This window comes from Panicum hallii, chromosome 3 (genome assembly GCF_002211085.1).
Source record: "Panicum hallii strain FIL2 chromosome 3, PHallii_v3.1, whole genome shotgun sequence".
NCBI lineage: Eukaryota > Viridiplantae > Streptophyta > Magnoliopsida > Poales > Poaceae > Panicum > Panicum hallii.
The window spans coordinates 29,073,947-29,146,035 of NC_038044.1; the positions used below are offsets into that span (position 1 = coordinate 29,073,947).

The window sequence follows — 72,089 nt, forward strand, 5'->3', positions numbered from 1 at the left end:
CTTAATATATTACATCAAGGTGGTTCGATTGCTACGAGTCAAGCCATATATACACAGGCCATCTATGTTACAGCAAATGGCCCTCAATCTAGGTAGACTACTCACTACCTATGTCACAACATTCTACACTAGTTACATCTGTAAGATTGACAATTTGAATAACCTAGAAATCGTCGAGGTCGCCTACGGAGGACTGGCTGCCAGAAGAGGAGTGTTCGGGCTGAGGGTTAGGCTTTGGGTTTCCATGCTCGGAGTCGAGATCAGAAACTCCCTCAATCTCCTCGGGTTCTTCTTCTTCGCCTTCAGGTGCTATAGGTACAACAGGAGGTACTGGCTGCTGCTGAAGTTCGTTGATGTGAGCATGGGCGTCGTCAATCTCAAGGATAAGGTCGTGGACTTGCTCCTGGAGGAACTCGATAATTGTGTCATGTTGAGTGATTATGGCATCACTCTCATTGATCTGATCCTCCCGGTGGATAATGGTCTCATCTCGCTCTGTGATAATTTCTTCCTTCTCCATGACCAAGGCTTGAAGTTCTTCTATCTGAGTGACCTGTCGATCAGCATTTCTGTAGTGACCTTGAGCTATACTGGTCAACTGACTCATACCGCGGCGCAGCAAGATCTGATAGTGGTGCTGAACATTCATGAACCTGATAGTACCATGAAGCGTCTCTTCGGCTAAATCTCCCAGCATGTGGCCATAATGAGCTATCCGGAAATTCCACTCGGGATCACCGGAATCTATTGCAGGGAATAAGCCGATAGGATACCCGGCAACTTCCATGGGATGCTGGTTGCAGAAAATGTGGATGGCCTCAAGAGCTACGGTCTCGATGGTGTCGAGAGACGATAGCCAACCACATCGACTTCAATGGGCTGCCAGTGAGAACGAAAAGGATGCTGGGGAATGCTCATCTTGACTCTGCATCGAGGAACACCTTCCTCCCTATATTCCATTCCATCATACTGTGGGGGCTTGGTGTAGAAGAATAGCCTAAGTGATTCCCATAAGAGACGGGAAAACCCTCCCAGTGCAAGGCATTGGTATGGAGATGCCCTGCATGATCCCAAAAGATATTTGAAGGAGCCGCCATCTGAAACAAGAATTCAGATGGTGAGATTTGGAAGGATGCTGAAAACCCAACTAAGATTACCACAAGAATCCTAGTGAAACCACACTAAAAATAGACAACACTCTATACGTCCTTAAAAGAACAACACATTCAAAGCATTCATTTTGTTTGATAATGGATTATGCATGCACGTACTATTCGACCTCACAACCAAAACAATTGCCAAATATCTTTGGACTTACGTGGTTAATTTCGGTGGCATAATACATACGTCTCTCTCTAATAACTAGCCGATAAGTCCTATCCATCTTAACCTCTTAATCGTGGTTAGTGTACCTGCAGAAGACCATAGGTATATAACTTGAACCTTTCATGGCAGCACAACATGAAAGCATTCCCAAACAGTACTGTTCACTATAGAAACAGTATCCGTACAATTTTCACCGTACGGACGATGTTAGCATACGTTATATTTGCAACGTATTCACGGGCATACTGTATAAAACGGGGGTATGAACAGCGATCACCATACCCTGTGCCGAACCATATACTCCCAATATGATCAACTAATCATTGATATATTGGTAGCATCTCAAGTAAGCCACTGCTTGAGAAACAGCGTTCGGTTCGCATCACCGACGGGAAGGCCAATCTCCCTCAGTTGGCTGAGGATCCTTACCTTCTTACCTTCTTGTCTCAACGTTGAGGAACAAAACAATACGAATGGATTATCTAGGGTTGGTTGTGCTCGAAAGTAAGTTTTGACAGAAAGTAGTGCTGCGAGTTAGAGCTAAACTATATATATATACTAATAGCCACCTGACTACTCCTATATAAATCCCTAGGGCTTTACGATCTAATCACCCACCTTAACGAATCCAACGCAATTTGTAAACTCTTATATTAAGCCAAATTTTATCCTGAAAATATTTTTAGGAGCTGCTGCGGTTTTAATGCCAATTGTAAGAGTAAACCTACAGCTCTGATACCAGCTGTGACAGAACCGCCTGAATTATTCTGGCTCAAGTGTACTAGTCATCACTATACAAGTGATACTAACTCAACACACTTCAAACGGAACAACCCATTGGTCTGTCGGGTCTCCGCCCGATTCAACCACGGTTCAACAGGATCGAAGTAGGTTTACCTCGCACGAAGGCGAGTTTACAATCACACTACAGCTTACAAACTTTTAGTCCACAGGATAATTAAACATTATTACAAACTATTTCGAAACTTAAAGTAACTTATACAGACATTATTTTAAAACAACAAGCTAAACAACTTGTTCAGTGTTACAGCGGAAGAAAGTTATTAACATCGCGACTACACGTCGCAAAAGTTGGCACCATGCTTCGCCCTAAACATGGCGTCATTCCGGAGGATCACTGCCAGTCGGGGACGGATCCCATTCCACAGACCAGCCAAACGGAACAGAAAATGGCCAGGCTGGACTATCCGTTTGGTTCACACCGGTCATACCTGAAAAATAGACTAGCAAGACTGAGTATGCTAATACTCAGCAAGACTTACCCGTGTCATGGTATACTTAGTCATGTAACTAGACTTATGATAGCTTGTAATGGTTCTGGGTTTAGTTTTAGCTGAAAAGCAACAAAGAGTATGATCTAACTTTCATCTTTTAGCTTTCAGCTTCTAGTTGCATTAACCATTCTATGAAAGCACCTGTACTAGACAAGCAAGGTAGAGGTTAACATCCATCAGAATTATTCCAACAATAGTTACTGTTCTTACTCTATGTGGCAGAAGGAGCAAGCAGTCTCAATCTCCGCGAGAAACGGACGATTCTGAATTGAATTTTCAAACCATGCAAGGGTAAACCTAACTCACACGCTTGGAACATCCAATAATCATTCCAAAGCAACCGTTTGCCTTTCATTCCGACTCGTGGATCAGGGCCACCACAAGCGACTGTAGGACCATATGCACAACCAATGTGCAGGACATACGTTTGTAGTGCGACTACATGACCGTATTCCTGTCCGCTGTGCGGAACGTACTGCCGCACGTTGGTGCGTGTTAAAAACCAAATTACGAGTGGTGGGAGGTATGTCCACTCCTCGGGCCTATTGGTTACTAGGCTTACCGCTTTCCATATTTCACGGCATGTGGCTAGTACTTTCAAACGCTTAACCACAGCTACCACATACTGCAATCTTATCAACTTTTATCAACACAGACGGGGTAACCTTTCAAATCATGATATTACACATGATCCCGTCCATCATCCTTATAGTGATTGCAGAATTGTAAACATTCAACTCCTATATTGTGCGAGTGACAGGAAATCACTCGACTTCTGCCGATCCTATTAGCATAGCATATATTCGATATGGACTCAGGCTCAATACATAGGTTACTAGGAATTATGCATCTAGTGTTCCATTTCAACTCCTAGATGTAATGCATAATATAGATACATAAGTATAAAACTGTTTAAGTGTAGTAATTTAAAATACTGGATTATGCATCGGGGCTTGCCTTCTTGAGCGGGGCTAGGGTCAGTGATGTCAAAGACTTCCGAACTTTAGTTCGGGGCTTCAGTTAAAGTCTCGACGATGTTCACTGGGTCTTTAGAAAACCCTTGCTCGTGTTCCGAGACTAGCTCGTAGTCTCTGTCGTCGAGTGTCGTTGACTCTACATGATATGCAATGATTTAAATTAGATGGTTCTGGAGTTAAGAATTTTACTTCATGATAAAGTTGCAATCCAACCAATTGATAAACATATTTTCATAAAGCAGGAAGTTTGAATTCAAACCCACCATGTGTACTTTGATTCAATTATCAAATTAATTGATTTAATTGAATTAAGTTAACAAATTTGATTTTTATTTTGAAAACCATAAAGGCTATGGTCTTGTATTTTTGTGAGTAAGCTTATTCCTAATGGATGAGCTTACTATGAATTTTTTATAATTTTCTAAGTACAAACACTAAAGCATTTGAATTTAATTCAAATGTCAAGTTTAAATTCAAATCTTAAGCAAAACAGTGTTATAAATTTTTTAAAAATTTACTATGAACTACTTACTTACAGTACATCATATGGTAAAAAGATCTAAGCATGAAAACCTTAGTAACATGCTTGAATAAATTTTAACCATTTCAAGCTTGATTTGCATAGGTTTAAATTAATTCAAGCTAGGGTTTATTACTGCAGGTGAAACTTTTACACAAGCTCACTCATACACTAAACAGGCTACTCACCAAAATTCACAAACAATAGAGCTAATATGCATAAGTTATACTCAAGATACCCCTTTGCTAAACTTTCAAATAACTCTAAAAATATTTTGTTTCATACTGCACTTTAGTAACAAAAGTTGTAGAGCTAAACTTCTGGAACATAACAAAACTGGTTTGGTAATTTTTGGATTTTTCTACAAATTCCTATGGATTTTACAATTTGGCTGATTTGAATTAGAGGGGGGGTACTGATTTCCTACAGAAAGGCCCCTGGAAAGATTCAAATCCTTGCAATTGGATCCTTGGCCGGGCTACACAGGGATACCGATCGGTGGCGATCAAATTCCGGCGAGGGGGCTCACCGGCGGCGAGGGGCAAGTGGGGGAAAAAGTTCAGGAGCTCACGGCGGCCACGGGGGTGGCCGGTGTTGGGGAAAAGAGGGGCTGTGGCGGCGTATCGACGGCGAACAGGGGCGGGCGGCGGTGCTCTGAGGAACGGCAGCGGCGTTCCGGTGGCCGGAGGGCAGGAGAGCGGCGGGGAAGTGGCTAGATAGCTTCCACGCGATGATGTGGGGCTAGTGGTGTGCTTGTCCGGGGCTGAGAGGCGACGAAGCGGCGGGACGACAGCGAGGCCGAGCGGCGGCGGAAGCTCGAGCTCACCGGCGTAGTGGTCCAGTCGTTCTGGTGCAAGAGAGCGAAATTGGGCAGGTCTATGAGCTTCAGTGGGTTGTGGTGGTGCGGCTAGAGCACTAGATCGGGGGTGGGAAGCGACAGCGGCGGCTGTCGATGACGAGCAGGAGCTACGGCGGAGCTCCGGTGGGGCGGCGCGCTCGGGAAGAAGAAGGGCAGTGAAAATGTGGGTGCGTGAATGCAAAAGAGAGTGCACTGGGAGCTCAAGGATGTGCTTCAAGTTGAGGAGGAGGCATGGCGAGCGAGAGCAGGTGCTGGCGGCCGATGACGTGCGTGGCGGCCGCGGGCGGAGCTCGGGCAGAGGCGGGGAAGCGTGGAACACGCGGGAGAAGACAGCGGGAAGAACTCGGGCGGCGGCCGGCCGAGGAGCGACGCGTGGGGGCTGCCAGAAACAGGAGGTGGCGCCGGTCGGGCTGCAGCGACGGTGAGCGGCGGCGGAGAGCAGCCCGGGCGGGTGGCAGACGGCGTGGCGAGGCAAGGAGAGGCCAGCACGGTCGGGTGAGCGGCGGGCGGGGTGCTGGAACAGCACGTGGCGCGCAGAGGGGCGGCGCAGGGAGCAGCTGAGGCTCGGCACATGGGCGGTGAGGGCGGTGGGGTCGGGCAGAGAGGAAAACAAAGCAGGGGGACTGGAGGCAGACGAAGGGGGACCTAGCTGCAATTTCCCAAAAGTGCAGGGACTCCACTGTAAAGCCTAGTTAACTTTCAAACCATAGCTCAAATGAAAATATGCCAAAAGCAAAAGTGTAGGGTTTAGTAAGATCTACAACTTTGCTTTAAGGTTTAGTTGCAAAAGAGCTAAGTGTCAGACCCGGGGCCACCGAGCTGGGCACATTATGTAGTCTAAGAGATTAAGCCCGTCTTATCTCTTATTCATTTTGTTTATCTCTTGTTTATCCCGTTTAAATAGGAGATAGAGTTAATCAACATGGAGAGGATCTACTCGAGATATGTTCTGGTATGATCCCTTGATGGAGGTTGGTTAGCATCTTTGTAACTCTGACCTCTCGGATATATAAGGGAGGTCAGGAACCCCCCTCAAAACAGAAAATCATTAGGTCATTCTACACCAAAGGGAATACAAACCACCATACAGGACGTAGGGTGTTACGCTCCGTGCGGCCCGAACCTGTCTAAAAGTCTTGTGTTCCTTGCACCTTCGAGTTCCAGATCTCGGCGTCTCCTCGCCCAAAACTTACCACCTTGGGTATATCCCTCGGTGGGCAGCCGGTTAAACACTGACAGCTGGCGCGCCAGGTAGGGGAGCGCGTCGAAGATCCACCGGCGAGCTCGATGGCGTCTTTCAGTTTCATCAGGTCAGTTCCCTCTCAGGGTGTGACGCTCATTTTTGGCTCGTGGGTCTGCATCGCAGATGGTGCGGATAATTTTCGGCGATTCCTCGTCGACATGAAGCCAAAGACCCTCGCTGCGGATCCTCGCAGCGGCCTCGACAAGTTCGTCCACAAGCTCGACAACTTGCCGCTCCATACTTCCGCAGCACAGGTCGAGATGGAGTCTGCTCCAGGCTCGACTTCTTCTGATGTTGCGACAACTTCCCCTGGTTTGGACTTGTTCCAATCTAGGGATTCGCATGGTCGGACTCAACTCGGCTCATGCAAACTGGCCACTGATCTTTAGGAGGCCAACGCATCTGGGTCCCTCTCCATGTTAGAGAAGGATCTGGACTTGCTGCTCCAAGACGGAAAGCCTGAAGCCACCGCGTGTCGGGGGGCTTCGGGTTGTTCTGGTCCCGGTGATTTGGTGATTACCTCTTTGCCGAAAGGGTGCATTGTGCATTGGAGGGGCATGATGCTCTCCGATCTACCTGAGGCAGAGGGTCGGCTTGTGGCTCACCTCGAGCCATTGCCCTTCCAAGAGGGCAGGCCATTGGCTGCGATGGTGGAGGGGTCGACTGAACTAGTCGACGAAGGATCTCATGACCTTTCCTCCCGCCAGGTGCTAATGGCCGAAGAAGGCGAGGACGGTGGGGACTTTCCCATCGACAACTTCGAAGCGATCTCCGAAGATGAGATCACGGCCAACGTCGGTGACGAGAACGACACCGATCGTGAGGTGCGGAGGGCCAGGAACAGGGCCCGCACAATCCGGTGGAGGAGGGTTAACGAGCGAAGGCGATCTATGCATCGCGAGCTCGACCCTGAGTTTGCTACTGTAAGCGAGCGGGGTTTCAGGACTCCGGTGGCCAACATCGCTAGGGTAACGGCCATCCTCGAGCGCAGCCACGATCCGGAGGTACGTCAAGCACTCCTCTACGCGCAGAGGGCTTGGATCCAGCTGGACCAACACAATCCGGCGTCCATCATCCGGGAAGAACGCGTGGACGAGAGTCAGAGTCAGGCTCGCAGTCGAACGGCTGGTGGCCGTCCTCAACACCAGATCAGCAACGACAACGCACGTGGGAGCCAGGCCCCTGTCGGGAGGCAACAGCCACCGCAAGGGGGTCATCTGCAACAGGCCAATCGACGACCTCCTCCGGAGGACCTGCGCCAGCACATCAATGAAGGTCGCGACGCGCGCACCGTGATCTCCTCCAGGCGCAAGACCCGCGAAGAAGTCAAAACTGAAGGTACTGACTGTAGCGATCGATTCCCTGCTTTCTCTGCTCGTTTCAGCAGCTACAAGTACCCAGAGGGCTTCAAGCCGATCGGTATCACCAAGTACGATGGCAAGCAGGCTCCCCAGCGGTGGCTCCGTTGCTACTCCACGGCCATTGAGGTCGCAGGGGGCTCAAATATCACCAAAGTCATCTACTTCCCGATGGCTTTGGATCCTGCACCGCTCACTTGGTTGGAGAGCCTTAGCAGCAACTCCATCGACTCCTGGGAACGACTTAAGAAGGTCTTCATCGACAATTTCCAGGGAGCGATTACCCGTGCAGGTACTCGACACGATCTTGCCCAGTGCAAACAAGAATGTAACGAGCTTCTGCGGTCCTACACGCGTTGCTTCTTCGACGTCCGCGCCACCATCGCGAACATCTCGGAGGACGACATCATCGACTGCTTCTACAACGGCATCACCGACCCGGGCATCTACAGGGATTTCGGGCGGAACAGGCCGAAAACTGTCGCGGGCCTTCGTGATATGATGCACGATTGGTCTGAGCAGGAGGAGAAGATGCGGGAGCGGTTCCCGCGGCGTCAAGACAGCAATCTGCGGTGCCCAAACGACAACCGTAGCGACAAGGGCCAGCGGGACTTTTCGGGGCCACCCCGGAAACGAAAGCCAGATGAGGTCATCGCGGCTATCGATCGTCCTTCGTGGGGCAAGAAGTCGACGACGCAGGAGGAGTTTGAGAAGCTCCTGCAAAAGAAGTGCCCATGGCATCCGGGTGCCAGCCATGCTGCCATCGACTGCTATCACCTTCGGAGGATGTTCAGCAACTCCGGTGGCAAAAATAAGAACAAGAAGCCTGCTGACAAAGAACCTGAGGATGATGATCAAGAGGATCACGGGCGCAACCTGAAGTTTCAGGACGCGTCAAAGGTTGTCAACGTCATCTTCGGGGGAGATGAGGATTTCTGTTCCAGGCGGGATCAGAAGCTGCTCCTCCGGGAGATTTTGTCCATCGAGCCGGCGGTACCACGACCACTCCGTTGGTCGGAGGTCCCCATCTCGTTCTCTCATGATGACCAGTGGACGAGCTTTTCCGAGCCCGGCAAGTTCCCTTTGGTCCTGGATCCTGTGGTGGCGGAGGTCAAGCTTACCAAGATCCTCATCGATGGCGGGAGCAGGCTCAATCTCATCTTCATCAGCACTTTGAAGAAAATGGGCCTGGAGAAAATCATCCCAGGTAATGCAGCACACCCGCTTGGTACGGTGGTCCTCCCAGTCACCTTCGGCACGCGGGAGAATTATCGTACTGAGTTCATCAAATTCGAAGTGGCTACTTTTGACTCTTCTTACCATGCAATACTGGGTCGTCCGGCACTTGCCAAGTTCATGGCAGTGCCGCATTATGTCTATCTGCTTCTTAAGATGCCAGGACTCGGTGGAGTGCTCACCCTTCGTGGCGACTTGAAGAAGTCATACGACTGCAATCAGGAGGCGATCCAATACGCTTCGACTACTCGCATGCCAGACGCTTCGGGAGAAGTACTCACGGCCGCGCAGCAGCTCTCCCAGACCGGGCTGGAGTTTCCTTCCAAGAAGGCCAACAAGTCGAGCATCCAGTCGACTGATGATGTGGCCCTCAAGACGATCCAGCTTCAGGAGGGAGATTCATCTAAGACCGCCGTCATCGGTGCGGGCTTGGGTGACAAATAGGAACTCGCGCTCATCAGCTTTCTTCGGGCTAACCGAGACATATTCGCATGGAAACCAGCGGATATGCCAGGGGTGCCTAGGGAGTTGATCGAGCATGCTTTGAATGTACACCCGAAGGCTACGCCTAAGAAGCAACGCCTACGGAGGTTTGCCCACGACAAGCGTGAGGCCATTAAACGGGAGATCGCTAAACTTCTCGCGGCTGGATTCATTAAAGAAGTAATCCATCCAGAGTGGGTAGCGAATCCCATTCTTGTAAAGAAAAAGAACAATGAATGGAGAATGTGTGTCGACTACACTGATCTCAACAAACATTGCCCAAAAGACCATTTTGGGCTGCCGCGCATTGACCAAGTTGTTGATTCGACCGCTGGTTGTGTCCTTCTTTGTTTTCTTGATTGTTACTCAGGTTATCATCAGATCGCGCTCAAGGAGGAGGACCAAATCAAGACTGCTTTCATCACCCCGTACGGGACTTACGCCTACAAAATAATGTCCTTCGGGTTGAAGAATGCAGGAGCAACCTATCAGCACGCGATCCAGATGTGTTTCGCGGATCAGCTGCACCAGAATGTTGAGGCCTATGTGGATGATGTAGTCATCAAGACCAGGGATTCCGATAACTTGATCGCAGATTTGGAAGAAACATTTAGCAGTCTGCGCAGATTTCGGTGGAAACTCAATCCCACCAAGTGCGTCTTTGGAGTACCTTCAGGGAAATTGCTCGGGTTCATCGTCAGCAATCGGGGCATTGAAGCCAACCCTGTAAAGATCATGGCCATCACTGATATGGAGGCTCCGGCCACAATCAAGGATGTGCAAAAGTTAACAGATTGTATGGCGGCTCTGAACAGGTTCATCTCCCGGTTCGGGGAGAGAGGACTACCTTTTTTCAAGCTCCTGAAATGCCAAGATAAGTTCCAATGGACGGAGGAGGCCGAGCGGGCGTTGCAGGATCTGAAACATCATCTTCAGTCACCTCCGATCCTCTCGGCACCGTTGCCCGAGGAGGATCTACTACTTTACATTGCGGCAACAACTCATGTTGTCAGCAGTGCTATTGTAGTCAAGCGAGGCGAAGAAGGCCATGAGTTTGGAGTGCAGAGGCCTGTCTACTTCATCAGCGAAGTCCTCTCCGAATCCAAGGTATGATATCCAGCTGTTCAAAAGCTCTTGTATGCAATCTTAATCACATCAAGAAAGCTATGCCATTACTTTGACGAGTACAAGATCACTGTGATCACGGACCTCCCGCTGGCGGATATTCTTCATAATCAAGATGCCACGGGTCGCATATCCAAGTGCGCAGTGGAACTGGGGGCTTTGTCAATCGACTTCAAGCCACGCACTGCAATCAAGTCACAGGCTCTAGTCGACTTCATGGCTGAATGGAGGGAGAATCAAGTCCCAACCCCAGTGGACAAGCCAGAGCACTAGACCATGTATTTCGATGGGTCTCTCAAGCTCGACGGTGGCGGCGCTGGGGTCCTGCTTATTTCTCCACGAGGTGAGCAGTTGAAATACGTCCTTCAGATCCTGTGGGCGGTATCCAACAATGAAGCCGAGTATGAAGCTTTGCTTCACGGGCTTCGTTTGGCGATATCACTAGGGATCAAGCGACTACTTGTATATGGCGACTCTCTTCTTGTCGTCCAACAGGTCAACAAGGAATGGGACTGCAACAGGAGACAATGGATGCCTATGTACAGGAAGTACGCAAATTGGAAAGCAACTTCTCCGCCCTGGAGGTTCATCATGTATTGCGGGAGCACAACGTCGGCGCGGATATCCTGTCCAAAATGGGGTCCACGCGCGCCCAGGTCCCGCCGGGAGTCTTCGTTCAGGAGCTCAAGCAGCCATCCATCAAGTCTTCTCCGCAGGTAGCCATCGACGTGGGTCCCCAACAACCCGACCGAGAGGTTATGGTGCTGGAAGAGGACTGGCGAGGGGCTTTTATCGACTTCATTCGAGATCAACGATTACTAGCGGGGATCGATGCCAGGAGCGCAGAAGCAGCTCGCATCCTACGATGAAGTAACGGTTTCGTCCTGGTCGACGGCAAGCTCTATCGGCGAGGCGCTCGGACAGGGGTTCTCATGCAGTGCGTCACAAAGGAAGATGGTTACGACATACTGCGGGAGATCCACGATGGCGTCTGCGGCAACCATGCGGCTTCAAGAACGCTGGTGGGGAAAGCATACAGAGCCGGTTTCTGGTGGCCCACCGCAGTGACCGACGCGGAGGATCTCGTGCGCAGGTGCCAAAATTGTCAATTCTTTGGCAAACAGACGCATGTTCCAGCTCACAGCCTCATCACCATACCGCCATCCTGGCCTTTTGCCTGCTGGAGTCTTGACATGATCGGGCCCTTCACGCGGCGCCCGGCGGTTTTACCCATGTTCTGGTGGCTATCGACAAGTTTACTAAGTGGATCGAGTACAAGCCGATAGCCAAGCTCACGCCAGATCAGGTCGTCGACTTCGTTTCAGATATTCTGCATCGTTTCGGCTTCCCCAACTCCATCATCACGGACTTGGGGTCAAACTTCACGGCAAACCAGTTCTGGGAGTTCTACGAGAATGCTTGCATCGAAGTTAAATATGTCTTGGTTGCACACCCAAGAGCCAACGGACAAGTCGAAAGGGCGAACGGCTTGATCATTGACGGCCTCAAGAAGAGACTTTATGATGAAAATAGCAAGAAGGGAGGCAAATGGGTGCATGAGCTGCCACATGTCGTCTGGGGGCTTCGGACTCAGACGTCCAAAGCCACAGGACAAACACCTTTCTTCCTTATATATGGATCTGAAGCTATTCTACCAGCCGATATCATGTGGAAGTCTCCAAGGGTCGAAACGTACAATGAAGGCGAGACGGACGAGGCGTGGCAGTTAGAGCTCGATTCTGTGGAAGAAGCTCGCTGCACCGCCCTTGTTCAGTCAGCTCGGTACCTGCAGGGGATCCGGCGATATCATGATCGCAACGTCAGGGAGCGGTCATTCAGTGTTGGTGACTTGGTCTTGCGTCGTATTCAGGACGAATCTGGCCTACACAAGCTCAATTCAAGGTGGGAGGGCCCGTTCGTCATCAAGCAGGTTACAAGGCCCGGGTCTTATCGACTACAATATCCTGAGGGTCAGGATGTCCCGAACTCCTGGAACATTCAGAATCTGCGCAAGTTCTACCCTTAAGACGAGGCCCGGCGATAGCTGAATCCCCGGGGGCTTAGAAGATCTCTTTTCCCCGAATCAATTTGGAGGCTACGAGCCACATGACTCGGGTAGTACATTCCTTCCTACTTGCACGATGGCCATGGTCACGTGCAAACACTTATATAAAAATTGACTTCTCGTCGTGAATGATGCGGGGGCTACGGCCACGTCCATCCCCTTTCAACTGCAGTTCCTGACGGAACCCTCGGCTCCGTCTAACTCCTCTACATATCGAGTTCTGCCGCGACTTCGGATGCTCGCACGCGACAGCATTCGCATTTTTTCCAACGCAGTCGATCCGCTCGACTAGCTTAACAGCTGTACGCTGGAGAGGCTCGCATAAAGAGCTATCTCGACTACATCCTGAGTGGCTACACTCAGAACAGTCTTGTTTCTGCCAAAAAGAATGGCAAACTCGCGGCACCGCCCGCACCCGCTCCTTGCAAGCTTGATCCGTCCATCCGGGTCTTACCTAGCTTACGGAGCACGCTCACAGCAGGAGCGACCTTCGACTACACTCCGAGTCGCCGCACTCGGGGTAGTCCCCTTTCTGCCCTACGCATGGCAATCCCGTGACGATGCTCGCGTTCTTTCCTAACAAGTTTAGACCCGCTCGATCGAGTTGTGGCTAATCTGTTAAACGAGTGTTAGCTACCCATCGGGTCGTTGCACCCAGGGAAGCGTCTACCACTTGAGCCTTGTAAGCCTGGATCCCAATTCAGCTACGGCACGCCAACAAGTAGAGATATCGAGTGAAGTATTTACATAAGAGAATGATTACTTGTTTCTCATACCCTAATCCTGCAGTACACTGTGTACAATTTGTTCTGCTACAGGTTGAGCCTCTCGCAGGTACTCTTCGAATCGCTCGTCCGTGCAGTCCGCCGCTACCCCCTGCGCAAAAATGCCCAGCTGCGCGTTTGGCAAGAAGGACTTTACGTACGCGAGGGCATTGCTCACGCATGCGACTGGAGCCTCAGATAAGAACTTGAGCACTTTCTTCGGGGCTTCGCGGAGTCGCTCCAGCAAGGGCCGCGGGCCCGCTTCGCCTTCTTCTAGGGGATCCACCATGTCCACCAGCTCCTGGGCGGCCCCCCGGAGGTCCTCCAGCTCCTTGCGCAGCTGCCCGTCCTTCTCGCCCAGCGTTTTGACTTGCTGAAGGCAGTCGACGAACTGACGTTCAGTATCGCCAATCACCCTCTGCAGCCTTTCGACATCATCTGTACGATGATACAGCATATTCTTCACGTCAGTAAGCAGCTCCTCTTTGTGTTTCGTTATTTTCCTAAGCTCTGCGGTAAGGGTGCTTCAGCATCTAAGGGGAGCTACTAAGGAAAAGTACTCGAGGGGAGCGAGGGCCTACCTTGGTGCGCTTTCTTCTCTGCCTTGAGCTGCTCCTGGTACTCTGCTTGTTGCTCCTTGAGCTGTTGTTGGAGCTCGGAGTTGGCCTTCTCGAGGTTCTTCAGGTCATTCTTGAGCAGCCAAGTCTCTCGAGTTCTTTCTTGCTTCAGCATGTCCAGTTCTCGCTGTAGATAGCAATTCTTTGTAATTTCCTCGAAGACGCGCTTGTCCAGGGCAGCTAACTCTCGCGCATCACTCACAACCGCGCGGAGTTTCTCCGACTTCTTCTGGGACTTGGTGATTACATGCTGCGTAAAAGGTGGAGATTGAGTCATAAACAACCCACCAATGTGCACAGCTGGAACATTACCCAAGTACTACCATGGAAAAATCGTATAACTCCTTGAAGGTGCTCTTGAAGGTCTTCAGATTTTCTGCCGTCAGCAGGAGGTCGTCCACTAGGTCGGTGGTGATGACGTTCTGGTACCCCGGCCTGGCCCTCAGCATCTCACGGGGATTCCCCGAGGACCCGGCGATATCCCCGGGCGGCGGTCGCTGGACACCTGCAAGTATACAATGTAGTCAACACATTGTGCCCAGACCGGGGAAACCAGTCACGGGCAGATAAGCGCGTACCTGTGCCATCGGTAGGAGCGGCATCAGGGGTTACGACTTGTTCTCCGCCACCAGGTCTGGCCCCGTCTTGTCGGAGCTCGGGAGGCGGCAAGTCGGGAAGCGCCGCATCTGCCTCAGGGGCCACCTCCGTGGGTACTGGCCCTCCAGGCGCCGAGGGCTCGGAGGCTGCAGCAGTCGGGGCAGGCTCTGCACTGGAGGGATCAGCCCGGGTTGATGGCTCTGGGGCCGCAGTAGCCGTGCCTGGGTCCATCTGAAGTTGTACGGCGTTTGCAGCCCTGATGATATCGAAGACATTGTTATCCAAGTGGGCAAGAGCAAGATCTTCAAGCGACAGGAGGAAAACTCATAGTGTCGACTTCTTTTTGGCGGCCTTCTTCACCCGCCAGGCCCGTCGAGGAATACTTGTTGCTGGCGGCGAGGCTTGGTCGGCCGATTGAGGGGTCCCCGCCACGGCAATAGTCACTGCAGCGGTGGCGGATGGGCCTGTTTCCACCCTTTCGGGCTCGGTCCCAGGTGGCAAAGCAGGGAGACACAAGTGGATACTGTCAGTACTCAGCCTCATTGATACTTAGCAACTCGCCAAAACAGCAACCCAGTACCTGGAGGACTCGACTTCTTGCGCCTTGCGTTTGCGCACTTATCGTTGGCCCTTTGGCACCGGCGGTAGAGCGCCGGTCAACTCCACGCTCTGGTCGGAGGAGTTGTCCCGGCGCGGTTCTCCTTCGGCTCCTTCTCCCGCCTGCGAGTCCACGCAGTCCGTGGACTCGCTGCTGCCTTGAGTTGCAGCAAGGCGAGCCTTCTTGGCTGCAGTGGCAGCAGAAGGGCGCGGTCCTCCTTTGGCTCCTTCTCCCGCCTGCGAGTCCACGCATTCGGCGGACTCGCTGCTGCCTTGAGCCGCAGCAAGGCGAGCCTTCTTGGCCGCAGTGGCGGCAGAAGGGAGGAGATGATATGGTTGGGGGAGGTCAGGTTGCGGCGGGTAGCTGCAGTACAGCTCCGTGTGTCCCTGCAGAAAGTTCTTCAGTCAAGTAACGGTGAAATAGCAGGTATCTTCAGTGAAAAGAAGTCGAATACTTACCGGTTTGGGCGGATTTTGTGTGGAGAACAATGTGGGCACGTACGGCACGGCGTCCACGTCTAGCAGCACCCGCTGAACTCGCTGGAGCGCGACTTCATCTGGCAACTCCTCTGCGCACATGCGAGAAGGATCAGCGGGGCCTGTGTAGCCGAAGCCCAGGCAATGGCGCTGCTGGATGGGTTGGACGCGGCATTTGTAAAATGAGAACATGACGGAGGCGCCGGTCACCCCCTTCTTCTTTTGTGCCTCGATGGCCTCCAGCAGTTCTCTGACTTGAATCATCTTCATACCGGAGGGTTCAAGGTTCCATTCCCCCTCACCACTGGCGGTTTGTTCGACTTCGTCGGAAGATGGGGAGCATGGTTTTCGATGTAAAACCACTGGTTTTTCCACCCAGGGAGGTTTGAGGGGAATCTGTACGAAAGGTATTTTTCGCCGGCCTGCTGTCGCAGTTGGATGCCGGCGCCCCCTACTACAGCAAGTTTCTTCGTGGTAGGCTGGGCTTTGACGCGGAAGAGGAAGCGGAATAGATCCCAGTGGGGTTCGATTCCGAGGAATGCTTCGCAAAAGTGGATGAAAATGGAAATATGGCAAATGGAATTAGGGTTGAGGTGATGGAGCTCAAGCCCGTAATAATAAAGAAGGCCACGAAAGAAGGAACAAGTGGGGAGGGCCAATCCCCGTTCGGCAAAATGGAAGAATGTGACGATTTCGTCAATATTCTCCATGGGGAAAGGTTCACGGTAAGAGGGGGCGCCAGTTGACAAGGTTCTTTTCTTGCAGCAACCCCTCGGAAACTAGTTTGTTCAGATTGTTGAGGTAGCACTTACTGTGTGTCCACTCCGCGGTTGATGGCTCCGCATCTTTCTTCCCTTCCTCGATTTCTGACTTCTTGGATGCCATCTCCGATGCGCTAGCCACGAGATGCTCGGGGGCTGCGGGGAGAGGGGCGGGGAGGTCGGAGCGGGAGACTCTCTTTGGGGGGATGGCGGTGGTGCTTGGCTCGGATTGGGGATTTCGGTGGCTTTTGGTGGACTGCGGATTGAAAGCATGGTTTTTTCCTACCGTTATCGCGGGGTTAAATAACCAGCGGGGTGGGGAAAAGTTACTGTTCTGAAGTTCAGGAGTCACTTCCGAGAATATTCCGAATCTGAGGGGTCGTTTGATGGATTATTTGGATTGGATATTCGATTAATCATTTTTTCAGGGTTTGTTCGCCCGAAGAAAGCAATTTTTCGAATTAATAATCTAATACCCATCATCTGTACCATCGTTTTGGTAATTTTGCAAGTTGTCATCTTTTAGCCTGCATGCCACGGTTGTTGGATCCTTATCTCCAAATTTTGTGGGATTTAGATTCAAGGCTCGGGGGCTGCGGGATACGTGGCATCGACTACTTATTTTTTTCAAATCTTTTGAAGGATAAGTAGGGTTACAGACAAATGGGACCCTCAGCCTGACTCTCCGATTCAACCTAAGGCTCGGGGGCTACTCCATATGGAGTGCGATTTTTAAATCGCACACCATAACAAAAATTCGGGGCATGAGCACCTCATAGCTTCGACGCAGCCAAACAAGTACTCGAAGAAGGACTTCAGGACGAAGCTTCAGAAGAAGTCGAAGACTGCTTCGAAAGAACTCGATAAGCCTGCGGTACTCAGCTACGAAGAGCTCGGGGGCTTGTCAGACCCGGGACCACCGGGCTGGGCACATTACGTAGTCTAAGAGATTAAGCCCGTCTTATCTCTTATTCATTTTGTTTATCTCTTGTTATCCCGTTTAAATAGAAGATAGAGTTAATCAACACGGAGAGGATCTACTCCAGATACATTCTGGTATGATCCCTTGACGGAGGTTGGTTAGCATCTTTGTAACTCTGACCTCTCGGATATATAAGGGAGGTCAGGAACCCCCCTCAAAACAGAAGATCATTAGATCATTCTACACCAAAGGGAATAAAAACCACCATACAGGACGTAGGGCGTTACGCTCCGTGCCGCCCGAACCTGTCTAAAAGTCTTGTGTTCCTTGCACCTTCGAGTTCCAGATCTCGGCGTCTCCTCCCCCAAAACTTACCACCTTGGGTATATCCCTCGGTGGGCAGCCGGTTAAACACCGACACTAAGGATTTGAATTTAGTTTAAAACTTGGCAAAGTTTTAAATTTCGGAGAAATTCTATTTAAAATCTGCACTACACTTGAATCCTTTGGGGTAGTTTCACCTCTATTTGTGGTTTAAAGGTAAGTTCTTACCTTTTTGCAAAATAACCTTCATATGTTTTGATTTTGCCTCCCATTCTCTCCCATTTTACACCTAGGGACCTAAATTTCCCAAAATTACTAAAAGATCCTTTTACCTTTGCATTAAAGTTTTAGCACACATACATAAAACCAAACATACACACTTTATACTAGAATCTAGTGTGTTTTAATCCTAAGTATCTGAATGTCACACGCCCCGCCCTGCCCTGGCCCGTGGGCCGCCCCGCCCGCCCCGGCGCCGCCCCACCAAGATGCTCTCTCGCAGCCTTGCTGTGCCTGCTCATCCCCCGAACACCGACACGTCTTGGCTGCTCCTCCCTGAACAGACAACACAAGTAATAATATGATGCGATTATTGCATTTTATTGGTGCTGTAAAGATTCATTAGATTTTAGAAATGTTAATGGACCATTAGTGCAAAGTTGATGTATGGATTGACTGCTAATTATTATTTTAATTTCTTGTAAATGTATTGTATATCTACTCAAGATAAAAAAATAAACAAATTATTGATATCTCCTTGTTTTTAGTAAAAAAATAAGATATCATCAGTCTCGGGGGCACTTCAGACATCCTACCACTCACCTCAGAGAATCGGCCAAAAATAATCAGAATTGCCAAACACTAAGTTTATGTTGACATATATTATAATTTTATAAGATATTTATCTTATGTAATTGCTACAGTTCTATTTATGTGGACCATATTGATGAAAAACTTAGAAAATTTAGTATTTTCCTTTCCAAAAGATACATTTATAGTGAACATATTAGATTTGTACGAGTATTTTGGTATATAGACAGGCCCACAAGCCTTTAGAGGTATTACAGGTATTTCACCCACAGCACACAGTTTCCTACAACTCATAGCTGCTCTAACTAAACGGTTTTCTAATTTTCCCACAATAGCTTTTTCGCAGCAGCTTTTCCATAGCCCACAGCTCACAGCAGTTTTTGCAAAAGTCACAGCCCAACCAAACACACATAGAGCAAGCAGCGGCGCATCAAACCTCTCGGTCTTGGTTTGTTCCTACTTCGTTTTCTTTTCCTGCGGAAAGTATGGAAAAACAGGTAAGAGAGTGGATAAGTGACTAAGGAGGTAGTCAAAATTACTAGTGAATTTTTAAAGAGTCGATTACAAAAAGGTTAGAGCAGCATAATCGTTTTTCCTAACCTTACTGTTATACCTAGCTAGTTCACTCCACTTTTCAAGGGATCCTGGATTGGAGTTTACGTGTCTATGAGTGTCCGAACAGTTTCAGATCCTTCCAAGGCACTATTCAAATATTTATTTTCTAAAAAATATCCAGATGCTTTTTTCTTTTGTGTTGAGAATATTTGGTTGGGGATTTTTCGTTGCAATTTTTTCATCCTTAGGGATAGTCCAAACTACAGTACAAAACTCTCAAGCCACTTCAGAAAAAATTGTAAAGAAGAATAATTATGACACTAGACTGTTTTAAGGAAAGAGCACTAGGGAAATACTAAATATGTTATAATGTTCACTACAGCACCTGTAACTTCTGCACAAAGTCCAAGACTAGAATCATACAAGTATTACCCAGGAGCATAGAAAAGGATAATTGTAGACTTGTAGGTATAGACAAAAAAACAAAACTCAGGCGAAGATCAAATTGGTCATGCTATGGTTAAATAGTTTATTGGCTCAACTGGTGGGTCACTGGTCGAGCCATGGTTTTTCATTCACCAAATATCATATTTATTTCTCATGATTTTATAAAACTATGCAAGCTATCTACCATATATGTAGTGAACTATGTCCAAACATATCACATATGACATAACATATACATGGTAATACCACAATAATTTACATACTGGAGTTCCAAATTGGCATCCCAACAGTGACTATTCACTGATTTAGAAAAAAATGTTCACTGGTTTGGCATAAAAACCGACTAGTTCGACCGGTTTGCACCAATCCAACCGTATGGCAATTTTCACTTTCAAATTGAACCAAACCAATCAGGTCATCAGTTCACCGATTATTTGGTTCTTTTTCCTATGCTTGTCGGTAGGGTTTGTTGAGTAAATCTGGTAAGCAGTATAGTATTGGATATATCTCCTCAAGAAGACAGTTTTTGAGTCCCATTTTAACATTTTTGTCAATATCTTGATTTGGCGGTTATTTTTCTCCCTGTTCCACTGCTTGTGATTCAGATGAACCCCACGTGTCAGGTAGTAGGTATGTAATTGCAATTGTATTTCAGTGATAATACATTTTTCTTACACTAGTCAAGTGTAGCCTTGTGATGCTACGCATTGTCGTGAATTATACTTACGGACGGGTCCAGGGACCCGGGATTCCCAGCGGGCCCATTTTTTACTGGCATTCTGGCTAGCCCAAGACCGCGCTTGAAACGAACGACCGTCCTCATGGACCGTGACTTCATCCGGACCTCCTGGGCCCATGGTCCCGACAGGCCGCCCGGTCGGAGAAAATCTGGCTTGCGTCCCCGACCGAAGGGACGCTCGGGGACTAGGTCCATACCACGGCTCCGACTCATATCCTCGACCAAGATCCGCCTTAACACACGTCAGTATCCCTGACCGGTGAGGCTGAGGCCAGCCGGACCCAACGTACTGGCGGGCTTCGGAGCAGGTGCAGCGGATAAGGATGCACACCGAAATCAACTTGCCGTACGGGGCCAACCACTCCCTCCACAGGGGTTACAGTCTCCCTTGCTTCCACAACAAGGGGATACTATTCCACCTGCCTATCCTCGCGAAGGGACGGGGCGTGACGTCATCCCGATACGGCAAACACGCCTCCATCATGACGGAGTGACAGGGTGCAGCGGTAGGGACGGGGCGCGACTGCCATACCTTACTTATCGGCGCACACCCGCCTCCCGACCGATAAAGCACGACGCACAGGGACAGAACAAGATGGCCACTCCGCACTCTGCGATACAGAATTTGGGTGGTGGCCGCCTAAGGACTCCAACTGACGAAGTTGGCGGTCCTGACTGATAGGACCCCGACCGATGGGGCAAGGAAACACTCTCTCTCTTTCTGTCTTTCTATCGACATGTCAGTCCCCTTTAATGAGGGGCTCCCCTTGGACTATAAAATGGAGGGTCAGCCATCTAGGAAAGGGACCGGACTGAAATCCAAAAGATTCATCCTCCACTCGAAAGCTTGTAGCTCCCCAAACTCTCATGAGCATCCGAGCTCAAGCAATACATCAGACCAACCCCCGACTGGACGTAGGGCAAGATTGCCTAAACCAGTATAAATCTTGAGTAATTGTGTGCTAGGTCACCTCTGATCATAACGCTCGACGTATACTTCGAGTAGATTTAGCTACCGTCCATTTTCGGAACCGACACATACGCAACTCAATTTGTAGGCATCAACTCGATCGAGATCTTTTTCAGAACTTTTGAAAACATTTGAAAATATTGAAGTACACCCTCCGCCCTGGAATATAAGCTATTTTGGTTTATCGTAAGTCAAACTAGTCTAAGTTTGACCAAGATAATGTAATATCTCAGTCACTGCTCACTCGTGAGATTGGATTTGGAGATCGACAAAGGAAGAAGTGTCTGTCACTACTCACTCGTGAGATTGGATTTGGGGATCGACAAAGGAAGAAGTGTCTTTCGTGTTCCGTACCCCACACCACTAGGGATAGGAGCCCCCTTGGTGGCCTACTTCGGAAGCCGCCCGTGCTTATCAGTTTTTTCTGAAGTGCAGGCAGACGATACGTCCTGTCCTGTCCTATCGACGGCAGTACCATGCTGATGTGAGCCAAGGGCATCTGATTCTGCTCTGAAGAAAGATGAGAGCGTATTTGTTTGCTAAGTGGAAGAACATGACTCGATCTTGTGGTGCGTTCACACACAGAGAGAAATTAACATTTGCTGAAGTGATGTTGACAGCTGAAGCACAACAACGTGTAGCAAGACATTTCGCTGATTCTCAGAAAAGGCCTATGCAAGCCTCCGCTTCTAGTAGCTAATTATCATAATCTACACGACCTGCAGCAAGCAAAACTGCAGCTAATTCTTTACACTAGAATGCAGATACCATGTACAGACTAAACTAGGCATTGCAGCTAATAAAACACGATCCGCGCAGCCATTATTTCCATATACAGGCCGATCCGGTCCTCCATCATCTTCTGCAATCCACACAGCTCGATCGACCGGTCAGAAATCATCTTGTCCCTGATCGAATCCGAACCCAACAAGGTCGTCGAGGTCGAAGGTGTCATCGTCGAAGGGCGCCATGTCGGCGAGGCCGCCGCCGTAGCAGTGCTGCAGGCCGGAGGTCACGTCCCCCTGGAGCCCGGGCGTCGCGGCGGCGTTCCGCGCCGCCTCCGCGGCCGCCGAGCTCCCTGCGGGGGACAGGCTGCTGAGCACCTCCTCCTGCTCGCCGGCGCCGGCGCCGGCCTCTAGCTTCAGGGGCCGCAGGCCCGCCAGCAGCGCGGCGTCCTTGCGGTCGCCCTGCTGGCTGGTGTTCCCGGTGGTGGTGGTGCTGGCCGTGGTGGCGCTGGCGTTGGGCGCGAAGCTGATGAGGCGGGAGCCGGCGTGGAGCTCGTCAGCCGAGTGGAGCACGACCGGCGCGACGGCGGCGGGGTCCCGGCAGGTGTGGACACCGATGTAGGTTACCCTGAAGGCGTCCGGGTCGTCGTCGCAGCGCTGCACCTGCCGCTGCGCCGCGCACTGCTGGTCGTACTTGTGCGTGCACCGGAAGTAGGCCCTGCGCCGAGCACCAACGCGCCATCAGCGACTTTTTCGTGACCAGTTAAATCCGTCACGCTCGGAGCACTTCTATTTTGTATGCAACCAATAATTATAAAGCCGTAGCAGACATAATTGGAGGGCACGAACGTACTTTGGATGCTTGGAGTTTTGTATCTCCTTCTGCCCGTACTTGCGCCAGGAGTGCCCATCCTCAATATCCTTGACGGTCACCGTGACAATGGACGAATTCTGGGATCTGCAACACACATCAAGATTTTTAATGGAACGCACATTTCAATAAAAAAATACCAATTTGTGTGAACATAAAATTATAAAGTGATTAAACAAGTTGGATTAGATTAACCGGATGTAATTGAGCTGAAATGAAAACAGTATAGATAGTAATCAATGAATCAAGATTATTCAAGAAGTGCAAGCCTCCTCACCTCCTCCGGCAGGCGGCCCTCTTGTCCCCTCCTCCGGCGGCCTTCCTCTTGCCGGCGCCGCTGCCGGCGCATGTGACCTCGCTCTGCCCCTCGGAGCCCTCCTCCGCCGCGGCCGCCGCCCTGGCCGTCTCGATGGCGCGGGACATGGCGTGGAGGATCTGGTCGACGAGGCGGCCGGCCTCGGGCGAGTCCCGGAGCAGCCCCTGCAGCTGCGTGGCGAGGTCCCGCACCCTGCGCATGTCCTCTATCACCTGCGCGTACGGCGCCGCCGCTGCCGCCATGGCCACCAGCAAGGGGAGAAGATCACACAGCTCGATCTCGCACTCCCACACACTCCTCTCCTGATCTCCTCCTTTCAGCTCACTCCTGCAGCAGCACCAGCATGAAGCAGGGAAGAAGCCGATATTTATGGCTGCGGAGGAGGGGTGGGGCGGCACCTGGAACGGATTGGGGGGCGCCTCTTGTAGCGTGGTAGGAGGGAGCAAAGGGCCAATCGCGTCGGCGTTTACCTGCAGTGGCTGGTCCGTCCGTGTGAGCACGGTCCAGTGAAGCCTCGCGCGAGCTCTACCACTGACATCCGGGACCCCCAAGGGGCGCGGTATCTCGTAGAATGCACCGGAGTTTGAGGGACCGCGTCCACGACGGGATCGCTGGCTTAGTTTTCGAGGCGCAGCAGAGGAGGAGGGCCCGCGACACGCGGGCGCCGGGTGCCAAACCCCTGCGCTGCGCGCGTGCGTGGGTAAGCGAGGTCCAGCGCGACACGTGTCACGGACAGGTGGGGCCGACCCCCGCGCGGCGTACGGGTCCGTTGGGGTGTGAACGCCTTGGCGGCACGAGGCCAGTGGGACCCGTCTGCGTGGGCGACGGCTCAATGGACCTGCACCGAGCCTACCCTCTGCCAGTGGGACCCGTCTGCATCTGCGTCCACGGGGCCACGGGCGAGGGCGAGGGGTGGCCGTGGCTTTCTACGCCGTGGGGCCAGTAAAACAATTGAAGGCTTTCTTGGTTGGGTGGGCATGTGCGGCGCCAGCAGGGGAGCTCGGCGAGGGGGGAAGCATCGCGGAAATGAGAGGGAGGGAGGTGGGGCGCGGTGGAGACGACGACACGCCGGTGACGTCCCCGACGCGACGTCACCCCGGTGACGCGGGATTGCGCCTGGGGCGAGGGCTCGGTTGGATCGGATGGGGTTGGGGTTGGGGTTGGGGCCGGCGGCCGCTGCGGGTGCGTGGACACGTTGTCGCTGGAGAAAAATATTGCTTAGGGGGGCGCCAAATTGTGGGTTAGATCATGGGGAATCAAGAGTTTTGGATCCGTTCGGACTTGCACGTCCATCCGCTTTTACTCCGTGTACGATGTGATTACTCCTACTGATTTATTGCTGCTAGCTAGAAGGTCGGGAATATTGGACACAAAGGATATTTATATTTATATAAGAGAACAAAAGTATAGGTACTACATACATTTGGAAGCCGGTATAGGCGCGCAAACCAACCATCATCTAAATCTATTTGTAAAAATAATAAAAAATATTGAACTGCGATGACATATGGAGACAGTTAGATGAATATTTTCCACTCCTTTATTATTGTCGGCTCAGTGGATAATTTGGAAAGAGAGGGATGGAGCAAGTATTCAACCATGTGAACACGCCACTGCCCCTCCTTGTGTTTCGAGTTCTACATGGGGTGGTTCTTGGATCCTAGCCGGTTACAGGGTGTTAGATGTTTATGAACATAAAACACGATTAACGAGTAGTCTTACACTAAGACCACCTAGATCTAGAAACAACATAAAAGGAATCGAGTAGATCTTCATCAGGAACGTAGTTGGCGGTGCTTGACGATGACTTGATGACAACGACAATGAAGTGCAGATGAACATTCTTCCTATCTGACGGGTCCAGGGAACTGGGGCCCCCAGCGGGCCCACTTCCCACTGGAATTCTGGCAAGCCCAAGACCGTGCCTGGAACAAACGACCGTCCTCGTGGGCCGTGACTTCATCCAGACCGTCTAGGCCCGTGATCCCGACCGACCGCCCGGTCGGGAAAAGACATAGCTTGCGTCCCCGACCGAGGGGATGCTCAGGGACTAGGTCCGTACCACGGCTTCGACTCAGATCCCCGACCAAGCTCCGCCTTACACGCGTCACTATCCCCGACCGGCGAGGTTGAGGCCCGCCGGACCCTGCATACTGGCGGGCCCCGGGAGTAGGTGCGGCGGATAAGGATGCATGCCGAAGTCAACTTGGCGTATGGGGCCAACCACTCCCTCCACGGGGGTTACAGTCCCCCTTCCTGCCACAGGAGGAGGACACTATTCCACCTCCCATCCTCACAAAGGGACGGGGCGCAACGTCTTCACGATACGGAGAACATGCCTCCATTACGACGGAGTGATTGGCGTAGCGCCGGGGACGAACCGTGACTGCCATGACGTACTTATCAGCGCACGCCCGCCTCCCGACCAACAAAGCACGACGCACAGGGACGAACAAGATGGCCACTCCGCGCCACAAGACTTGGGCGGTGGCTGCCCAAGGACTCCGACTGAGGGAGTTGGCGGTCCCGACTGACAGAGCTGACGACCCCGACCGACGGGGCAAGAAAACCCTCTCTTTGTTTCTCTCTTTCTCTCGATATACTAGTCCCCCTATAAGGAGGGCCCCCTTGGACTATAAAATGGAGGGAGCCACTTAGGAAAGGGGACCGAAATCCAAGAGATTCATTCTCCACTCGAAAGCTTGTAACTTCCCAAACTCTCACGAGCACCCGGACACAAGCAATACTTCTGACCGACCCACGACTAGATGTAAGGCAAGGTTGCCTGAACCAGTATAAATCTTGAGTCATTATGTGCTAGGCCATCTCTGATCACAACGCGCGATATACACTTCGAGTAGATTAGCTACTGGCCATTTTCGAAACCGAAAGTTTGGCGCCGTCCGTGGGGAAGATGTCGCGCATTTACCATCCTAGCGATCGGATGGCCTTCGTCTCCGATACCTTCAGCTCTACGAGTGAAAGGACCTCAAGATGCCTAGAGGGGGGGTGAATAGGCTAATCTGAAACTTAAAACACTTTGAACACTGTCAGTAATATAGATATCCGGATACTTCGGATATATGTCTGGATACTCCGGGCTTCGTGTTCGGAGTTTCCAGAGATAATGTCCGGACTATCCGGGTATGAAACAATTTGCACAAAAAGGAGATACTGATGCTGTAATTTAGAAGAGCTAGTGGTACCTTTAGAGTGTTTCTTACCAGTTGTCTTGCTCTAGAGACTTGTATAATAGTAGATCGACCTCAAACCCTAGAAAGTTAGTCTCACAAGCAAATAACCAATAAAACAAGTAAGGAGCAGAAGAGAGAGATAGAATTTGTTTCCCGAAGTTCACTCCCAAAGGAGCTACGTCTCCGTTGAGGAAAGATTCAAGAGACGATGCTCAAGAACCCGTATGCTCCTCTCCCAAAGGTGAGACCAACGCTCAAATCCAAGGTCACTTACTATGTGTTCCTCCGAGAGGAATGACGATTACAAACTTTCCGTGATGCTCACAACTTGCTTGAGCACTCACGAGCGACACCTAGCCATCTAGGAGCTTGAAGCTCCAAGAGTAACAAACTTGAATCCACCAGCTAGACAAGGATGATGTGCTCAAGAGATTAAATGGAAGCTCACTAGCACAAATCTTTGCTCTTGCAACAATCTCACTTGAATCCCTAAAGATAATCACTCAAGAATGAAGAAAGGGGGAGTGAGAGAGTTCTTCTTTAGCTTGTGGGTGTTTCTAGTCGAAATGAGCAAGAGAGAGGTCTAAGTGAGGGGGTATAGGGGTATTTATACTCCCTTTCACAGAAAACTAGCCATTGGCGAAAGGGTACCCAGATACTCCGGGTATATTTCTGGATATTCTGGACACTGGGGTCCGGAGACTCCGGACTCAGAGCAATTTATGGATAGGGAACAGTTACCCGAAAACTCCGGGTATATGTCCAGATACTTCGGACGTCTATGTCTGGACATTCCGGACTAGGACCCGGATACTCCGGGTTTAGCAGGGAATTTCACAAGAAGCCTGTTTATAGTGGTAGGTTTGAATCTTATGATTTTTGTAGGTTCTCTTGAGCACAACTTCCACGTTAACACCTGTAGATCAAAGTCCCTCTTGATATTACGGCGTTCCTACACTCAATTTCAAAATAAAATCTACTCTTCAAGTAAATTTGAAACACCGTTTTCATTTTCCCTTTTGAGGGGTCATGCTTCGCAATACGCTTTGCTTAATCACTTTTAGCACTACACACATGCTTGATAACATGATTAAATATACATGTGCTTTGTCATCTACAACCTAAATCCACTAAGGGCCCTAGATATCTTTCAACGAGCCTAAGCGATACGATTCGCTTCGACTCGTTGGAGTTTCCTATGGCCCCACGCGTTAGGCTGTGGGCACCTCCCATCTTCATGCCCTTCTAGACCTTCCGTTTTGGAAGCTTGGACTTCGTTGCCGATCGTCTCGGCATGCTTCGCCTCCATGAGGAGGCCACTCCACTGATGTTGCACGAGGGAGACACTCCCTCGACCAAGCCGCTGGCTGACCTCGACACTGAGGCGCTCGTGCATCACATCGAGCTCATGCTCGGTGCCAACCCCTCATTGAGTGACATGGACTTGCTCCTGTTCTCGCCGCGTAATGTCTTCCACCAGCTCTCCAGAGGGACCTCGCTGTCCCCATCGTGCTCACCACGCGATCGGTTCCCATTTGGCCTCACGAACGTCGCGAGCGTTTACGCCAGGGAGCTCCAGAGGACCATACCATTGCCCCCACTCACGACCGAGTTCGTGGGCATGACGGGCTATGGTTCTGCCTCATTCCACGATCTCTTCTGCGATAACAACCTCCTGAGCGAAGGGTCCAGCGTCAACGATCTATCGCCCCTTGGCTGTCCCGCGCTATCGGAATGCGCCATAGCGGATGTGCAGGGGCGACTGCTGGTCTCTGTGGAGACCAAGGATACACACACCACCAGACCCACGCCCGCAGGCTCTGGCAAACGCCGAGGTGCACAGCGAGGACTTATGCTAGTGGCGGCAGCACCAGCCGCCACCCGTGTCGGTGCACCCGATGCAACTCCGAGTCGAATGCTCGTAACACTGTGGGCGGTGCATGGGCACATGCCCATCAAGTCCAACAGGCCATCACCGCAGACGCCAACGGCTCCCCGCAGTTTGCGCGAGACGAGCAGAACATCACCGCCGCAGCGATGCTCCTGTGCAACCTGCCCGAGCCTGTGAACCCTCAACAGTAGGAGCTCCACCGCAACATCCGGATGTTGGTGGAGCGTGCCGCCGTGCAGCAGGCGGAAAGCTCTACGCATGCCACCGGCACGTGGCCTCCTGCCCGGTTGGGGGGGGGGGGCTCGCAGCAGCCAAACCCCTCAGTCCACCAGCGGCAAGAGCGTCCACACCAGTCCGGCTACGCCTCACCTTGATCTGGCACCCGCCTCGCAGCGCCCGCCAGTGCGTGGCCAACTCGGGCCCAACTACGACGAGCGCAGCGTCATCCACTCATAGCAACTGGCCGGCTGCAACGCTGATGTCGACTGGGCCACCGTGGACGCAGCTGATCCCACCAACCCGACTGGGAGCATGAGGAGGTGCCCCTAGGCGTGGTGGCTGACCATGCAATCAAGACGGCGACGAAGTCCCAGTTCGGATGGCCTAGGCCCATGGGCCTTCGGTCATCGCATCTAGAATGTGCCATTCCTGCCGTGCTTCTGACCGCCACTAACATCACCAAGTACACCTTGGAGACGAACCCCGCTGTATGGCTGGAAGACTTCCGGCTCGCTTATTGGGCCGGAGGAGCCGATGACAATTACTTCATCCAGTACCTCCCTATCTGTGTCGGGGAGTACGTTCAAGCGTAGCTCGAATTCTTGCCGCTCAACAGCATCCGTAGCTGGGTAGAGCGTAAATAGGTCTTCGTTGGGAATTTCCAGGGGACGTATGTTTGCCCTGGAAACTCCTAGGACCTCAAGAGCTGCAAACAGGAGCCTAGCGAGTCCCTGCGGACTACATTCACCGGTTCTCCAAGCAATGCAATTTCCTCCCTTACGTCGTTGACATAGATTTTGTCAACGCGTTCCTCTCTGGGACCATCTGCAAGTCCCTCGTTCACATGCTCGACTGCCAGAAGCCCTGCACCACCTGTGAGCTCTTGGACATCACCACGAACCACACCTACGGCAAGGAGGCGGTCGGGGCGGTCTTCACCGATGGTCGGGGCAAAGGCAAGGCCAAGCGGGAAGACCAGGATGAGGGCCCATCCTCAGGGCAGGGGAAAAGGAAGAAGAAGGACCGGCGTCGTCCCAACCCTAACATGATCGCCTATTCACCCCCTATAGGCATCACCAAAATCCTTTCACTACCTCAAGTTGAAGATGTCAGGACTGAACGGCGTCATCATGGTGAGCGGCTCCTTCGAACAGATGTATGCCTGTAGCCGGTAGCACTTCAAGCTTGCCACCATCATCGCCAACTCCAGTGAGCTCAAGAGGCTTCGCGAGACGGTGGTGGAGGACGCTCCTGACCGCAACGAGCCAGCCTCATCCAGCGCCTTCCGCCTGACTGAGACCAAGGCGATTGAGGTTGACCCCAACGACCCGACCAAGACCGTGCGGATGGGGACCAAGCTTCCATCCAAATAGGAAAGAGCGCTTGTCGACTTCCTGCACGCCAATCGCGATGCCTTCGCAGACATGTTAAGCATCTCGAGGGAGGTCACCAAGCATGAGCTCCGCATCAGGATGGGTTCCAAGCCCGTGCACCAACACCTGTGCTATTTCGATGATGAGAGGCGTAGGGCCATAGGTGAGGAGATCGCCAAGCTCCTGGCAGCTAGTTTCATCAAGGAAGTGTATCACTCCGACTGGCTTGCTAATCCCGTCCTTGTAAAAAAGAAGAATGGGAAATGGAGAATGTGTGTTGACTATACTGGCCTTAATATGGAATGTCCCAAGGATCCTTTCCCTTTGCCACGCATTGACTAGATAGTTGATTTCACATTGGGATGCAAAATCCTCTCTTTTCTGGATGCCTACTCGGGCTATCACCAGATCATGATGAAAGAGTTCGATCAGCTCGCAACCTCTTTCATCACCCCATTCGGCACGTACTGCTAGGTCACCATGTCGTTCGGCCTGAAAAATACTGGCGCCACCTACCAGCGTTGCATGCAAAAATGTTTCGCCGATTAGATCAATCCGCCTTGGCAGCCCGACCAGCTCAAGCCGCCTAAACCCACAGTCACCGTCTACATGGACGACGTAGTGGTGAAAGTGCCTCGCGCGGGTGATCTGATCGCCATGCTGGACGCCATGTTTGATAACCTCCGAAGGTTCAACATCAAATTGAATCCCGAAAAATGCACTTTTAGGGTTCCGAAGGGTAAGCTACTCGGATACATAGTGTCCGAGCGTGGCATCAAAGCCAACCCCAAAAAACTCACGACCATAGCCAGAATGGGCCCCATACGCAACGTGAAAGGCATACAATGGCTCACCGGTTGTTTTGGCCACCCTTAGTTGGTTCATATCCCGACTAGGCGAGCGGGTTATGCTCCTCTACAAGCTCCTCAAAAAGTTAGATATGTTCGTTTGGACGGAGGAGGCTCAGCAAGCCTTGGATTGCCTTAAAACGTTCCTAACTGTCACACCCGGTTTTTAAAGACAAACCGAATGCATAACTATATGTATGCCAGGATCAAGTTCCATACATATAGTGACTTCATCAGTGAATAATCAGCAACAGTATCACGAAAAGAGAATTAAAAGACTATAAAGATTATCAGAGTTATACAGCTTATTCTGGAAACGTAGACTCCAAACTTCACAGGCAATCGACCGGGGGGTTGCGCAGGCCTAGAACTCAGCATCATCTTCAAAAGACTTCAGATCACTTTCTCCTCTGAGCAGCAATTATAACAAGCGTGAGTACACTTATGGTTGGTACTCAGCAAGTGTTGGGAATTATATGACATGAAGGCTAAAATCAAGGAAAGGCTGACTGGCTTACTGCGATAAGCAATTTTAATTGGTCAAATTTTATTAGCACCTGATTACTATGGTATAAGTTCATACCAAAAACCCACATTAAAAGAGAGAGAAGAGATACAGCATAAGCATAACCACAACCATAAATATGGTCCACAATAACCATAACCATAGCCATGGTCCACAATAACCATAACCATAACCATGGTCCATGATTTAATTCATCTTCAAGTTTATTAATCATGTGAGGGTCCAAGCCGCTCTTAACCGTGAGCACGGCTGATATATCAGTTTTCACTCTGCAGAGGTTGTACACTTTACCCACAATTCGTGTCTCCCGATTTGCCCGAGGTAGCTAGCCTCTTAAACACTTCCGAGGTGAGTGGCAAGGGATTCACTACGAGGCCTTTACAAAGATTCCCTAACTTATGATAATCTGCTGAGGTTTCAAGTCAAAGCGGTCATAACTCTCCCTAATGAGGCAGACGCCTTACCCAGGACCATATCATACCCTCAAGAGGACCGAGCTATACCCCGACGATGCAACCCCTCTTGCCCTTTCGGTAAGATCGTCATAAGCTAGTGTTTCTAATTAATCAGCCAAGACCAGAGCTATATAGTATTGTGGTTGCACTGTTTTCCTGGGTGGTTCTCCATGTTCCAATTAAAATATATAATCTTGCGATTAACATCACCAAGAGCATGAACATGGATAAAATAAGTATAACATCATCATTGTTGACATTATGGTTATATATTATTCCCAAACCATAACCAGTTGAAGCAACTAAGCAATAGCTACCCAACAATAAAGATAAAACCCAGGTTGACAAGGAATGATCATAAAGACTAGGCATATCCTTAATTAGGATCCATCAATATTAGGACACATGCATGCATATAAAGAAAAATGTTGTATTTATTGTGATTATTAGGACAAAAGCATGATCAAGGAAATACTTGCCTTTCTTTTAGAGAATAGCTGCTCAGAGTCTTCAACTCTTGTTCTTGAAACTCTAAATCTTCAAAGCTCTTGAATCACGCTCCTTCTAACGTCACACAAGCAACGGGCCCAAAACATACAAGCAAGCAAACAAATAAGAACGACTAAGAACAGATACAACAAACAAAAGAAAAGCTTTACAAGAGCGAACTAAAGGATAAGGCTCGATGCTACGGTCACGAGAAAGAAAGAAACACGGAAAACGGAACTAGGATTGAAAAGATACAGCTATCGGGAGATTTATGTTATAAAAGAATAAAAGAACGATAGGCTTTCATTTATTTTAATTTAGAAAACCAATGTAAAAGATATTCAAAAGAGAATATCCCTAATTATAATTAACTCATATTATATTTGCATTTATAAAGACGAAGTAGAACTTAGTCAAATTTTATATACAATTCTCTATGTATAAATTACACTAATTACATAATTAATTAGAAAAGAAAACTTGTGAGAACATCTAAACGCATAACTTAGGATTCGAGTTGAACTAAACAAATTAAATTACAAACATATTTGAGTTGATATTAATCAAATTAACATTAATTATGAAAACCGGAGGAAAGACTTAATTGGATTTTCTTTCGGAAAACTAGATGAGAGGATATTATTCAAATTAAATTGATATTTAATTTTAAAAACAGGAAATACGGCACAACAACACTACTAAACGATAGCTTAGTGTTTTAGAAGACTAACGCAAAAAGAACGGATCGAAACGGATCTAAAACGCGGAATCTACGCATAAAACAGCGCTGCAGGGACCTATACGCAATTAACTATAGACTTTAGGGGTTAGCAGAAAAGAAATACAAGACACAGAAAATAGTGCTTGCAAAACAGGAAAAGATTAGGGTTAGACCTGAAAAATTCCATGGTGGGGCTGGATTGAAAAGATGGAAAAGATCTAGAGGGTTTTCTGCAAAATCTGCAAGACACAGGAAAGAACAGGAAAATTACATCCTTCTCCGGGGACTGGATTGCAAAAGCTCGAGTTCCTCCATGGCTGCTGCACGGAAGCTTCCTGTCGGCCAAAATTGGAGCGATTTAGACCATGGGAGAGCACGGGAAGTGGGGGAAAAGAAAGAGGAGAGGGAGGGGGTTCGATTCCATGCCTTACCCGCAGCGGAGATGCACCGAGACCATCGAATTTCGCGAGAGAAAACAGCAAGGTCGGGTCTGTTTCTGTTTCTGCGCTGGTTCTTGTTCTGGTGGTTGTCTGCTGCATACCTGGGCACTTGCAGGGGGGTTGCGGCTGCAGGAGGGAGGCAGGCAGGGGGCGGCAGGGCCGGCCTGCGGGGGGCGCGGCGCAAGGACAGGGGCGGCGCACAGGGGCAGGGGCGACGCGACTGCTCTGTTCCTGCAGTGCTGGGCGCACCGGGGATGCATGGCGGTGGCTGTGCAGGGGCGACTTGCAGGGGGCGCGCACGGCCAGGGGGAAGGGCTGGCGCGGCTGGTGCAGCAGCTGCTGCTGGCGGCGCCCAGGGGCAGGGGCGGCCTGGGCTGGGCGTGGAGGAGGAGGCGCACGGGGTAGAAGGATGCAATGGCGGCGCTCAGCAGGGAGATGCGATGCAGCAGGGGGACGCCCTGGGTGACGGCGGTGGTGGTGCAGGAACACAAGCAGGAAAACAGGAGGCAAAAAGATGCGAGGTTAGGGTTACGCGAGCAGGATTTATAGGGACGTGGAGGCCTGAGATTTGGCAACCAGGAGGGCGCGAGGGCTCGCAGGGAGGGTGCGCGGCGGCGGTTGAGCAGCAGCCGAAACAAGCAAAGAGTTTGCGGGATTAGGGTTACACGAGAATTTATAGGGCACGCAGGAGCCGACGCAGGGGAGAAAATTAGGGCCGGCTACCGGGGAACAGGAGGTGCAAGACACGTTTAAATAGACCTGCAGATATTGTGCTGAGCTCCAACTCGAACGAGGATAAGGACGCGGCGGCGCATCGGGCTGGGACTCTTTCTTGAGTCCGGATTGCCCACGGGAGACGAGATTGGACCGACCAGCGGGTCCCACAATTTAACGAGCAAAGAGAGGATAGAAGAGGTAACGGAAAGACGAAACGAGAACGGCGAGCGAGTTCGGTTATGTGCCGAAACAGGTTCGGGTGAGGGCTGAACACGAAAACGAGCTGACAGAGCTGGTTGAACATGAACCATTTATTCGGAAGCGCGAAAAGAGAAGGAAGGGATCAGGCCGAGTCGTTGGGGCTGACGGCGATCGAACATCATCGGAAAAATACCAAAGACGAGCCACAAGGCGTCGTTTTCGAGCATGACCTGATCGGGGAGAACTGTTAGAGGATCGGGAGCTCGATGGAACTTCTTAATGATTCGGAGAGGATAAGGTTAAAAGGGATGTACAACATGATACAGCTCGGTCCGACTACAATGAGAATCAAAATAGAAATATTTTCCAGAACATATTTTCAAGTTTAAAATAAATCTAGAAAAGTCCAGATAAATATTTCAAACCAAGAAAATATATCCGGAAGAATCCCAAAAATTTCCGAGAAAACTCAGGAGGTAATTTGGGTCACGAGGATTCCAAATAAAATATTTGGGACTCATGAAAAAGAATTTTAGAGCTTTCCAAATAATAAAATAAATGGATCTAGCTCTCAGATAAATAGAATAATTGCCAGAAAAATCTTTAAAATTCTCAGAAAATTCTATTGATAGATGAACATATTGTAAAAGATAGTCACATCCTAAAATTGAATATTTTAGGGTGTGACAGAACTACCCCCCTTAAACAGAATCTCGTCCCGAGATTCTCAAGGGTTGGTGACAAAGACGAGAGTTAGGGCAAAAAGATTTCATCAAGAAGACAACAAGATTTCAAGGCGGGTATCGAGAAAGGAGAGAATTTGGATTTGGATCTTCACTTGCTTTCAGTTGGATTGAGCATAAGGCGTTGCGAGAGATTCACAAGGGCTGGTGATTGGAAGGGGAGATAGAACATAGAGTTTTTTTTTTAAGGGGTAAGACAAGATGGCAAGATGGGTATCAAGAAAAAGAGGGATGATGATTGGATCTTCTTCACGTGCTTGGAAGCAGATGGGGTTGACGATTTACAAAATCTTGCGGTTGAAAGGAGGCGAAAAGGTAACAAGATGGGTATCAAGAAAAATAGAGAAAATAGATTTGGATCTTCTGTGCTAATTTTTGCTAAGGAGCAAGAAGACAGCGTACACGAGAGATTCGTAAAGTCTAGAGATAGAAAGGAGAGATAAGGCAAAGAGCTTCTGACAAGGAGAAAAATGATATGATAAGATGGGTATCAAGACAAAAAGATGGAATTTGAGTTTGGGTCTTCTCTGCTGGCTTATGCTTTGGAACGTGAGGATATCGTGGTTGAGAAAACTAAGGGAGAAATGATGTCATTGTAGGCACAAGTCCCACAACACATCAACGAGAAAAACAAGGAGTCTAAGCAGTCAAGAGCAAACAACAAGCATTACAAGCACACCAAAACAAACCATCAAACAACCGAAACTAGCGTTTTTCAACTGAAAAGGGGAAAACCTCTTAAGTATGGGTCATATCCTAAAGCTTCAGCATTTTTGATGTAGGCATCTCTCTCAGCTTGTCTGGCAGACATTGACTTCTTGAGTGTAAAGCTTATGAGTCCAGTGTAGTCTTCAGTTGCTCTAGCTTGACTTCTTGTAATAGACTGCTACTTCCATTCTTCGTGTACCAGGTCGGACAATCTAGCGTTTGTAACAAGAGAAGAGGAGAAAAAAATAAATCCACTTGGAATAGAATATAAGGGGATTTCCAAAGTGGCCAAACTTGAAATCAAGGAGGAGGTAAATTGGAACAAATGGATACAAGGTAACCAATGCCATTGAGGGTACACACGGACAAGGAAAAATTATGAAATGTAACCGCAATGGAAAGGAGGGGATAAAAGAAAAGGATACAGAGTTAGATAAAAGCAGCATCAAGGATGAGATAAATGAAGAAGGATGAGGAATAAACAACAAGAGTGTCAAGGATATGGTAAAATATGACTTTTATGTCAAAATAGATCTTAGAAAACGACCATTGCTATCTAGGCTGGCGTCCTATGGTCGACACAGCTCTGATACCACTTCTGTCACACCCGGTTTTTAAAGACAAACCGAATGCATAACTATATGTATGCCAGGATCAAGTTCCATACATATAGTGACTTCATCAGTGAATAATCAGCAACAGTATCATGAAAAGAGAATTAAAAGACTATAAAGATTATCAGAGTTATACAGCTTATCCTGGAAACGTAGACTCCAAACTTCACAGGCAATCGACCGGGGGGTTGCGCAGGCCTAGAACTCAGCATCATCTTCAAAAGACTTCAGATCACTTTCTCCTCTGAGCAGCAATTATAACAAGCGTGAGTACACTTATGGTTGGTACTCAGCAAGTGTTGGGAATTATATGACATGAAGGCTAAAATCAAGGAAAGGCTGACTGGCTTACTGCGATAAGCAATTTTAATTGGTCAAATTTTATTAGCACCTGATTACTATGGTATAAGTTCATACCAAAAACCCACATTAAAAGAGAGAGAAGAGATACAGCATAAGCATAACCACAACCATAAATATGGTCCACAATAACCATAACCATAGCCATGGTCCACAATAACCATAACCATAACCATGGTCCATGATTTAATTCATCTTCAAGTTTATTAATCATGTGAGGGTCCAAGCCGCTCTTAACCGTGAGCACGGCTGATATATCAGTTTTCACTCTGCAGAGGTTGTACACTTTACCCACAATTCGTGTCTCCCGATTTGCCCGAGGTAGCTAGCCTCTTAAACACTTCCGAGGTGAGTGGCAAGGGATTCACTACGAGGCCTTTACAAAGATTCCCTAACTTATGATAATCTGCTGAGGTTTCAAGTCAAAGCGGTCATAACTCTCCCTAATGAGGCAGACGCCTTACCCAGGACCATATCATACCCTCAAGAGGACCGAGCTATACCCCGACGATGCAACCCCTCTTGCCCTTTCGGTAAGATCGTCATAAGCTAGTGTTTCTAATTAATCAGCCAAGACCAGAGCCATATAGTATTGTGGTTGCACTGTTTTCCTGGGTGGTTCTCCATGTTCCAATTAAAATATATAATCTTGCGATTAACATCACCAAGAGCATGAACATGGATAAAATAAGTATAACATCATCATTGTTGACATTATGGTTATATATTATTCCCAAACCATAACCAGTTGAAGCAACTAAGCAATAGCTACCCAACAATAAAGATAAAACCCAGGTTGACAAGGAATGATCATAAAGACTAGGCATATCCTTAATTAGGATCCATCAATATTAGGACACATGCATGCATATAAAGAAAAATGTTGTATTTATTGTGATTATTAGGACAAAAGCATGATCAAGGAAACACTTGCCTTTCTTTTAGAGAATAGCTGCTCAGAGTCTTCAACTCTTGTTCTTGAAACTCTAAATCTTCAAAGCTCTTGAATCACGCTCCTTCTAACGTCACACAAGCAACGGGCCCAAAACATACAAGCAAGCAAACAAATAAGAACGACTAAGAACAGATACAACAAACAAAAGAAAAGCTTTACAAGAGCGAACTAAAGGATAAGGCTCGATGCTACGGTCACGAGAAAGAAAGAAACACGGAAAACGGAACTAGGATTGAAAAGATACAACTATCGGGAGATTTATGTTATAAAAGAATAAAAGAACGATAGGCTTTCATTTATTTTAATTTAGAAAACCAATGTAAAAGATATTAAAAAGATAATATCCCTAATTATAATTAACTCATATTATATTTGCATTTATAAAGACGAAGTAGAACTTAGTCAAATTTTATATACAATTCTCTATGTATAAATTACACTAATTACATAATTAATTAGAAAAGAAAACTTGTGAGAACATCTAAACGCATAACTTAGGATTCGAGTTGAACTAAACAAATTAAATTACAAACATATTTGAGTTGATATTAATCAAATTAACATTAATTATGAAAACCGGAGGAAAGACTTAATTGGATTTTCTTTCGGAAAACTAGATGAGAGGATATTATTCAAATTAAATTGATATTTAATTTTAAAAACAGGAAATACGGCACAACAACACTACTAAACGATAGCTTAGTGTTTTAGAAGACTAACGCAAAAAGAACGGATCGAAACGGATCTAAAACGCGGAATCTACGCATTAAACAGCGCTGCAGGGACCTATACGCAATTAACTATAGACTTTAGGGGTTAGCAGAAAAGAAATACAAGACACAGAAAATAGTGCTTGCAAAACAGGAAAAGATTAGGGTTAGACCTGAAAAATTCCATGGTGGGGCTGGATTGAAAAGATGGAAAAGATCTAGAGGGTTTTCTGCAAAATCTGCAAGACACATGAAAGAACAGGAAAATTACATCCTTCTCCGGGGACTGGATTGCAAAAGCTCGAGTTCCTCCATGGCTGCTGCACGGAAGCTTCCTGTCGGCCAAAATTGGAGCGATTTAGACCATGGGAGAGCACGGGAAGTGGGGGAAAAGAAAGAGGAGAGGGAGGGGGTTCGATTCCATGCCTTACCCGCAGCGGAGATGCACCGAGACCATCGAATTTCGCGAGAGAAAACAGCAAGGTCGGGTCTGTTTCTGTTTCTGCGCTGGTTCTTGTTCTGGTGGTTGTCTGCTGCATACCTGGGCACTTGCAGGGGGGTTGCGGCTGCAGGAGGGAGGCAGGCAGGGGGCGGCAGGGCCGGCCTGCGGGGGGGCGCGGCGCAAGGACAGGGGCGGCGCATAGGGGCAGGGGCGACGCGACTGCTCTGTTCCTGCAGTGCTGGGCGCACCGGGGATGCATGGCGGTGGCTGTGCAGGGGCGACTTGCAGGGGGCGCGCACGGCCAGGGGAAGGGCTGGCGCGGCTGGTGCAGCAGCTGCTGCTGGCGGCGCCCAGGGGCAGGGGCGGCCTGGGCTGGGCGTGGAGGAGGAGGCGCACGGGGTAGAAGGATGCAATGGCGGCGCTCAGCAGGGAGATGCGATGCAGCAGGGGGACGCCCTGGGTGACGGCGGTGGTGGTGCAGGAACACAAGCAGGAAAACGGGAGGCAAAAAGATGCGAGGTTAGGGTTACGCGAGCAGGATTTATAGGGACGTGGAGGCCTGAGATTTGGCAACCAGGAGGGCGCGAGGGCTCGCAGGGAGGGTGCGCGGCGGCGGTTGAGCAGCAGCCGAAACAAGCAAAGAGTTTGCGGGATTAGGGTTACACGAGAATTTATAGGGCACGCAGGAGCCGACGCAGGGGAGAAAATTAGGGCCGGCTACCGGGGAACAGGAGGTGCAAGACACGTTTAAATAGACCTGCAGATATTGTGCTGAGCTCCAACTCGAACGAGGATAAGGACGCGGCGGCGCATCGGGCTAGGACTCTTTCTTGAGTCCGGATTGCCCACGGGAGATGAGATTGGACCGACCAGCGGGTCCCACAATTTAACGAGCAAAGAGAGGATAGAAGAGGTAACGGAAAGACGAAACGAGAACGGCGAGCGAGTTCGGTTATGTGCCGAAACAGGTTCGGGTGAGGGCTGAACACGAAAACGAGCTGACAGAGCTGGTTGAACATGAACCATTTATTCGGAAGCGTGAAAAGAGAAGGAAGGGATCAGGCCGAGTCGTTGGGGCTGACGGCGATCGAACATCATCGGAAAAATACCGAAGACGAGCCACAAGGCGTCGTTTTCGAGCATGACCTGATCGGGGAGAACTGTTAGAGGATCGGGAGCTCGATGGAACTTCTTAATGATTCGGAGAGGATAAGGTTAAAAGGGATGTACAACATGATACAGCTCGGTCCGACTACGATGAGAATCAAAATAGAAATATTTTCCAGAACATATTTTCAAGTTTAAAATAAATCTAGAAAAGTCCAGATAAATATTTCAAACCAAGAAAATATATCCGGAAGAATCCCAAAAATTTCTGAGAAAACTCAGGAGGTAATTTGGGTCACGAGGATTCCAAATAAAATATTTGGGACTCATGAAAAAGAATTTTAGAGCTTTCCAAATAATAAAATAAATGGATCTAGCTCTCAGATAAATAGAATAATTGCCAGAAAAATCTTTAAAATTCTCAGAAAATTCTATTGATAGATGAACATATTGTACAAGATAGTCACATCCTAAAATTGAATATTTTAGGGTGTGACACTAACCTCAGGCCCAGTCCTTGTTGCTCCCGAGCGACGTGAACCTCTCCTACTCTATCTCGCAGCAACTACCCATGTGTTCAGCATCGCTCTTGTAGTCGAAAGGGAGGAACCAGGCCGTGCGCTGAAGGTTCAACGACCGGTGTACTTTGTTAGCGAAGTACTCACTGAGACCAAAGCCCGCTACACACAGGTGCAGAAGCTCTTATACACCGTGCTTATGGCGACTAAGAAGATGCAGCACTATTTCACTGACCATGAGGTCACCGTTGTCACCTTATTCCCGCTCGGGGAGGTCATCCACAGCTGCGACGCAACGGTACGGATCTCCAAATGGGCACTCGACCTCATAGGCTACGACATCAGGTACGCCCCCCGCACCACCATCAAGTCACAGGCCTTGGCCGACTTCATGGCCAAGTGAATGGAGGTCCAAACCCTGACTCCTAACATTGCCCACAAATACTGGACCCTGTACTTCGACGGGTCAGTTATGGGACCCGGTGTGGGGGCCGGTGTGGTGCTGATCTTGCCCGAGGGGAACAAGCTCTGCTATGCGATCCGCCTCCACTTCCTAGCCTCGAATAACATCACTGAATAAGAGGGCCTTATCAATGGCCTCCACATTGCCATTAAGCTCGAAGCAACCCGGCTCTACGCCTATGGTGACTCCAAACTGGTGGTGGACCAAGTCATGAAGGAGTCTAACTGCGCAAGCTCCCTCATGAATGTATACTGCTAGGAGGCCGCAAACTGGAGGACAAGTTCCGAGGAATCGAGCTGCATCACATCTCGCAGAGAGACAACAACAACGTTGATGCACTCACCAAGATGGCGGCCTAGCTGAATCCCGTTCCCAGTGGGGTCTTCATCAACGATCTCCATGCGCCCTCAATCTGCGTCAAGCCGGACCCGCCTCAGAGGCCGTCCGACCCGATTCTTGGGGGGCCCGGTCTGGTGCCACCCAACCATGTGTCCCTCGACTACTGGCGTTTGTTAAGCCTTTAGAATAATTCCGCAAGCGCACGGAACACCATTGTAGCATTTCACCCAAGAGTATTCCGGAGTATCGTATTTCCCATGGGAAGCAATTGAGCAATGGATACTAGTTCATCATTCATCTAAATGTTACCAACTATTTCCACATAAATGATATGGAAGGAAGGGAAAGATAATGGCACACATCCTCACCACAAGAGTAACAATAGTTGAGAGATAAACGAGACAGGAGCACGGTTCCTATAATGGGTCATTCTCATGTCAAGATGCAGGAAATGTAGGCCAAGGTAGCACTGCTCGAGAGGTATAGTAGTAGCAAGGGAGACGGCTTACTATAGAACTCGAAGGCAGTGGGAATGTAAACTAGCATCACCTTTCATTCACTTCGGCGGCTGGAAGAGGAAGGATTTCAGAAAGGGGTGAGAGGGGAGTCCAACGGCAACCTGCTACTACTTCTATGAAAGCACCCGAACGTGGTGGACTACAAGGGACTGACAGGGCTGTCACCACCGGCCACCTACTACACTGTTCCGTGGGGTGGAACACAACCCAAGGTAACTATCTACCCTAGGCACCGCGCCTACACTATCAAGTCACTAAATTCTGCCTCACGCCATGGCTAGAAGAAACCCCAAATGGATAGAACTTGCTACCCACGCAGACAAGGGATCCCGTGAAAGGAAGGGAAGCTAGAGAACAACCCAGCTACTTAGCTCTACAACTATTCCGGTACTAATCTAGATATTAGAAAGTACTGCGGAATGTAAACATGGTATGGACAATATCACTATATTAAATAGGCAAAGTCTTACAAGAAAGAAAAGATACAATGGAACTCATACCTAGACTCCTGAAGATGACTCCAGAACCGAATATAGCTCCTAACTCTAACTCCCGAACTAACCTTTGAATTACACGGGGAAGCGCCACCCAAAGGGGCGCCTCCCCAAGTGGGAGAGAAGTGGTGAAGGAAGGTACAAATGAGAATGAGGGAGAGGGGTTCTATTTATAGCTTGGAGGTGTCTTGGGAGAGTGGAGATGCTGATGGAATCCAAAGGGAATCTCCCCCTCCAAGCACTCTCTTGCTGCCACCTAGCGTGAAGTACAAACGCCTCCACACTCCCCATGTTGGTTATTTGCCGCCAGAGCAAGATGAGGTGGTTCCGTGGAAAAGCTGGGCTGGCCAGCCCAACCTAGGCCAGCCGGCCTGTGATTCTTCAATCTTGCGTTGATGCACCTTGATTTAGCTCCTGGAGGCCCTCAACTTGTTGCCCAAACTGGATTCGATCAGTTTGCGAAAGATCTAGGCCGGCCGGCCTAGGTGATGCCGGCCGGCCTGGGATTTCCACCAAATCCATCCATCCAACTTCCGTTGTGTGGTGGATGGTCATCATGGATCACCCACACCTGATTTCACTAAATTTGATTGAGTTTGCTCCGAGTTGTGGCCATCCGATCCTTGGCGGAAGCCTTCTGGTCGTATCCTTTGTATTTGCTTATTCCTCCAGTTCATATGGGTCCATTAGGGGGTCCCTATTGGTCTTGTGGCAAGGTATGATATGCTTGGAAAAGGTGTAGGGCCGGCTGGCTTGCTACTTCTGCACGTCACAAGTCCGGAACTTCCCATTTGCATAACTTTTGTATCCGGACTCCGAATTGGGTGAACCAAATATCCAATTCGATCAACTTGATGAGCTCTTCAACATGGTAATGTCGAATTTGGAATTAGACAATGTTTCTAATGGTTTCATCTTATGTCCAAGTTTCACCAGTCTTGCATATGCTCCATCTAGTGTTGTTTCCTGCATATTCTAAGCATAATCCTGAAAACATCTCAAACCTCCAAAACTTGTGCAATTTGTTAGTTCAAGGCTAATAATGTATAGAAATATATTTATACCCATTTTATTCACCGAGATGTTGGTGGTCGATGTTGTAATTAACGACCACCAACACCGACTGCCTCACGATGGAGGTTACGACTCCCACGGCCGACGCAGCGGTAATCGACTCCGACTAGAGGGCGCCTCTTTTGGCCTACTTCCTCGATGAGGTCCTCCCAGCTGACAGAACCGAGGCATGAAGGATTGCTCGATGTGCCAAGACTTTTGCTGCCTTCGATGGCGAACTTTACAAATGCAGCCCATCGGGGATAGGAATGCTCATAAAATGTATCTCGACCCAACAAGGCTAGGAACTCCTCATGGAGATCCATGCTGGGATCTGTGGGCACCACATGGTCCCGTGGTCGCTGGTCGGCAAAGCTTTCTACCAAGGTTTCTACTGGCCTACGGCACTGCGTGATGTTAAGGAAGTTGTCCGCACATGCAAGGGGTGTCAGTTCTATGCTCGGCAGACCCACTTGCCAGCGCACGCGCTTCAAACCATCCCCATCACCTGGCCATTCGCGGTCTGGGATCTCGACATGGTCAGCCTCTCAAGAAGGCCCCTTGTGGTTTCGCTCACCTTCTTGTCGCAGTGGACAAGTTCACCAAGTGGATCGAGGTAAAACCCATCACCAAAACCAACTCCCAGGAGGTCATCAAGTTCTTCCTTGACATTATCTACCGGTTCGGTGTGCCCAACACCATCATCACAGACAACAGGACCAACTTCACAGGCAAGAGTTCTTGGAGTTCGCTGATGGATATGGGATCAGGATCGACTGGGCGTCGGTCAGACACCCACGCACCAATGGGCAGGTTGAAAGGGCGAACATAATGGTCCTTCAGGGACTCAAGCTTCGCATCTTCGACCAGCTCGAAAAGTTTGCAAGACGCTGATTCCAGGAACTCCCAGCCATTCTTTGGAGCCTGAGGACCACTCCCAATCAATCCACAGGATTCACCTGTTCTTCTTAACATATGGGGAAGAAGCGGTGCTACCCTCCGACCTAGACTATGGCGCCCCAAGGGTCAAAGCCTTTGGCCCCGACTGAGCCGGCGGAGGCTCAGCAAGACGCAGTCGACTTGTTGGAAGAGGCGTGGGAGAGGGACTTGGTCTGCTCTGCTCGCTACCAGCAAACCCTTCGTAGGTACTACGATAGGAAGATCCGGGGAAGAACCCTCGAAGTTGGTGATTTGGTGCTACGGAGGGCGTAGTCAACCAAGGACGAGCACAAGCTAACTCCACCCTGGGAAGGACCATACATGATTGCGGAGGTGGTCCGGCCAGGAACCTACCGACTGAGGGACAGCGACGGCAACATCCTCACCAACACTTGGAACATTGAGCAGTTATGTTGTTTTTCCCCCTAAATTCAGTCCCTTCACATGTTTTCATTCAAATGCTGACTCCTGCAGCGCCTCGGCCTGAGCACTCTCGGCCCAGGTCGCTTGAGGGCCCCACGGGGTACTCCGCCACGTGCACTGCTACCCCCTTTTTCCTTTTGCAATCACGTACAAAAAGGCAACTTTTATTCACCCGAGTGAAAGGGCGACCCATTTTCCCATTGCAACCTAAGTGATTTTTGTTGGGCCACTAGACCTACTGAACTCTCATCACAACCTACTGCAAACTAGCAGCTGACACCACTCGGGCCAGCCCCAGGCTAGACGCTATAGCCTATGGTTAGTGAGCTGGTTCAAAAGGGAAAGTGCGAAGGCAAGAGTCACTCCAGGGAACAAAGGGATACAGGTGGGATAGGCTTTCCAAACATCATTAAAATGAAAGCGCTTACAAACCTTAAAGCTATTCATTTGGGGGACCATTAAGTTCCCCACGTAAGTCTTTCAAAAGTAAGTGATAACTATAAATGCTTCTACTACGGCACCTCATCCACGTTGGCCGACGATGTGGACAGGAGGAGCTGCATTGCAGGTTTGGTCGGAGGATTTCCTTGATTGGGAGCCGCCACGGTCAGGGTGGCACTCGACTCGGCTTCTCTTGACTGGCCACCGTATCTTCCTAGAGTCACCCCATCTCCATGCGACGGGCCTCCTTCACCCACTCAGTTATGGTCGCCTCCGCAATCGTGGACGTGACCGGCACCAAGCTCTGTCCGAGTTCGCAGAGCTGGTCGGTGGACCACCTGACGGTGTAGACCCTCCTGACTGCCTCAAAATCCAGGGTTGGGTAGTGTGACACCACTGACATCAACACTCTCGAGGCACCGTGGAAGACTCCGTCGGTAATAAGCCCCGCCACCTTGCCCGGAATCTCCGAAACATCAGCCTCGAGAGCGCTCAACCCTGGGCGGGGCCCAAGGACCTCCGTGACCACCGATCGCGCCATGCCCCAAAGCTGACCAAGTTCTTCTTCAAGGACCTTGCTCCCCCCAAGGAATCCGCCAGCGCTTGCGCGTTCCACACCACCACCTCTTTGGTGGTCACCAGCTCGGACTTAGCAGCGTGGCAGGCTTCCTCCGACCGCTTCAGCTCATCCTGTAGGAGCCTGTTCCTCCCTCCTAGTTCTGGACATGAACAAAGGGGAAGTTAGAGGCCACAGAATGCGAAACAAGAATCGACAGGATAGAGGAAAGGAGTTACTTACTAGCCATGGCATCCTCAGCGATCTTGAGCCCCTCCTCCTTCTGGGTCAGCATCACCTCCAGCTAGGTGATTTGCTGCCCCTTGGACTTAGCCTACCCTTTAGTAAGAGCTCAGGCTGTCAGACCCGGGGCCACAGGGCTTTGTACATCAAGGAGTCCGTATTGGGCTAGGGGATAGGACGTATCCTGTACCTTATTTATGTTGTATTCTACCCACATGCGGAGTAGAACTAGTCGATACAGAAGGAAACTACTCGAGTTGTACTTGAGTACGATTTCTAAGTTAGTATCAGACTAGGATTCATGTAACCCTGTCCCCCGGATATATAAGGGTGGGCAGGGACCCCCTCAAAACCAAGATCACCAGATCAACATCAAGGCAATACAAACTATCATACAGGACGTAGGGCATTACGCATATTGCGGCCTGAACCTGTCTAAATCTTGTGTTGTCTGCACCTTCGAGTTCCTGATCTCGGCGCATCCCAACCGAAAACCTACCACCTTGGGTATACCCCTCGGTGGGCAGCCGGATAAAACCCGACAGCTGGCGCGCCAGGTAGGGGATTGCTACTTCGTGCGTATGCATTGGCGGATCGATTCATCGAGTTCGAGATCGGATCCTTCGACGAACGGCAACATCAACTTCGACTACTGAGCTCAACTTCGCCTCGCGCTACAACGTTGATGCGCCGCGGCCGCCAACCTCGATGACCCGGTTCAGCTTCGGCTTGTGCCGCAATGTCCGCGTGCAGCAGCGACGAGTTCGACTACTTCGACTCCGCCAACGACTATTTCTACTACTCGTCTCGACTAGAAACTAGTCGAGGGCGAGCATCACAGCAACGCCTACATCAACTACTCGTTTCGACTTGAAAACTAGTCGGAATCAACTTCGGCTAATCGAGCTTCATCAACAAACCGTCGCAGCTCCATCAACAAGTTCCACAGCTTCGTCGACATTCGTCCACAAATCCAGCTAAGTCACTTATACCTTTTCCGACTTGTTCTTCACAAGATCGGCTACCTTTGGGGGTACGCCTCTCGACGGGCATGAAACCCTCGGGGGCTACACCATGATCGACTACTTGTCCGTGTACTACTTTCGATGGGCAATAAAACCCTCCAGAGCTACACTTCGTCGACTACTTTTGCGCACGGCGCATCCTCTTTGTCGCATGACGACCACTTTCTGCTCGTTGTCTCCTCTTAACGGTCGCTAATCTACTCGAGTAGCAAATGCCTTAATCCGTGAAGCCTCGAGTCCCCAGTCATGACCTAAGCGACCCGTCCTGTATGAGCGAAGGCAGGAGACCTAAGCGACTCGTACATGATATGAGCGAAGGCAAGAGACCTAAGCGACTCGTACATGATATGAGCGAAGGCCATAAGACCTAAGCGACTCGTACATGCTATGGGCGAAGTCTAAACTGGGACCGGGTGAACAGGGTGGACTACTCGGGAGATTTAAATGGCCTAAGAAAAAAAGAGCTCGACACAGCAAATTTTACACCGAATAAATTTTGGTGTCTTCACATTATTACTGAGTACTACTCGGTATCTTCGCATTATGCTACATAATGTATGCATTGTCTTTTTTCAGGTCAAGCTTCGGCAACAACCCTCCAGGCAGTATAGCGCGCCATCACAGTTCCGCCAGTTCCCAGGCTCGGGGGCTGGACACCGCAAAACTACTCGAAGACGACTCATATGAAGACTGAGAGTGCAGAAGAAACCCTAAGTCACCGCGCGGTTAAATAAACCAGCGGGAGGCGAAACGTTTCACTATGCAGAAGGCGAAGAGTAACACCAATGCCACGATTCTTGGATCCTTTTTCCAAAGTTTAGATTTGGATTCAAGGCTGGGGGGCTGCGGGACACGTAGCATCGACTACTTATTTTCCGAAAGTACTCAAAGGATAAGAAGGAAAGATTCAAGGCTAGTTTGACCCTCAGCTTGATTCTTTGATTCAACCTAAGGCTCGGGGGCTACTCCATATGGAGTGCGATTATTCATCGCACCCCATATAAAAGAAAGAATTCGGGGCATGAGCACCTTATAGCTTCGATGCAGTCAGAAGAGTACTCGAAGAGAAATTTCAAGACGGAGTTTCGAAAGAAGTCGAAGATTGCTTCAGAAGTACTCGAAGAGACTGCAGCACTCAGCTACGAAGAGCTCGGGGGCTTGTCAGACCCGGGGCCACGGGGCTGTGTACATCAAGGAGTCCGTATTGGGCTAGGGGATAGGACGTATCTTGTACCTTATTTATGTTGTATTCTACCCGCATGCGGAGTAGAACTAGTCGATACAGAAGGAAACTACTCGAGTTGTACTTGAGTACGATTTCTAAGTTAGTATCAGACTAGGATTCATGTAACCTTGTCCCCCCGGATATATAAGGGTTGGCAGGGACCCCCTCAAAACCAAGATCACCAGATCAACATCAAGGCAATACAAACCATCATACAGGACGTAGGGCATTACGCATATTGCGGCCTGAACCTGTCCAAATCTTGTGTTGTCTGCACCTTCGAGTTCCTGATCTCGGCGCATCCCAACCGAAAACCTACCACCTTGGGTATACCCCTCGGTGGGCAGCCGGATAAAACCCGACACAAGCCGCCCACTCCGCTCCCAGTGCTAGTTGCTCTATGTTCAGAGCCGACCGGGCCGCGACAAGCTCCTGCTGGACAACGGTCGCGCGGTTGCGCTCACAAAGCTCCAACGCTAGGACGGCTTCCAGCTTGTCACACCCTAAAATATTCAATTTTAGGATGTGAATATATTTTAGAATGTGTTCATCCATCTTTAGGGTTTTTTCGAGAATTTTCCAGATTTTTCTGGAAATTATTCTCTTTTTCCATAGAGCTAAATCCATTTATTGGAAATCTCTAAAATCTTTTTGTTGGGATCCGATTATTTTATTTGGAATCATCATGTCCTAGGTTTTTCCCTAAAATTTTTGGGATTTTTCAGGATATATTTTTCGTGGTTTAAAAGATTTATCTAGACTTTTCTAGATTGATTTTAAGCTTGAAAATATGTTCTGGAAAAGGAATTCGTTTTCTTTTCATCTCAAGCTGGATTCAACTTGTTTTGGGTCTAGTCCGCCTTAGATCCTAGGACCGTGCCATGCAAGAGCTTGAGTTCAACCACCGCCCTGATCTCGTCGTTCGTTGCTTTTCCATCGACAAAAGTAAATCAAAAGTTTCTCTTTGATGTACAGAAGAAAACCTCCTTGTTTTCGTCTTTTGCCTTTCCTATCTAAGGCTTAGTAGTTTGTCGAAGTTAGCTAATCGCCACTCACCGTCGGTCTTTCTTTGGCAAGCTAGAGTTATCTAGAAGCCTTTCCATTTGCCCTTTCTTTCCTTCTCTGTATAGTTCCTAATAACTCATCATAGTCGGACCAATTAGTTTCTTCAGTATCTCTCATTTTTCCTCTATCCTATCCGAGACCATAAGATGCCCCATCATGGTACCCATCCTCTAACCTTTCATCTCGATCAAACCTTGCTTGAAATGGAACCGAAGCTTGATTTCAGCGTTCTTTTTCGATGGTGCACCGCTGTCGTAACTACCAACTACTCGGCCTGATCTCTCCCTTCTCTTTTTCATGTTCTCGAATAACTGTTCATGTTCAACCAGCACTGTCAGCTCGTTTTCATGTTCGGCCCTTACCCGAACATGTTTCAACCCATAACCGAACTTGCTCATCACTCAAGTCTCGACACGAGGTTGTTTCCTCCTTCCTTAACCTGTTCCTTCCTCTCTTTGCTCGCTAACTTGTGGGGCCCGCTGGTCAGCCCAATCTTGTTTCTCCCGTGGGCAATCTGGACTCAAGGACGAGTCCTAGCCCGATGCGCCGCCTCCCTGCTTGCCAAACCCCAGGCCTCCACGCCCCTATAAATATTGCATGCAACCCTAGGCCCTCATCCCCTCCTGCTCGTGCTCCCTCCTCCGCCGCCTCGTCGTATCCCGCAACCCTGTTGTGCATCGCCCCCCTCCAGCTCGCAACGCCATGCACCCCCGCGAGCCCTCACGCCTCCTGCAGCCAGCGTCGCTCTCGCACTCCCCCTCATGCCTCCTGCTGCGCTGTCCCTGCTGCGCAAGAGAGCGTCGCCGCCCCTAGCCCCTGCGCGCCCTTCCCACCCCGTGCTGCTGCTGCAGCCACGCCAGCCCTTCCTCCTGCTGCCGCGCCACTCCTGTGCAGCGCTGATGCCACCACGAGCGCCGCCGTGTCCTTCCCTCTAGCTTCTACACAGCCAGCGCCCTACCCCGTGCCGCTTCCGTCTCCCCATCGACCCCCAACCACTTTGCACCGCCATAGCTGCGCCGTCCCTGCCGCGCGAGAGAGCGTCGCTGTTCCCTGGCCCCCTGCACGCCTTCCCCACCCCCCTCCCCCGCTGTAGCTGTGCCCTGCCCTGCCCCGGCAGCAGCACCGCCCCTACTACCTGCGCCCCCTGCAGCAGCGCGCGCAACCAGGAGCACCGCCGCCCCTCATGCCTCTGCACACCTGAGCCCGCATCGTGCCCTGCCCTACAGCCGCGCCCTTCCCCCTGGCCGCCTCCCCCTGCACCGCCCCTGATGCCCAGCCCTGCCACCAGGAACAGAAGTGCCGTCGTCCAGGAACAGCCACGAACAGAACCGCCACCGCTGTCTTCTCCGGCAAAATTCGGCCACCACGATGCACCCCCGCGGTAAGTAAGGTATGGAATCGAATCCTCTCGTCGTCCTCTTTCTTTTGCCCCGCTCATCGCGATCTCCCGTGCCCTAGAACGTCGGGAATTTACAAAACTGTAGCCACTGGCCACTATGGCTATGCTATGAAGTTTTTGCAATTTAGCCCTTGAAAGATTCTGTAATTATTGTGTACTTTTCTGTGTCTTCTGAAATTTCGCAGAAAACCCCCTAAATCTATTACATCTTTTCAATCCATCCCTACTCATGGTATTTTTCAGATCTAACCCTAAACTTTTCTTTATTTGCGAGCACTATTTTCTGTATCTTGCAGATCTTACTTGCTAGCCCTAGAAATCTATAGTTAATTACGTATAGGGCCCTGCAACCTTGTTTCGTGCGTAGTTTCCGCGTTTTAGATCCGTTTCGATCCGTTCTTTTTGCGTTAGTCTTCTAAAACCCTAAGCTATCGTTTAGTAGTGCTGTTGTACCATAATTCCTGTTTTTAAAATTAAATATAGATTTAATTTGATTAATATCCTCTCCTATAGTTTTTTCAATTAAAATCCAATTAGATCTATACTCTGGTTTTCATAATTAATGTAACTTCATTAATATCAACTCAAATATCTTTATAATTTAATTTGTTTAGTTCAACTTGAACCATGAAGTTTGATGTTTAGATGTTCTCACAAATCTTCTTTGCTAATTATTTGTTTAATTAGTGTAATTTATACACAGACAATTATAAATAAAATTGGACTAAGTTCTACTTCATTTTTATAAATGCAAATATAATATGAGCTAATAATAATCTAGATATTTCTTTCAAAATATTCTTTACACCAGTTTTCTAAATTAAAATAAATGAAGCTTATAGTACTTTTGTCTCTTTATAACATAAATCTTCTGATAGCTGTTTATTTTCTATCGTAGCTCCGTTTTCCGTGTTTCTTGCACTCTCATGACCATAGCAACGAGCCCTATGCTTTAGTACGCTTTTTTAAAGCTTTCCTTTTATTTGGTATATCTGTTCTTAGTTGTTCTTATTTGTTTGCTTGCTTGTATGATTGGGTCCAATGCTTGTGTGACGTTAGAAGGAGCGCGATCCAAGAGCTTTGAAGATGTAGAATTTCAAGAAGAGTTGAAGACTCTGAGCAGCTATTCTCTAAAAGAAAGATAAGTGTTTTCTTGATCATGCTTTTGTCCTAATAATCGTAATCAATATAACTTTCTTTTATGTATGCATGTGTCTTAACTTGATGGACCCTAATTAAGCATATGCCTAGTCTTTATGATCATTCCTTACTAACTTGGGTTTTGCCTTTATGTTGGGTAGCTTCTGCATAGTTGCTATAACTAGTTCCGGTTTGGGAATAATATATAACCATGATGACGATAATTATGATACAACACCTGTTCTATCCATGTTCATGCGCTATGCGTTGTTAATACAAGATCATATGTTTTAATCGGAACATGGAGAACCACCCAGAAAAACAGCGCAACCATAGTACTATATGGCTCTGGTCTTGGCTAGTTAATTAGAAACACTAGTTTATGACGATCTTACCGAAAGGGCAAGAGGGGAGTGCATTGATGGGGTATAGCTTGGTCCTCTTGAGGCTTTGATATGTGGTCCTTGGCTAAGGCACTTCCTCATTAGGGAGAGTTATGACCACTGCGGCCTAAAATCTTAGCGGATTGTCATAAGTTAGGGAATCTTTGTAAAGGCCTCGTAGTGAATCCCTTGCCACTCACTTTGGAAGTGTTTAAGAGGCTAGCTACTTCGAGCAAGTTGGCAGACACGAATTGTGGGTAAAGTGTACAACCTCTGCAGAGTGAAAACTAATATATCATTTGTTGTCGGAGGATTTCTCTAGCCAGGTGGCGGAGTGCACCTACCTAATACTACCTTAGGATGAGTTTGGGGGTAGTCAAGGAATGCTCAATCTAGAGGCGTATGAACACGAGTAGCATACACAGGTTTAGAGTGGTTCAGGCCGTCTGAGCGTAATACTCTACATCCACTGTGTGATGTATTGTTTGTAAGTTTGGGGGAGGAACTGCTGACCCTGCGTGAGTGTGAACATGTCCTTCTAACATGCGCACTCTCCCTTTTATATGCTCAAGGGGGAGCGCGTACACTGAGCGGGGCCCCGACAGGTGGACCCGGCGATTTATGAAATAACGTACACATTGGAGTCTTAAATGCCTCAGATCCGGAGATCTTCCTTGTCGGCCTCCGTGCGTATCCTCCGTCTGGATATGGTCTTGTGCCATCTTGCTAGCATAGGGTCTGCTGCCACTGACATGCGTAGGGGAAATCGTGCTGTCGGTGTAGAGTTAGCTCCCGCTGATAGGCGAAGGGGCTATACTAACCTGCCGAGATGTAGCCTTTGCACACTGTAGCAGCGCACATTGTAGCCTTCATGCAGCAGTCATAAGAACTCTTCGCCCACGCGCGCGGCGCTGTGATGTGACCGTACGTCCTAATGTCCTGCGAACCACCTCGGTAACTCGCGCACCGCCTCGGTAACTGGCGGGCTTACCGTGCTATCACCCATACCTGCCCAACGTGTCTGTGGGCAGCCCATGCTCTGTCTTGGGTGCGCGCACCCCAACCACCCGCATTTAATGAGGTAGTTGGGCTGGCTTCTCGTAGAAGGCTAGTATCCACCGGACACGTGGCGGTGCTGGTTTAGCGGCCGCTTCCTCAGGGGCACGTGGCGGCACCGGACCCCCTCCCTGGTGGGGTGGGAGGTCCGGCCCCCCGGCTGGCCCAGGCACTCAGGCCCCCTGGCGGTCCGACTTCCACACGCGGGGGCCCAAGACCATCCCATGGTGGTCCGGGCCTGTGGTAGCTATTCCTGAGCACTTCGTCCATGCGAGCACGTGGAGGCACCAGACCTGCTAGTACGTGGGAGGAGGTCCGGAGACTGTGCCCCCACTTGTCAAGCCCGGGCCTTACGCCCTGTCGCCCAGAAGCTTAGTGCGGGGTTACGGATAACCACGCACCCCTCAGGCTGGATACTCTAGTAGGAGGTACCCCTGTCAGTATGTACCGACAGTTGTACTCACAGTTAAGAGCGGCTTGGACCCTCACATGATAATTGAACTTGAAGATGAATTAAATCGTGGACCATGTTTATGGTTATGGTTATGTTTCTGTTATACCAGTTCTGTTTAATTTAATGTGGGTTTTGGTATAAATTTATACCTTAGTAATCAGGTGCTAATAAAATTTGACCAACTAAAATTGCTTATCGCAATAAGCCAGACATCCTTTCCTTGATTTTGGCCTTCATATCATATAATTTCCAACACTTGCTAAGTACCGAACATAAGTGTAGTCACGCTTGTTATAATTGCTGCTCAGAGGAGAAAGTGATGTGAAGTCTTTTAAAGATGATGTTGAGTTCTAGGCCTACGCAACCCCCAATCGATTGCCTGTGAATTTTGGAGTCTTCATTTTCTTGATAAGCTGTATTACTCTGATAATTTTGTAGTCCTTTAATTCTCTTTTCGTGATACTGTTGCTGATTATTCACTGATGAAGTCACTATATGTATGGAACTTGATCCTGGCATACATATAGTTATGCATTCAGTTTTGTCCTTAAAACTGGGTGTTACACAGCTCGCGGGCCAACTCCCCGACCCATCGCTACGCCACCGCCTCCTGTCCCAGTCGGGTGTGCTCCTCTTGGAGGAACCGGGACTTGTGCAGCGAGATCCCCTCTAGGCTCTTCAAAGAAAGAAAGTCAAAAACATCAAAATAGATCGCCCCTCATCGGTGAGACAGACGCAAAGGGAAACAGTGAGGACTTACTCGAGCAAAGTTTGGCTGGTTGACTGACGCGCTCTGCCGAGCGAGCCTGATTTTCTTGAGGATCTCCACAAGCCTTGCCTCTGCGACGGTGAGGTTTTTGCCGGCCGATACTCCGCTCTGCTCGAGATGGCCCCAAAGCTCCTTCTCTTGAAGGTCGTGCAGGATGAACCAAACCTCGCCTAGCTTCCTGGGGTCGGGCCAGACCCACTCACCGACTGACCAGCTCGCAGATGCGGATGGCCTGGAGGCCAGGACCATGGCTCGCTCCTGGTTCCCCTCTAGCCAGACCTCCGGTTCCAGAGGATCGCCCGCCTGGTCAAGGTGTTCGTCCCCCCGAGCCCGAGCCTCCTTAGGCTCGGCGAGCGGGCCTACCTCGGTCTCCACGTCCGCAAGCGCCAGAGTGACCCCCTCATCCTCGTGCAGCCCGAGCCGCGCAGGTGAATTGAGCACCCCTCTGCATAGGGACCTCTGCACCAGGCTGTGCGGGGATCGCCATCATCACCGCCCGCCCCCTCCTAGAGGCCACTTCCTGGCCCCCTCCTCGGGTCGGAGTGAACATCGCCGGATTAGGCCTCCACGGCACTAGTTTGTTGCCCAGCTGAAGGCCGGTTGACATCAAGGAACTTTTAGGAAAAGCAGAATAAACAAAAGCATTTGGAAATGGGGTCGAAAGCATATGATGATTCCCTCACCTCGAAGCTCGGCCAATTGGCGGGAGACCGAAGCCCCTGAAGCTCTGGATGCCTGTTAGGAGCCGCGCGCCAAGCCCCGTCGCTCCAACCATGATAGGAACCGATCCTGCCCGTCCCCGACTAGCCTGTGGAGTGCCTCGGCCGGCGCTCCCGGTCGAGGAGCCTTGCATGGCCCCCTCCTAGCTGCTAGACGGGGCGGCCGTGCCCGCTGCCTCTAGGCGCGACACCAATCGGGCACGCACCCCTGTCTCGTCCTCGCGCCGCTCTATGTTCACCACACGTTGAGGTGACCCCTGCAGCCCCTCCAAGTGATGTTCCACTCGGGCTTGCTTCACCTCCTCCGCTAGCATCGCGTCCTCGTCGGCGGCGCGCTTTCTCGCCTCCGGGGCGTTGGAAGACGTCCCGGAGCCCCCGGTGGTCGCCGTTGCCGTGGTGCCACGGGGCACCATCACAAACACGAAGTCACCCTCGTGCTCCGACTCCACCTCCTCCAATTCTTGCTCACCATCGGAGTCGGTCAAGGACTCCGACTCAAGCTCCTCCTACATGACATCGCGGTCCTCCCCAATCCGGACCCGATGAGCAATCTCCTGCTCCTTTTTGAACTTTCTTTTGGCCTTTCTTACTTTCTTCTCCTTCCTGGCCTGGGAAGCCTCCACTTGTGCGGCTTGCTTGGCCATGCCCTTTGCCCCCTTCAGGAGTTGTGGATAGGACTGGGGATGACCAAGCCCCTGAAAAACAAGGCAATGTCAAAACACGATCAGAGGAGGAGGGCGATGAGAGAAGAAAAGAAGAAAAGCTTACCAAATTTAGCGGGTGCTCCTTGTCGAAGGGCGACGGACCGCCGACGATCAGCTGATTCCCCACCTTGAGGACCATCTCGAGCCATGACCACACCTTCTCATCGGACACCACCTCCGGCAACACCCGGTCGAGATCTGAGCAGTCGGAGTATTCCCACATCTTGGTCGTCCTCTTGGCCGGAGGGATGACCTGGTGGGAGAAAATGGTGCCAAAAAGCCGCACCTTACCAAGGCCCTCCATGACGTGATCCTTCAGCTTCGCCTCGATGAATCCCACGCGCTCCTTCTCCGAAGTAGGGGGGCTCTATGTCCAGCTCTCCTTCCTCATGGGGCGCGCCCCTGTGAACGACTAGAATGAGTTACCCGCCGGGTTCCTGATGTAGAACCACTCTTCATGCCACCCCCGGTTCGAGTCTGTGGGGGTGTACGCCGGGTAGTCTCCTGACCGGCGAGCCCTCTTTTGCAGGCCAAAGCCCTTGACCGTGCAAGCTCCGGGTCCCCCTTCATCGACAGGGCTCGATCGTAGAAGAAGGCTCGGAATAGATTTGTGTGCGGATCTACTCTAAGGAAACCCTCACAGAGCATGACGAAGCCTGCGATGTGCAGCACCCCATTCGGGTTGAGGTGCTGCAGCTCCACCTCCCACTCGTTCAGCAGCCCAAGAAGGAACGGGTACGCCAGGTACCAAGACCGCGCTCATGTAATGCGAGGAAGCTCACGATCTCGCCAGCTTCGGGCTGCGGCTCCTCGTGCTCCGCCGGAGGAGCCTTCCAGTGCGCCACCTTTGGTGGTAGCAACTTGTTCGCCTTGAAATCTTCAAGCTGCGCTTCCTCCACGGTCGTCGGCCTCCAATTTGACATCGCGCCTACGGGAGGGACCGCCGGGATGTGGTATGGAGGATGGGGGCCCACCACAACCGCTCTGGGGGCACAAAAAATGGGGTAACATTCCGACTTCCCGGGTAAGCCTCAACGGGCCTCAACCTGATTCAATACTCACATTTAAATTTCTCGAATTTTGTAAAGGCATCAAAACCAAAGAAGGCGCAAAAAGTGTGCTGACGGATCCCAACTCGGAAACCCGACTGACCGAGGTTCGAAGGCCAGTCCGTGGAGGACTCGAGGCCACCTCGCGTCAAATAGAGCTAGGGGAGAAAACGCAGATGAGCCCCAGCAGCCCTCGTCCGACCTGCTCAGGTAGCGATTCGGGTCATCTCAACCTTCTCGTCTGATCCGGACCTCGAGCTATGCCCACAGTATCTCCATCAAGGAGAGGACAACGGCCACCTGATTTGGTCGGACGACTCGGGCATCTGCTGTGAGGCGGGTTGTGGAGCAGTGGAATGCCACTTGCGGGCTATGCCGACCCCGTCACGAACGACGGACCCGAATTCCACTTGGACGCTCGAAATTTTGTCCGGGCACACCCGTTAGGAGCTCACCAAGCCCGTCATTCGAGCCATCGAGGCAAGTGACGCTGGCTAAACCCCTCCGTTCACGGAAACCGCAGACGGGGTCACCTCCACACATATGCGCGCATGCCACCGCCGACCCGACTGCCTTCCTTTGTGGCAAAGCCACGGCAAGTCAAGGTACCGCGTTCTTACTCAAAGGGGACAACAAAATTCCAGCCCCCAACCGGACTCGTGGTCGGGCGCGCAATGCACTCCAGAATAAACGCGCTTTATTCCTAGCAAATAAATATTACAAAGTACAGTCGGCCCATGACCGTTACAAAGTACAAAAACCTGTTACCATCACAAGGGTGGTAACGCTGGAAGCCTTGAGGAGGGCTGCTACAAGTGCGGGAAGACTGGGAGGAGGATCTTCCTCGCAAGCCTTCTTCTTGCACCCCCTTCCTCAAGGGAAACTTGGCAGGGAATGAAGGCGAGTAGTCCATCTATAGCAGCCGCCAACGGAACTCCCTCGCCATCTCGAACGACAGTGAGGAGCTCTTTCCCATCTCCAGTCGCCTAGGAAGGACAAGCCTCCTCATAAAGCGAACTGAGTGTTAGGAACACAGGGAAGCCGAACCTGCTCGAGGCCTAGGCGGTCCTCGCGGGCGCACTCCGCAGCAGGCAGGAACGAGGAGTTTTTCCCTGTTTCAGGGCCTGGCCGATGGAAACACTGACACATCCACCGCCCAAGGCCGGCGCTCCCCCCATAGTCGCCCAAGGCGCCTGGGGAAATAGCATCGACCGCCGACCGGAAATGGTGGCCTGCCTGCGCACCCGCTCCCTTTGATCATTTGAGCAAAACACGCGGAGGACCGAGCTTGGGAAAGGCCCGGAAGTACGGCGTTGCCCACGTGCCATCCCCTGCTGCTCGCAAGCATTCTTCTAGCACCAGATGCTGAAAGGAGCCATCGGCTCCGTCAGGTGGACACACACAGGCTGAGAGCAGCTCCATTATACAAGACCAAGCTCACCCACGACTCAAGTTCTGGATGATTTTGAAAGACCGAGGCCTGAAGGCCCACATTTATAGCCACTTGGGCACTTCCGTGTCCCGCGAGCCATCTTTGCCATGTGGCGCATGGCTCCGGCTCAAAAGGATGGTAACCCTCATGGGGGAAACAAGGGGATACCCCTCTACGGTGGGCCAACATGACGGAACAGGCATGCCTTGATATTCCGCATCAGAAATGGGTAGCTGGTGCCGCTGTGGTGCATTCACTACACGGACAGATCAGAGCGACCCCAATGAACCCGTGGTCACAAAAGGGAGTCTATTGAACGCTGTGCCTCCCTACAGCTGAAGCAGCATGATGCGACTTCGCATTCTGGGCTTAAACACAGCGCGACAAAAGAAGCGCCTTCACAATTAAACAAATCGCAAAGCTTCTCAGGGGCCTCTGACAGGTCCAGGGACCCGGGGTTCCCACCGGGCCCCTTCCCACAGGAATTCTAGCAAGCCCAAGACCATGCCTGGAACGAATGATCATCCTCGTGGGCCATGACTGCCTAGGCCAGTGATCCCGACCGATCGCTCAGTCGGGAAAAAACATGGCTTGCATCCTCGACCGAGGGGACGCTTAGGGACTGGGTCCATACCACGGCTCCGACTCAGATCCCCGACCAGGCTCCGCCCTACATGCGTCACTATCCCCGACCGGCGAGGCCGAGGCCAGCCGGACCCTGTGTACTGGCGTGGCAGATAAGGATGCACGCTGAAGTCAACTTATCGTACAGGTCAACAACTCCCTCCACGGGTGTTACAGTCTCCCTTGCTGCCACAGTAGGTGGACACTATTCCACCTGCCCGTCCTTGTGAAGGGACGGGGTGCAACGTCATCACGAAATGGTAAACGTGCCTCCATTACGATGGAGTGACAGGGCATAGCGCCGGGGACGGAGCGTGACTGCCATGACGTACTTATCAGCGCACGCCTGCCCCCCGACCAACAAAGCACGACGCATAGGGACAGAACAAGACAACCACTCCGCAACACAGGACTTGGGCAGTGGCCGCCCAAGGAGTCCGATTGACGGAGTTGGCCGTCCTGACTGATAGAACTGACGACCCCGACCGACGGGGCAAGAAACCCTCTCTCTCTTTCTCTCGATATACCAGCCCCCCTGTAAGGAGGGGCCCCTTAGACTATAAAAGGGAGGGTCAGCCCCCTAGGAAAGGGGACCGAAATCCAAGAGATTCATCCTCCACTCGAAAGCTTGTAACTCCCCAAACTCTCACGAGCATCCGGGCTCAAGTAATACATCCGATCGACCCCCGACTGGACGTATGGCAAGATTGTTTGAACCAATATAAATCTTGAGTCATTGTGTGTTAGGCCATCTTCGATCACAACGCGCGACATACACTTCGAGTAGATTAGTATAACGCCCCAGTTCCAAATATGGCTCAGTTCTACTCGCACGTTGAGTAAAACACGCACTCGCACCAACCCCGCTTGCGCTTTCATCCTCGCTTCGCGTAAAGGGGTTAACCTAGGGTTTGAAATGCACTTAGCACTTGGGTTTATATATTGGTGAGGCTCACCCTCAACTAGCAAGGTGGGACAACTTACTACACATACCATGCCACTCATACTTGGGCCACTAGTGGGCTCAAATTCATCCTTGTTGGGCCAGAATGTCACATACACCCCCTAAAGGATCAAACGTCCTCGTCGGCAACATACCCGCCACACTGGGGCAATCGATTAGGAACTTCCCCTCTTAGCACATATCATCCATGTGTCTAGTACCGGCACACATGCTGTGCCGTGTGACCACACACGAGTCCACACGCGTCATGCACCATATGTCTGCGTCCCTAGCACGCACACGCCCGTGTAACCGCGAGGGTCGGTTCTGATACCAATTGTAACGCCCTAGTTCCAAATATGGCTCAGTTCTACTCGCACGTTAAGTAAAACACGCACTCACACCAACCCCGCTTACGCTTTCTTCCCGCTTCGCGTAAAAGGGTTAACCCAGGGGTTGAAATGCACTTGGTACTTGGGTTTATATGTTGGTAAGCTCACCCTTAACTAGCAAGGTTGGACAACTCTCTACATATGTCATGCCACTCACACTTGGACCACTAGTGGGCTCAAATTTATTCTTATTGGGCCGGGATGTCACAGTTAGCTGCCGGCTATTTCCGGAACCGACACTATCACTCACGCACGCTTGAGATCGGGCAACTAAAATATAGGGTTTTGGGCGTAGCCTCACAGAAACGTTGGTTATACGAGGGTACCAAGCCCTACCCTTTATTATGCGCAAGGTGATACGGAGAAGTACCGAACCACGAGTTGGTTTGGCGCCTCCAATTAGAACGCGAATGGACCCACTGGCTCCTTAAGATTCGGGCTCTCGGGCTAATCTCGTTAGTCGAGATTATCCAACACCAGGTAGTTGTCGGACCTCAGATTCGTTGTGATTTTGCACAAGAGTCGTGTTTTTCTAGTGTTGCACTTGCTAACGCTGCTCATCCTGATGATGTTGTAACTCGTTTTTTCTTTTGAATGAAATATGTGTCCAATCACATTCTAAGAAAAAAATGCTGTTGTGAACGAGTTTGTAGCTCGGTGGTTGGGCTGCTGGTGCAGTGCCCACCGCTCGCGTTCGAGCCTAGCTCAACGTGGATTTTCGCACTAGGGGCTGAGCTCTTATAATAATCTCTGCAGCCGCTCTTGTGTGGTGCCACAAACAGAATGTGACGCGCCCGTTGCCTATGGAATTAATGATGGTTCTTCTAATCCGTATGTAGTTATATTACTGGTTGTACTGGGCGTGAGGTATGAGTGTGGCGTGTGCGTTGAGATTAAAGTGCGTACGTACGTGAACGTATACTACACATGTACATCAATGAGATGTGTAAAAAAACGGCGTGCTTATTCTTATCAGTAGGGATATTTGTCAATGGTGGTCACGAATTCAAGATTATCATTGGTTGCACATACGGGCAGACAATTGGAAAAGCTACTCACTGTGCTAAAATTAGATAGCAAAATACACGGAGGGTCAAATTCACCACTCAACTTTCAGGTCGGCCAATATAATCTCTCAACTTTCGTTTTTTGGATAAACTCATCCCTATACTGATATTATACTCCATAACAACATGAGATTTATGCAAAAAGTTTTCTTTTGCCCTTGACTTCTTCCCCTTCTAAATTCATTTAGGAGTTGAACATCACAAGTTTTTAATTTAGAACATAGAATTTTATTTACACATGTACCGTATTATATTGCGGACGTATGGAGAGTAAAATTAATGCTACTTATTGCATAACTACTTACCACCATATAAAATGTTGAGGAAGGTTGAGCGAGCTGTGACACAAATAGTGAAAATTAAGGATGAAAAAAATCAAAGGTAAAAAGAATCTTTTACATTTATCTCATGTTATTATAGAGTATAATATCAGCACAAGGATGAATTTGATCTCAAAACAAAAGTTGAGGGCTATATTGGCCAATTTAAAAATTTAAGGATGAATTTAACCCTTGGTATAAAGTTGAGGGAATAAAATATCTATTTTACCAAATTAGATAGAGATTAGAAATTTATAGGACCCTAGATCCCTGGCGGATTTGGGCAATCTAAAGGTCCGTTTAGGAGGGCTGGCACAGCGGCTTCGCCGGCAGCTCCTGCGGGAGCCCTTCGAAACACCCCTCCACCGGAGCGCTTCTACCGGGAAGGATGGGAGAGCCGAAACCGTTTTCCGCAGCGAGCAGGTGGAGCCAGAGAAACCATATCCTCCTGCTCGGCCACCTGAGGCATGCGGTAACTGCAGGCACATCACGGCCACCGCAGTAAAAAGCTCAGGCCAGCCAATGGGCTGCTGCAGCAGGACACCAGGAGCAATGAATGAATGCGGATCAACTACTGTTCCTTTGCTATGTGCAAACAGGACATTTAATGCCAGGTTTGTATAAAATGCATGGATGAAAACAGGACGGAAAAATCCCGTCCCGACCAACACCCATAATTTACCGGCCGCGTACAGTATTTTTAGTAGGAAACAAGATCGAAATCGGTTGGGGTGTTTTCCTGACCGGATTCACGGTTCCCGTATTTAAACTGGAAAATTCCCACATTTCCCGTTTAACTCCCGTATTATATATTGAAAATTTTAATTTGATCTTCCTGCAATGCGCTAGCAGCTTACAGAGCCGGCGACGCAGCAAGAACTCCACTCAGTCGTTCACTCGTTACTCTGCAGTAGCCTGGAGTCCTATTATATAGTGCATCAGCTCCACATTCTCAGCTTGATAGGCAAGGTAGCACTAAACTTCAAGAGTTCAGAAGCGCTTGGCTCTATCCACCGTACTGGGGGCTTTCTGCGGCCGTTCTCATGGGGCGCGATTGGCCATAAGCAAGATAAAGCAAGCTGAGCTGCTGCCTGCTGGGCGCTGCGCACTCCAAAGGTCATCATCATGCATGCAGTTTTCTTTTCTTAATTCTTTCTTCCTTCAACTTGGGTTAGCTGACGTTTGCTTGTTTTATTTCTTTTGTTTTCCACTTTCTTTTTTCTTTACAATGCTGTCCTTTTGTTTTCTTTTTTCTTTACAATGGTGATCTTATTTGTGGTGTTATCCATTTATCTGTGGTATTATTTGCATAAGTATCTTGTATGATTGTAAGCTTGTAACCCTTGTGTTGAGTTGAATGGTTGAACGTTGGAGGGATTTATATGCATGGGTGTTCCCAATTTAAATTACGGATTCCCAACTGTTATCGACATGTTTCCGACCGAAATATGTCGTTTCCGGCATCCCATATTTCCGATTTCATATTCCCAACCAGCTTTTTCCGTTCCATTCGTTCCGTTCCTATTCCCGCAAAAAATACAGTAACAAAAGTGGTTAGAGTATTTTTCCGACCGTTCCCGATCACTTTCATCCCTAATAAAATGACATTGGTCCATGCATAAGAATACATTGTGATATATACGGTCATTCTAATAGTACTAGCCTTTTTCCAGAAATATACACGTAATACTACCCTCAGGGATCCTAATTAGCGTCCTCATTTTTTTTCCGAAAAAGCGGTCGTTATTTTTTGCTTATAGTTCCAGAAACATCAAATTAGTCGTAATACACGGTTTTGATCTGTTTTATTTGAAAAAAATCGTTTTGGGGACACATCTATCTGTACTAACTTCTACGTGACAAAAAAGCTTAATACTTTTGAGCGCGCCTGTGGCAAAAGTTAATTTGTAAACAAACCATGCACGTCCTTAAGCATCATCTACTTAAGGATGTCAGGTGTAATTTTCTTGCTGCTGCATTCAATTCGGTCTATAATTCCGTCCGGGTATAGAACTTTGCAGGACAAAGGGCAGATAGAGAGAATGGATGGAGAGTTGATAGAGATTCCATCCCGGCCCCCGGCTGCAGGTCGACGGCAGAGGTTGTCGCGACACGAACCCGCTGCTTTCCTAGCCGCAACGTGCGAGCGCAAGCTGTCGTCTCGGCTGGAAAAAAGTTGGGTCCTCCCGCCCGCCTTGGAAACGACAAGAGTGCGACGGGGAAATTAAAGCAGGCACGGCGGACGAGCTAGCGAAGCATCCGCGAATCCGCCCGCGACAACGACGAACCACGCTTGTGGGCTGTCCGGGCCGTCCCGTACTCCCCGTTCGGGAAGATACATCTTGGTGGTCCATGCTTATTATGATGTACATCTAGTACTAATAATACCCCCAAATATATCCACTCATCAGTGGCAAATCATGCATATTCGTGGGTGCGTACGCCCAAGCTCTGTGCCCTTTTTATGTGGCATCTTCTCTAACATATAAAATGGGGTGCACCTTTGTGCATCTATGTACTCCCTCTATTCTAAATTAGATTGTTTTGGTAATACTTTAGTACTTTGATCATTCACGCATAGATCCATCGTATAAAGTTCATCAAATATGGTTCTCAAGCAACCTTAAATGTGCGGTTAAGGATGGTGTACACGACCTCAGTTGAGCATTCAGTTAGAGACAGTGATCGTGGGTTCGCCGCAGGAGAGGGTGTTGCGAGCAACATTGCACAAACAAAGCCCTCCCGTACGCAGCTTTATTCTAGAAATTAGATTGTAAAATTTATATATTTAGATTTGCTAAAATAATCTACAATTTAAAACGTATGGAGTACGTTATTCTCTCTGAATAAATCCGAATAAAATGTTTCTTCAAGTAAGCCGAAGCACGTGGCAGCTGTGGCGTTGGGCCCATCGTTCTCAATCATGGACGGGAGGTGGATTGTGGACTGGAGAGGAGGACGGACGGGCATGGCCACCCAAGGCAGGCTCCACATCGATGTTGACGTCAGAATAAGAGACTCGACGTGTGACTTTTCTCACCTAACGGGAGACCTCTCAAATCTCAATATAAATCTTCCTTGCTGATCTTGGAGCACTAGCACCAAACCGAAAAGATCTCACTGAGATCATCAAACCTTCCGTCAACACGGTTTCACCCGGTACTTGCTATTGTATTTCTAGAAACCTACCGGAACACAGCGAAGTGAGTGTAGCTTTCCTTATAATGGAATCTGTCTACCTACATTCAAGTTCTAGATTTAGATTGGCACATATGTTCATATTTTTCTGAATTTATTTGATAATTTAATAGCGCTATTCTTTTAGTCGTAGGCGATATGCTCCTTGACAGCGAGATGCCTGTGATGACTTTATCAATTTCGAGACCACACAATCATGATTTATAGTGGAAAAGAGTTTATAATGACTTCATTAATTTTAACGATCTGCCGGTTTAATCTTTCGAAGGTGTTTATAGTGATAGGATTACGTGCCTATATTCATAGGGTTGGGTGTGCTTCGTAAAAAATTAATCCTACGGGAACACAGTATCTCGTTTATCATGTAGTTTTTTTTATCGAAATTCCTAACAATGCTTTCACGCAGTGGGCCCAATAAAAGCCCATCTACCCGAATGCTATTTTGAATTTTATTTCTGGCACCTTTGCGGTTGTGCTGGGCTGAATCTTGGCAGGATGTAGTTTCATGGGCCGACGATTGTTGGAGACGCACTACTAAGCCCATCTAGCTTTAACAATTGCAGTCTACTAACTTCCCGTGTCGATGCCATCTAACATTATTTTTCACAGTTTCACTTAGATTCAACAATGTGTGAAGCTTACGTTAACATTTTGAATAGACTAATTCAAAATTTCACGGAGGTCAGATATTTATTTACGGCTTGCTCCCCATCAGGGTGTGATTATATGTCATTTCAGGTGATAAATTTTCCAATCGTCACCTAAAGAGGTTGTTAGGTACTTTTAACGTCACAGATAAATCTACAAGCGCATGGAATACCATTGTATCTTTCACCTGAGAGTATTTCAAGGTATCGTATCCACTGAGGAACGTGTGCACACTCTCTTAGGTTCAGGTTCATCCAACGACACCACGCTAGATAGCGGAGAGGATTCCTAAGGCTAAGAATCAAAGGTAAGGTAGAACTATTCTAGTTGTTTACAACGGGCTACTGACTCTGCCTAGATAAAATCTAGACGCCCCAGTAATACGGTACTGGGATCTACCTGAACGGGGTGGGTTACGCTGAGTAAATATGGCTGTTACCACCTACACCTACCTCATCAAACCATGGGATATATACCACAACCAACAGGTAAAGTCTAGCCTAGACACCACGTCTATGCTGTCGTTATCAGGGGTGAATATCACAGACCCTCCGAAAGTTTGTTCCTCAGGAGGCTAATTACGGTTTAGCTCTCCCGAAATATGTGGCCCAGCCTAATCAAGGCTGTCGCATGGCCACGGACGGCCCACCGGGAGAAAAGGCACCAACGGCCCAATACCAAGCCTAGAAGAAGGACATGAGTCACCTCACCCGACCACCAGAGGACGGGCTCCGCCTCGCCTGATCCCTGTGGGAGAAGCCCCGCCTTGCCGCCTTGCTCAACCCCGAGGGTGCAGGCTCGGCCTCGCCCAACCCCGATAGGGAGCTCCACTTCGCCCGACCCTGAGGGAACGGATTTAATCATACTTGCCACAGGGACATGGGGCCCTCGGGGTCTCATAGAATGATAGGTCGTGCCGGGGGTCAAACCTCTGGCATGGGGGTAGGTAAGGACATATCTCGACACGACTCCTGGAGAGGACAGGCCATTACCGCAAGCCCCGGTCGTCCACCACACCGAAGGTCAAGGCGTAAAACGGATCGCGGGCTCACGCCGCCCATCTTGTTGGGGCGCACGTCACCCACCAAACACGCCGGGGAGCCCGTGCCGCCCGCCCTGTTGAGACGCACGTCTCGCGTTGCACCAGAGAGCAGCATAGGACACCGCCATCGTCATCTACAGGGCCAGTGGGGACCACACACAGGGAGGAGCAAAAGCGGGATCCCGGCGACCTCTCTCTCTCTCTCTCTCTCTCGCACGCGTATCCGACCAATGCCCCTTGGCATATAAAAGGGAAGGGGAGGACCCCCATAGAGGAGGAGGATTTTCTTTAGAACAACATTCACTCACCTACACAGCACTTCGCCACTAGAGATTTGGGAGCCCGTTCCCTCTCTTGCCCGTTTATAACCCCTACTGCAAACCAGTGCAAGAACACGAGTAGCTTGAACTGGACGTAGGGACAGTCTGCCCGAACCAGTATAAACCTCCATGTCTTCCTTGCACACCATCCGGGCCAGATGCGCAAACACAAACTCACTAGTCGGCGGTAAGAAACACCGATAGTCCTCTACTAACTCTAGCCTCAGCCAAGAACATTCATCTCTATCAGGGGTCTTAGACTAGAGCACCCACTAAGCTAGTGAACTATCAATCCAGTAAACAACTGAAGAGCTAGAACTACTACTTAACTATGAAACTAAAGCACTAAGAAAGTCACGAACACTTACTTTGATTTATAAGCATCCGTCGAGGTAAGAGCTGGAGGAGAGTGCCAACAACCCCGGCACTTCCCCTACTTCCCCTCACTCTCCTCCTACCCTCTAACACTGCCTAGGCAGCGCTACACCTCTAGAGAGACCCTAGAGCTTGGAATGGGAGAGGAGAAGGCAAAAGTTGCAAATGTGAACTGTGTTCTAATTCTACACCCCATATATATATAGGTGTGGCACCAGGGGTCTACGGCCGAGAAAACAGCAGAGGCCTCCTTGAACTGCCATGAGGAGCCAATGAGGAAGCACCACGTGCAGTGGTTAAGCCGGTTGTGCCCTGGCTTGTTCGGCCGTACCAGGTTGGGCATCAATTGACCTCAGCTTCGCGCAGGAGGCTGACAAGTGGGCCCTCTGGTCCCTGGTAAGTGACTTGACACTTTCTTGGGTCAGTTCCTACGCTGGTGGGCCCTTTGATCCGTGTGAGCCTGAACGATGCGTTCTGATTGGTCAGAGCTGCTTAGCCTTAGATTGAGAGTGTGTCTAGGCTGTCATGTGGGTCCTTCAATCCTTATGCTTGCTTGTGATTGATTGGTGTTTTGTGCCTTGGATTCAAAGGTGTGTTTTTCCTCCATTTTTGCTCAAATTCCTGCATAGTACTATTTTCCAGAGGATATATGGAATTCGTTAGATAATGGATCTATGCTAATGTTATCCCTCTAATTTTATATGTATTATGTAGAAATTGATGCTATAAAAATGGTCCGTAATGAGCATCAACAAGCTCCCCCACACTTAGTCTTTGCTCGTCCTCGAGTAAAGTATAGGACTAAGGTGGAACACCACTTCCTTTTGATATGATACCTGCATACAGATTATTCCAAGCTTCAACTTTACCTACGAATCTTGATGTGTCTACCATAATAGTTTGGGTAGTTGAAGAGTGGAACGCTATTGACTTCAGTCTCCTCCACTTTTCTGCTGTATGATTGGGTGGTTGAAAGATTTTTGAAAAGACCAACCATAGCTTTACTCCTCCATAGAATCTCTCAAGTCACTTAGTGTGTATGTTTCATTACCAAGCATTGCCTCTTTTCATCCTACTTCTAAAGATAGCTTATGTGAAGCTCATGGTAGGAGATTTGGAAGCATGCACTTGTTTCACATATATTGCAAAATCAAAGAATGGATCCATGGAAATGACACATCATACGAGTTTGATCAAGATTATGCAAGTGTATAGAAATTGGATGGTGAAAAATAAAAGACTCCTTTTATGAAACCCTCTCTCCTTTATTTGAAAGATATGCAGACATGGCTATATATCCTTTTTTCCTTTTCTCTTTTTTGTTTCTTCTTTTTTTTATGATGCTTTTGAGCATGTGTTTTTTGCATATATTTTTTTCATTAGCCCATGTCTCTTTTGTAGGAATATTGGAGAGAGAGATCATTACACATAGAGTTCTATGTTATGGGTGGATGGAATGGAATGGATAACTTCCAGTGTAGAAGTTTAGCCTATGGAGTATACGTGATCTTGACCAAGCAAGTATGAAAAGTATCCCACTAGGGTCACAACATTTGATGAAGCTCAATGCAACAACAAGGCACATATGTAAATGGTTTTGTCCAAGACGATCGACATATGGCTTTGGTAGGACAAAAATAGGGAGTTTGTAAAGCTATGGAGGGCTCTCTTTTTTATAAAATTTCCGAGACATATAACAGCGAGTGCAAGGATTCTTTCATCAAACCATATCTCACATTTCAACAACTTAAATATTATGGGTTCTCTAGGATATGATTCACAAGTTCAAGTTTAGCAAGAAATAAAATATATGCAAGCCAATCAAACTTGAAGTATGTGGTCAGAGAGCACCATTGAGTTTAATTTTAGTGATTAGCAACGAATTTCATTTAGACTCATGGATCAGGGAGATTTGAGGGGTAGAGTGCACAAACCGTCGCGAGGGGTTCTAGGCTTTTGCATGCTGGTTCCTTCGATCTTGTGCACATGTCTGTGGGTGATCTCGAGCATATGCACGTCAAAACTTCCGAGAGATCTCCCCCACACTTTTTTCTTGTACCTGGTGCTTTATTCAAAAACAAAAAGGTGGAAACAAAAGGGACTCCACTGGTTCGAGAACCAGGGAGCCTTACTTTATTTGAACTCAAATATTTCTATTTTTTTAATTTTATTTTCACCATGAGACTTACTCAAACAAGGCTGAATTAAAAATTGCATCAACATAAGTGAAAGAGGGTACACTTACGATGGACCCTTGAAGGGTTATATGTACATCCTTCATATATTGTGCAACATGAATCCAATTCCTTTGCTTACCTTCCCATTTGAATTCAGCTCAACGACTCACCCGTTTGGATTTTGAAGATTTTCCTACAGGGGTTAGTCCACATATACAACCAAGATCTATACAAGAATTGACTATAAGGTTCTTCAATCAAACTTGACACCATGTCCAATTTTATCAAAGTGGACTTTTCAACCTAAGCACCATTCTTAATTTAAAAAGCCTATGAATGTATGCTGCAGCATATATTCAAACCAGAGCAGATGAGCATAGATAAAGGAAGCATTAAAACATGATCAAGCTTTATTCAAATAGAGATAACATGAGTAAGAGAGTGGTGAACCTCGGGCTACCTCCTGGAAGGGCTTTGTTTAAAGTCAAAAGCAGGACATACCTGGAGGTGCTTAGCATGGCGTTTTGTTGATGAAGAACTCAGAATTTCCGCCGTGGTAACTCCTCTCTTTCTCTCTTTTTTTTTGAGCAAGATGCAATGACTAACACCATCTCCAAACTAAGATAAGACTTGGCATGAAAGGAACTTACTTTCTATCCTTACGTTCCTCCCCCACACTTGGAGTTTGCATTGCTGAGTAGCGGAACTCAAGTGTGTGGAGTTCAAGCTTCCCTTCATAAGCGTACCCTCACCAAGAATTATCATGATGTTGTAGTCGGTGTAGCTCTTATGTTCTTAGGCGTCACCTATCCTTCGTTCTTTTTAATCTCTAGCTGAAATGGTTAGTGAAAAAAATACCCGAAGGAGAGTTTATCCTAAAGATATGATCTTGCCTTTTTTTCAAGAGGGAAATGATAATCCAGGCTATCTCCCGGCAGTGCTTTGTTTATGGTCGCAAGCTCGACCATGGGAACTTCCTCTTGCAGCTATCATTAGCGATGATATTCTCTTCTCACCACCAATTGTCGATTTAATGTTGATGCTTTAGCTGCAGGATTAGTGCCACAAATGCAACCACAAGATTTGCAGAATTTATGGTAGACGAAGGCGTCTACAACCAACCCCCTAAAGATTTTAGCAGAGAGGACCTTACGGTGGTTGCAGTCCTCGTGCCTGCTCGGGGCACAAAGCATGCCTGACTCTAGACAGGCATTGAATGAGCATGGTTTTTATGGTATTTCAAGAATGAAGTTCCCATGCTCCTCTATGGAATCCTTTCCTTTGGACTCTAGAGTTAGTGCCTCACAAAAGTCCATGGCCCATGGATTCTCCATCTTAGGGGATTGATCATGAGAGATCATGGTTGGCTCTCGATTGTGGTCGAGAACAACGTACTCCGGGCCAGCGGGAGGAGGCTCAAACTCGATTGAGAGTGATAAGGATCGTTTGCCTTCACAAAGGTGAAGGATTTCTTCTGAGTCATAAGGCTCAGATGATACGAACGGAGATACATGCATCATCCTAATGAGCGGGTTTTGCTTGGGATGAGGCTTCGCCATGGGATTTTCTAAACAAGAGGTAGTGGTGGCAGAAGCGGTTTTCCTAAGCTTTTCGTCTAGACTCCCTAGAGATACATTTTTATAGAGAAGTTTTTCTAGAGGGTAGCCTAGGAGGAGATCAAAATCGATTATATTATAGATGTGGAAATCTAAGTGCACCTCGATTTTGTCTATTGTGATAGGCACATCCCTTGTGATCCCCCGACATTCAAATAAGAGTCTTGAGGGACTTCTAAGGTATTTATCTATCAGGGTGAGAGGCTTGTTACCCACAAGAGAGTCCATGAGGTATTCAAATATGATACAAGCCTCAGCAGCAGGGTCATGAAGGGCTTCTATGGTATTTCCCCTCATAGTACAAGGGATGGTTGTGGAAGATGAGCTAATCGGAATTACTTCGGAAGTATGCTTTACATCTTTCCACCAATCCACTATGGTTGCATGGTGGAAAACTTCATCGAGGGTCTCATAAAGATACAACAATGACATAGGCTTCTCATGCCTAAGATGATTCAAGGTGTTTTTAATGTTTCTTGAAGGAGCAACCTCAAATCAAGAAGAGAACTCTAGAGGATGAATTTCTTCTTCCTTCGGTGTTCGTGGTTTGAGAGAGGGCTCAATAGATGAATCTTGGGATGTGAAAGGTGAAAGCTCATTTGGTTGTTGAGAGACTCTCATGCCTCGACTCCAATTCCTCTTGGCGGGGTTCATTATGGTCGTCAGGGAAGAAGAGTTTTCTAAGAGGTGATCTAGGACCTCTCTTCCTTCCATTGGAGTTTTATGTGCAAACGAACCTCTGATGGCGACGTCGAGGTCAAGGGAAGATTTCATGCCTAAACCTGAGCAAAATATGTCCAATGATACATCATCGGGTATAGACAAGTCTGGGCTAGATGCCAAAAGGCATAAAAATCTAGCCCATGTTGCACCTAGACTCCTTCTCTAATTGCTCAAAGCTGAGGATATCAATTGGTAGGAAGTCTATGCGTTTGGTAAGGGAGAACGAGTAGCAAAAGTCAACTTGAAGCTCTTCCCAATAACCGCTCATACTCCCTATCGTGCGGGTGTACCATTGCTCCGCCCTCTCTATGAGAGAGAAAGAAATCAACTTTCACCGTAAGGTTTCCTGTGTCATGCTTGGGATTACCAAGCACGAACATTGTTCCTCGAACTCTTGCAAATGATCATAGGGATCTTCGTTAATTGCTCCGGAGAAGGGTTGATTCCGAATCATGGCTATAAAGCCAGGATGGAGTTCATAGCCAGATGAAAGGATTTGTTTTGAAGATTGTGATGGCTCATAGAACTCTCCCTTTGAGGTAGCG

The 72,089-nt window shown here is 49.2% G+C and overlaps 1 protein-coding gene and 1 pseudogene across 1 annotated transcript; one reads left to right on the forward strand and one right to left on the reverse strand.

Moving 5' to 3' along the window:
• Window positions 1-21,651: 21,651 nt before the first annotated feature.
• LOC112886011 (probable WRKY transcription factor 70) lies at window positions 21,652-23,385 on the reverse strand. Its single transcript, XM_025951746.1, has 3 exons — window positions 22,941-23,385; window positions 22,646-22,750; window positions 21,652-22,510 (listed from the first exon to the last, which is right to left on the reverse strand). Exons 1-3 carry the CDS (start codon window positions 23,219-23,221, stop codon window positions 21,958-21,960), a joined length of 939 nt encoding a protein of 312 aa, XP_025807531.1. The 5' UTR covers window positions 23,222-23,385; the 3' UTR covers window positions 21,652-21,957.
• A 10,164-nt stretch (window positions 23,386-33,549) lies between these two features.
• On the forward strand, window positions 33,550-44,049 carry LOC112885393 (annotated as a pseudogene).
• Window positions 44,050-72,089: the final 28,040 nt, after the last annotated feature.

What these genes read in the sequence shown, in the direction of transcription:
- LOC112886011 (XM_025951746.1), bottom strand. Translation starts at nt 23,221, where the DNA reads ATGGCGGCAGCGGCGGCGCCGTACGCGCAGGTGATAGAGGACATGCGC. An exon ending in AGGGCCGCCTGCCGGAGGAG is followed by an intron (nt 22,751 to 22,940) that starts GTGAGGAGGCTT and finishes TGTGTGTTGCAG; the next exon opens with ATCCCAGAATTCGTCCATTG. An exon ending in CAAAACTCCAAGCATCCAAA is followed by an intron (nt 22,511 to 22,645) that starts GTACGTTCGTGC and finishes TGCTCGGCGCAG; the next exon opens with GGCCTACTTCCGGTGCACGC.